The 71,527-nt window shown below is 44.3% G+C and overlaps 1 protein-coding gene across 2 annotated transcripts; it reads left to right on the top strand.

Moving 5' to 3' along the window:
* Positions 1-16,065: 16,065 nt before the first annotated feature.
* Golga5 (golgin A5) lies at positions 16,066-42,570 on the top strand. Of its 2 annotated transcripts, none has more exons than XM_055593029.1 (13): positions 16,066-16,260; positions 19,358-19,928; positions 22,032-22,256; positions 23,517-23,736; positions 24,149-24,272; positions 26,008-26,211; positions 28,960-29,130; positions 32,208-32,336; positions 34,772-34,870; positions 37,723-37,948; positions 39,893-39,998; positions 40,591-40,654; positions 42,111-42,570. In XM_055593029.1, the coding sequence occupies exons 2-13, from the start codon at positions 19,388-19,390 to the stop codon at positions 42,189-42,191; spliced, it is 2,190 nt and encodes a 729-aa protein (XP_055449004.1). In that variant the 5' UTR covers positions 16,066-16,260; positions 19,358-19,387; the 3' UTR covers positions 42,192-42,570. The 2 variants fall into 2 exon arrangements, with proteins under 2 accessions (XP_055449004.1, XP_055449005.1); XM_055593030.1 differs by lacking the exon at positions 16,066-16,260 and adding an exon at positions 16,327-16,645.
* The last annotated feature ends 28,957 nt before the right edge of the window (positions 42,571-71,527 follow it).

Genomic DNA, 71,527 nt, shown 5'->3' with positions numbered 1-71,527 from the left:
CACACTTCAGCTCTGGCAGGGGAGGGAGGGAGAGAGACTTTGGGTGTTTTCATAACCTACACACACACACACACACACACACAACTTCTGTGTTTTCAAAAGTCATATTGTCTCTAATTTGCAACACGGTTCAAAAATTAATCAAAGTTTAGAAGTTAAGTGTAAAAGTATAAGCTGGTTTCTCTTAACAGATAAGTGAGGTTTGTGAGATGGGGAGTCTAGGGAGGAGCTGAGGAGTGCTGACAGGATGAATTCTAAGGTCACACACATTCAGCTTACACTGGCCCCTGCAGAAACACAGCTTGACGTTTCAACCTTCTTCCCTGAGATGTCTGCAGGAAAATTAAATACGGCCCCTGTAGGCAATTTTATCAGTCCTGCTGAAGTTTCTCTCTGCAGATTCTTGAGTGAGGGGCATTTTTCCCTTCTCGTGTCTCCTTTATTTTTCCTTCCTCTCTTCACACCTCAAAAGGATTAAGATGCCATGAAGTGAAATCTTTGGGGAGGGCAAGGGCTGGAGAGATGGTCAGCAGTTAATATCCTGTACTGCTCTTTCAGAGGACCAGAGTTCAATCCCTTGGCTCATAACTGTCTGGAACTCTGGTTCCAAGGAGATCCGAGACTTAAAGGCCTCTGTTTATTTTTTTTTTTAATAATTTTTAAAAACAATTTTAAAACAATTTAAAAAAACTTTAAAAGTAAAATAAATCTTTGAATTTCCACAATTCCCTAGGCAAAAGAAAGAAAGAAAAGAAAAGGAAAAAAAAAAATCTAAGAAAACCTGTTCGTAAAGCCAGGCTCCTTTTGATAACTCAGAGGGTAGAAGAAGCCTCAGTCAGGACACTAACAATATGGGTCCTGCTGGACCTCGTGGTTTTGGAGCAAGGCTTCCCATGTTTCATCATCCCCTCACATTGGCCTCCCAGGTCCTGTGTTAGAACGGAAGATCTAGACCAAAGAGCAGATGCTTGCTCCACCACTGTGTGCAGGGGCAGGGAAGGTAACCCACCTTCTCTCCCATTTCTTGTGTACTTTGTGGGCATGCACAAAGGTGTTTATGCAAGTGTGTACACCTGTGTGGAGCCCAGAGGCAGACATTGTCTTCCTCAGTTAACCTCTGCACCTTGTTTCTTAGAGACAAGGTCTCTCCTTGAGCCTGGAATTTGCGGATTTGTCTATGCTGGCTGGCCACTGAGCTCTGAGGCTCCTCCTGTCTTTCTCCCCACTGAGTGTAGGAATGCGCCACCCATCACAGCCAGCTTTTTAGTGGGTTTGGAGGTATTTTTCCTATCAGAAGGACTGAATAGTTGGAGACTAGAAGGCAGCCTATGCTAGACAGCCTCCTGACCCAGGAAAATACGGAGGATGACAGGATTGACAGTTGTGGTAAGATGATTTTTTGTTTGTTTTGTTTTTGAGGCCGGGTTTCTCTCTGCAGCCCTGGCTGTCCTAGGACTTACTCTGTAGACCAGGCTGGCCTGAAACCACCAGCACCAAGTACAGGGATTAACAGCATGCTCTCTGGCTACCAAAATTCAAAATCTGATGGTTGGGAGAGGCAAGCAAAGTGACAGCTTTGGTCAAGTGGTAAGTATCATAAGAGGCTTGAGGAATGTGAATATGGAAATTTGGCACAAGTCTGAAAATTTGTGCAAGAGAAGAGAGCCAAAAATAATTTTCTGTGACGTTCTTTTATTATTATTTTATCCTGAGACAGGGTTTCTCTGTGTTGCCTTGGCTATCCTGGACTCACTTTGCAGATCAGGCTGGCCTTGAACTCACAGAGATCGGCCTGCCTCTGCCTCCCTCAGTGCTGGGATCACAGGCATGCGTCACCATGCCCTGCCCTAATGATTTCTTAAAGGTCCCACTCTCAACATTGTTGCACTGTGGATTAAATTTCCAACACATAAACTAGAGATGTAAACAAACAGTAGCAGGGCATGGCTAGGAGTTTTCCTCAGGGGCTCAGCGGTGGAGGCACTCTTCTCTCAGAGCAGTTTAGCCTCCAGGGAAACAGCAGACCTGTCACATCTGGAGGAACTTTCACACTGGCCAGGAAACATAAAATGTCATATGTGAACATACACTCTGTGCTCAGTGAACAACAGAATAAAGCAATGCTTACTTGGCAAGCCAGATAAAAGGCACAGATGTACTTTTAAGTACCAAGTGCCCTCTGCTGCTTGAAGGTAAAAGTGCACAAAGAGCATCAATGTAATATTTTTTAAAGATTTTTAAAAATTATTTTTATCTGTGTGTATGAGTGTGCGCGCATGTGTGTGTGCATGTGTGTGTGTGTGTGTGTGTGAGAGAGAGAGAGAGAGAGAGAGAGAGAGAGAGAGGGGATGCATGTGGTTTGGTTCTCTGGAATTACAGAGTGCTCTTAACTGCTGATCCACCTCCCCCAACTTTCTCAATTTCATTTCTCTGACGTCAGGTAGAACAAGGAAGCAGAATTACAGAACCAAACTAGAAGCACACAGGACGCTTATAGTGAGGGTGACAGAAAAGCCAGTGAGCCTCCAAGGGCTGAATTGATAAGGGTGGCAAAATGAGGGCTGTGGAGATCCAAAGAGGTGGGGCTGAGGGGACGTGGTGAAGGCCTTTGACCTTTGTGGAGTCACAGAGCCAGTCTGTTTAGCTTTAGCTGTCACAGTGAAATGTTTCCGTAGTAGCCTGTCACACTCCTATCAGGAATGTGCCACCTCCAGCCAGTTCCTCAGCAGGGCTTGAGACTCCTGCTTTTGTTGTTGTTACTTTAGTGACAACAACAACAACTGAATTGATTGAATGAACTAATGGCAAGTCGAAGTTACAGTATATAAAAGCATGTTTATTGGAAGTTGCCATGCAGAGAGAGGATGAGAGAGAGAGGCGGAGAAGCCCAAGCAAAGAGTGTTAGGAAACGTGCGAATGTGAGGGTTACACTCGGGTTCACAAATCACGCCACGAGATCGGTTCCACGTGGGAGGTTTATTAAGGGAAGGGGGGAGAGGGGGAGAGGGGTCGCAGAGAGACGAGGCAGAGAGAGAGGCAGAGGGGGGGGGGCTCCTGTTCTCTTTGTAGGGTGATTTAGAGCATGTGCAGGTAGTGCCAGGTGGTCAGCAGGTGGTCTGGGTGTCTTCACAAATGCCTGATAACCGGTCTGTCAGGTTTCTTGGAGCTGGCTGTAGAAGTGCCTGCTTACTGATCCCAACATTCCTCCCTTTTTGTTTTATTAAAAAGTGGGGAGCCAGGAAAGAGTGATGGTGGGGGAAGGGCATAGGGACGGCTTTTGCTCTTCAAGCTACTTCCTGCTGATTAGGGGCGTTGTCCATCTCAGGATACAGCTGGTCCACACCATCGGAGTCATAGTCATCTGGCTCTGTGGGCAGAGGTTGATAATCCTGTAAGAGTAACTGATTAATGGTTTGGTTAGAAATTTTTTGTATTTGTTGTTGGAAAAATGTAGAGAGGAAGTTAATTAAGCAAGGTGCAAAAAGCAAAAGCAGAAAAACTAGCAAGAGAGGTGAGATAAGGGGAAGAATCCATTTCCATATGGGATTTTGAAAGGCCCAAGAGCTAGACGCCACCAGCTCTTCCTCTCGTTTTTGTAAATCTGTCTCGAGTTGTTGGATTTTGTCCTTTATTATACCTGACTGATTGACATAAAAACAGCATTCCTCCTGGAGGAAAAGGCAGAGGCCACCTTCTTTAGCTGTGAGGAGATCCAATCCGCGTCGGTTTTGAAGTACTACTGCTGCCAGCGAGTCAATCTCTCCTTGGAGGGTTAGTATTGTCTGAGCCACCCTTTGAAGGTCCTGGATGAACTGGGAAGAAAGCTGATAATACAGAGTTAGTGAGGTAGCTAATCCTGCTGTTCCGGTCCCTAAAGCTGCCGGTCCCTAAAGCTGCAGCAGCCAGCAGGGGTAGGATTTGAATTGCCCTCTTTTCCTGCCGGGCAGATTTTGAGTCCACAATCGGGATTGGTAGGAGCTATCTGTCGCTTATTACCCCCAGCTCGGGGAAGAGGAGTACCAGAGCGCAAACTCCTGACCAACGAGCAGGCAGACGATGGTAGACCTGAGTGCCACAAAGAATCGAAATGTTATTCCCGGTAGGGCATTGGGGTTGAGATGAGGTCTCAAGGATTATAGTTTTATTACAGTCTAAAGAATTTAGCATTCCTACACAGTGTGTCCCAGATGCCTTGAAACAGCTTGCCACGCCAAAGAGGGTGATATGAGAAAGATAAGGGGTTGTGGCAACAGTAGAGTCAGGGCAGTTAGTAAATGGTGAGGTAAGGTTGTTTGACAGAGTTACCGCAGAGGCTGTCAGCGGTACCTCTGACTTGGTCCTCTGTGGTACTCACAGCCAGCAAGCTTCAAAATGGCCCAGTTGGGTCACATTAAGGAGCTTGTAGGCTGAGGTCAGAGTCTGGAGTAGGAGATTAAATGACAGGTTTGTGTTATTTATAAGAGGGGATGTTAGAGAGGTAATGATCTTAGAGGAGTGTTTATCTCTTCTACTTCTCCCATTCCCAAATCTTGGGTAATTGGGACATATTTTCTTTGGATATGGATAGTACTTATCGGTAGACCGGGTGTGTAGCGGTGGTAGAGTTTTCCGACGACGCCTCCTTCCCATCTGGCATCCCACGGGTCTTGGATGTATAGGTAGAGGGTTTTTTTATACAGGTGAAGAAATTTCTTTTGTGTTGGTAAGTGGATTTGGCAAGACCAGTATGGGCAGCCTCCATACGTGTCTGGCCATTTTTTGCAACGCAAACAAAAACTCTATCAAGTGAGGGGGGAGGGATAGAAGTGGGGGTGATGGCTATCTCAATCGGCTCCCGACAGCCTCCCGTAGAGCAGTTCGTTGACCCTATTTGGAGAGATTTTTTATTATTAATGATGGTTTCTTGAACCTCAAATCTCCATATGTAGGGATTACCTTTAACAGAAATAGGCAAGAGGGAGAGGAGGAAAGACACATATCCAATCCAGTGGAGTCGAACACCGCTCCTGTGGTGAGGCCTCATTCTTCTGGAACTGGAGACAGGGTGGTTGATCTCGGCGTCTTTTGGAGCTTGAGGGAGCAAGGCCCTGTTGGGGTTGATATGTAGGAAGGGGCATTATCTTGAGGAGAGGGGGTGAAAGGCTTAAGGTGGGATAGATGAATCCAGTGAGGGAAACCCTCAAGTTTAGCAGCTGTGGGAGTCACAAGAATTACCTTGAAAGGACCCTGCCATTTAGGAGAAAGGGTTGGGGAACTTTGGTTTGGAGGGGAAAGAAGGACCTGGTCCCCAATGTTAATAGGAGATGGACAGGGGTTAGTGTATGGCCGTGGTAAACAGTGGTCAGTAAAGATCCATAGAAGGGAACAGAGATGACAGAGTAAGGGAGTAAGCAGGTGGTCAGGGAGAGGAGAGGATTTAGCTGAAATGAAAGACCAGGAGTTAGGACCGGTCTCCCATACATGAGTTCGAAAGGTGAAATAGACAGGGGTTTTTTTCTTAGAAGATCAGAGATAATAGGCTTAAGTCCCCTAAGGCTCTTAAGAGGAAGAGGGTATTGAGCCTGAACAATATAATGGGTGGGGTCTCGTAGCCGAATGGTTACAGGGGTATGGTGACTAGCCACAGAGGGATTTTGTACATCCCAAACTTGTGGGTCCACCTGAGAGGCTGGCAAGGGAAGCGGCGTGTCAGAACTGGTGGGCAAGGTGGCTAGGAGGAGGAGAAGAGAGGACGCTGGCGAGCTTGGGGTCAGGCGGATGGGCAGAGTGAAAGAAATAGAGGCCCCTACTTTGACTAAAAAGTCCCTTCCCATTAGGGGAACCAGACAGGCTGGCATTACTAAAAAAGAATGAGACAAGGGGACTCCCCTGAAAATACAATTAAGTGGTGGAGTCCGGCAGGGCTGGCAAGGCTGTCCCCCTACCCCGACAATAGAGGAACTACAAGGAAAAGTGGGACCCCAGTACTCCATTAGGACTGAGTAAGTGGCTCCGGTGTCCATAAGGAAGGAGATGGCTCGCCCTGATACCATAATAATTACCCGAGGCTCCCTGTTTGTGATGATAGTGGTCGGGTCAAGGGAACCTGGGCACCTTCAGTCGTCCGTAGCCAGGCCTAGGATATCGGCCGGAGGGCTGTCTGGGGGTGATGCCCCCATATCATGGGAGAAACGGTGGCAGTCAACACTCCAATGTCCCTCTTGGTGGCATTTTGGACATGGCCCCGGTGGCTTTTGGGGGTTAGGGCAAGCCCTGGCCCAGTGACCTTTTTGACCACATTTGAAACAAGGACCCGGTGGTACTCGTCTCTTAGAGCGGAAGGGAGCCTGGGTAGTGCCCGAGACCGGTCGGATAGCCTGGGCCAACATTTGGTATTTTTGTCTGTGGGCTTTTTCATCTCTCCCATGGAATACCTTAAAGGCCAGCGCTAAGACTTCTGCCTGTGGAGTCAGAGGTCCCCTTTCCAAGGATTTAAGCTTAGCCCTGATGTCGGGGTAACTTTGGGAGAAAAAATAAGTCATTAGGAGTTGTCTGCCCTCTATACTTTTGGGGTCTAGATTGGTGTGTTGTAAGAGGGCCTGTGTAAGGCGTTCTAGGAACTGAGATGGATTTTCTTTCTTGTCCTGAATGACCTCCTGGAGCTTTTGATAATTAACTGGCTTAAGAGCAGCCTTGCGGAGAACAGCCAGCAGGCAGGTTGTAAACTGATCTCTAGCTAGAATGCCCTCTGGGGTATTATAATTCCAATTTGGGTCCTGGTCGGGTACCGCCCCAGCCCCCATGGGGTGTGAAGCATTTGTTTGGTGAACCTCATCTGCATAGTGTCTAGCCTGTTCCCAAACCTGCCTGCGCTCCTCAGGTAATAGGTTATTGGCAAGGATTATATAAATGTCATGGAAGGTGAGATTATAAGATTGAGTGAGATATTGAAATTCTTTAATGAAGGTAGAAGGATTAGAGGTATAGGATCCTAATCTCTTTTCTACTTGAGAAAGTTCAGTTAATGAGAAGGGAACATGCATCCTAATTAAGCCGTCTATACCTGCTACTTCTCTTAAGGGAAGGATAGAGGCTGGCTTAGGTTGAGCAGAGGTGTTAGAGTTTGTTGCAGAGCGGGAACGGGTTGTGGGTGGGGTGAAAGTGGGTGCCAGTGTGAGGCGAGTAGGATGGTCTGTTGATGGAGGAAGGGGCGGGGATTTTGGAGAAAGCGAAGGAGGGGGTGTAGGAAGGGAGGGGGAAGGGCCTGAAAGTTCTGAGGATTTTTGAGCAGCAGGAGGGGGAGAGGCTGGGACAGACTCCGGAGGTTGTGAAGATTTTGTAGAGGCCAGAGGTTGAGGGCGGGGTGGTGGAGCTTCATCTGCTGGGTCAAAAGTAGAGAGCTCCTCAGACTGAGGCTTTATTGTTAGGAGGAGTTGAGTAGGAGAACAGGAGGAACAGAGATAAGGTTTAGAACGAAGGAAAAGGAAAACCTCCTTCCATTTTACAGTTTGCTGACAGTGGTTAAGAAGGTCCCGTAAAATACCGGGATTTAACGTGCCATTAATCGGCCAATTTGGACCCTTACCTAACGAGTATGTAGGCCAAGTTTTATTACAGAGGCATATGAGCGTGGAAGTCTTTAGCTGGGGTTGTAGGCCCAAAGTCTTAAAGTTTTGTAGAAGACATCCCAGCAGAGAAGTTGGGGGGATAGACTGCGTCGTATGGGCATTTCCCATCGGGAGGCGAGAGAGAGACGTGGCCTTCTAATGGCGTCCCAGAAAAAGGCGGGTCTCTAGACGAATCGGTCCGGTCTGGTACAATATCTCGTCAGATATTGGCCAGCGACCGAGGCCCTGGTGCCCCGTGGCATGGCCGAAAGAATACGTTTTTTGTTTTGCCTAGCTAGGAACTTGTGCAAGAGCACGTAGAGAAAAAAACGTATGTAGAAGGCACCCAAGGGAAACTGAGGCCCTAGGTAGAGATGGGGTCTAACAATAGGGATATGTTGACCCAAGGGGAAACTTACCAATGTAATCGGTGTTGGATGAGTTTGTCGCAAACTGGAAGCAGGAAAGTGGAGATCTCGGGCGGATTTGGAAAGGAATAGGTCCCCAGAAGCCCCGGCGCGCTCGGGGAACTTGCTGGAGGTAACTTAATCCCGGCCAACGCACCAATGTTAGGAAACGTGCGAATGTGAGGGTTACACGCGGGTTCACAAATCACGCCACGAGATCGGTTCCACGTGGGAGGTTTATTAAGGAGAGGGGGGAGAAGGGGAGAGGGGTCGCAGAGAGACGAGGCAGAGAGAGAGAGAAAGAGAGAGGGGGGGGCTCCTGTTCTCTTTATAGGGTGATTTAGAGCATGTGCAGGTAGTTCCAGGTGGTCAGCAGGTGGTCTGGGTGTCTTCACAAATGCCTGATAACCGGCCTGTCAGGTTTCTTGGAGCTGGCTGTAGAAGTGCCTGCTTACTGATCCCAACAGAGAGAAAAAAGAGAAAGGGGAGAAGAGGTATAGAGAGCAAGAGCGGGGAGGGGAGAGAGGAGAGGGAGAGAGAAACTAAACTGTCTAGATTATATATGAAGGGTCTCTGGGAGAGGGGAAGTCCCTCCCCTGGGCTAGGGAATTCAGGGTTAGAGAGCAGGGTATGGCAGCCATGCCCTACAGCAGGTAGGGACCCAGGGATGCCAGAAACCAAATGGAGGGTGCTATGTTTGTTTCTCCTGGGATTTTTAATTTGCACATCTCTGATGACTAATAATTTCACACACCTTCACATGTGCTTTTGGCCAATTGGATATTTTCTCTTTTAAGTGCTTTTTAAAGACATTAATCAGCCAGGTGGTGGTGGCTCATGCCTTTAATCCCAGCACTCAGGGAGGCAGAGGCAGGCTTATCGCTGTGAGTTCAAAGCCAGCCTGGTCTACAAACCAAGTCCAGAACAGTCAAGGCTACATAGAGAAACCTTCTCTTGAAAAATAAAACAAACCATTAGTCAATTCCTTTGAAAGGACTTGATACAGTCTAGGGGGCTTGAAATGGTTCAGTCCAGGAGTCAGTTTCATTTTCCCTGCCGTTAAAGAATTAAAAGGCAGGAAAAAATCTGAAACACAACCTGTAGCAGCCAAGAAATCTCACACACCACAGACAAAATCTGTTAAGAAAAATGGGGGTGGTATGTGTGATGAGGAAACACACACAACAGGCACCCCGAGAAAAAGACCCTCTGCAAAGCAGAGCTCCAGAGCTGAAAAGTCCAGACTTGGCTCAAACGCTGGGGCTTTTAAAGCCTCTGTAGAATTCTCCTCCCCTAATCTGGGGTTGGTCAGTTTGAAGAAAGCTAGGCTGGTTGATTGGCCCAGAATTGCAGTGAGACACATCTTGATCCAGTCTTGAACTCAGAAGGGAGCCTACTAATGGGAGACAAAAGCTGCCAGGCTTTGTCTCAGGTCTCAAGGTTGAGGAAGAATCTGGTCATCTTGAAGATTTCTATCTTCACCAACTAGCCATGGCCCCTCTGCCCATTTGTCTGCCTACCAGGGAGTCTGTCTAACTCCTAGTCTCTCAGAATGTTCCTCTTTCCAATAACTGACTAGCACAAGCAGCATCTTGGATGCACATGCCATGAAAAGTTTCTCCTGGTGGTTGGCTTTTCTTTCATTCATTTTACTTTTGCCTTTAATATGAACACTCATTAGGAAGGTGATTCTTTGTGAATTCAAGGCCAACTTGGTCTGCAGAAAAAAATATATACAGTGAGACCATGTCCCAAAATTAGTTATTTAATTCTTAACATTTGTCTTGTTGTTTTGAGACAGGGTTTCTCTGTATAGCCTTGGCTGTCCAGGACTCGCTTTGTAGACCAGGCTGGCCTCACACTCACAGAGATCCACTTGTCTCTGCCTGCCTGAGTGTTTGGATCACAGGCTTGTACCACCATGTCTGGCTTAATTCTTAACTTTTAAAAGTTCAAATTTGGGGCAGGAGAGATGGTTCAGTGACTAAGAGTACTTGCTGTTCTTGCAGAGTGTGTGTGAGGGAGGGAGGAAACTGCTTACTTGACTGCTCCATTAGTAGGAGGGTTTTATTGTGAAAAAGAGAGAAAATGCCGGAGATACCTGAAAGAGTCTAGAGCAGAGAGAGAGAAAAGTAGATTGGACATGGCTGGAGCTAAGAAAGGGAGAGGACTGGAGATAATAGTGGGGATGGAGAGATAGCAATAGATAGAGAATAGAGCACAGTGTGAGAGAGCAAGAGGATAGTGAGGGTTGGGGTAAGAGAAAGAGAGTGAGTGGGGATAACAAGAGATTGGGAGAGAGTGAGAGGATAGATAGCAAGAGTGGGAATAGAAGTAGAGAAAGGTGAACGAATCATGTGGATTATAAAAAGAAGCTGGGTGGAGGGACGGACAGGATGTTCCCATAGACTTAATAGGAAGATGGGAGGGAACTGAGGGAGCCTGGAGGCCAGCATGGGCTTTGCTATGTTGCTAGGTGACACTGGTAACTAGAGGTAAGGGAAATTACTCCTTCTGACACATGGGAACAGGTTTCACCAGTTCTTGAGGGACACTGGCTTTGTCTAACAGTCAGGAATCCTTCTATGGTCCAGCTTGAGCTCACTTCTAGATACGGACTACCTAAGACCTAACACAGAGACCCTAACACTGGATTTGGTTTCCAGCATTCACATCAGATGGCTCACAGTTGTCTGCATCTCCAGTTCTAGGGGATCTGATACCCTTTTCTGGCCTCGGTGGGTACCTGCACACATGTGGTACACATACATGTAGTCTCACACACACACACATACACGTTAGAGAAATAAGTAAATAAATAAATTTATGCTTTTAACGTTTCAAGTTATAATTCCATTGGAGTTTGTTTTTTTAATTTTTTAAATTTTTTATTTACTTTTTGCCTTAACCTGGATAAAGGTGCTTTGTTAGCCTCAAGATAATAGATTTTTCCTTTGATTTTTTTTGTAGCAGCCTTATGATTTTACCATTCAAATTTTGACATTTTTGAAGTTATTTTAATGAGTTTTTCAAGTAAGAGTCAAAATTTGTTTCTCTCAAAAACCCATAATTAATTAATTAATTTATTGATTAAAAGATTAATTTTTCTCAGTGGGTATAAAATTCAACAAGGATTTGTGCTTTTTTGCCCCCACCCCCGAGACAGAGTTTCTCCATGTAGCCTTGGCTGTCCTGGATTGGCTTTGTAGACCAGACTGGCCTCAGACTCACAGCAATCTGCCTGCCTCTGCCTCCCAGAGTGCTGGGATTAAAGGCATGAACCACCATGTCTTGCTAAGAACTTCTGCATTTTAAATGTTGATGCACACTTCTCCATTGCTCTACGTAGGTATCTGTTTACTTTTCTTGTAATAGTGTGTGAAAATTTCCACTTCCCTACACTCTTATCAATGCCATCAGTTTTTTTAATTTACATATTTCTTTTGTTTGTGTGTGGGTGCATGAATGTGCTGTGGAGTGCATGTGTGGAGGTATAAAAAATAACTTTCAAAAGCTGGTTCTCTCTGTCTACTACAAAGGTCTTAGGCTTGCCAACAAGCATATTTATACACCAAGTCATGTGTGTGTTTGTGTATGTCTGTGTGTGATCACATATATGTTATTGCATCCAGGCAGAAGTCAGAGGACAACTTTTGGGAGTTGGTTCTCTCCTCCCAAAACCTAAGGCAGGCCTTCTGGATTAGTAACAAGTGCCTTTAACTGAACCATCTTGCTAGCCCTGGGCTGTGTTTTTGAAGACAGTTATTAATTAATTAATTAATTAACTTATTTATTTATTTTCCAAGACAGGGTATAGAGGAATTTTAATCCAGCAACATGGCTACTCTGGCAAGGGATCACATCCAAAGACCCAGCTCTGTGTGATCCGGGTGGAACGCAGACATACCCTTAGTACACACTGTTAATCCCTCTGGCTGGAATATGGATACAGCTTTAGTACACATCTTTAATTCCAAACAATGAAGACTAATTGAGGGGCAGACAGACAGGTTGATGAATCAGGGAAAGATTTGACAAGATGAGTCAACTCTCACAAGAACAGACAGGGTAAAGAGCAGTGCAAGGAGAGAGAATGGAGTTGAGTTTGGTGCCGTTCAGTTGAATGCAGTTGGGTTCAGTTGGGTTCAGTTGCGTTCCTGCAGTCAGTGCAGTTCAGTTTGTGGAGTTCAGAAGCAGTTTTTCCAAGCAGAGTAATTCAGTCAGAAGCTGAGAGAGCCCAGGTTGAATTAGTCAACTTGGAGAGGAGTCTGAGCAAGAATAGCTGAGTGAAATCAGCCAGCCAGAGTTCAGAAAGAGCTAGAAAGGATGAGCTTATTCAGCAGTAAGTCTCAAAGGTTGAAAACATTCTAGGCCTAGGTTAGCAGACAGATGCTAGAAGCTGATGTTTTGCAGAAGATTAGGTTGTATGGAGGCTAGAAGCTCCCAGGCCTAGGCCTAGGGATAGTTAGATAGAAATATTCTGGGTTCATATGGTAGTAAAGCTTGGGTATGGCTCTCATCTCATCCCTTAATCTGAGGAAATAAAAATTTACACATGGTTTCTCTGTGTAGCCTTAAATGTCCTAGAACTAGGTCTGTAGGCCAGGCTGCCCTCAGGCTCACAGAGATCAGCCTGCCTCTGTCTCCCACATGTGGAATTAATGGCAGGTGCCAGCGTCACCTTTAGAAATCAGATGGTTGGACCACGCCTTTCTGCCGGTCAGAGCTCTAAATACATCATCCCACTCCTGTCTTCCCTCATCTCTGATGTGAAGTCAGCATTTATCTTTGCTCTTCCGTAGGTGATGAGTCACTTTCCTCTTTCACCTTCTTTTTAAAAATTAATCAGTTTTATGTGTATGGGTATTTTGCCAGCATGTATGTCTGTACAACACATGTGTTCCTGGTGCCCTAGGATGCCAGAGGATGGTGTCAGATCCCCTGAGACTGGAGTTACAGTTATGAGCTGGCATATAGATGCTGAGAATTTAACCTGGGACCTTTGAAAGAGCAGCCAGTGCTCTTAGCCACACTAAACAATTTCTCCAGCCTCACCTTTAAGATTTTTTTTCTTCGGGGCTTGAGAGATAGCTCAGTGATTAAGAGCACTGTTTACTTTTCCAAAGGACCCAGGTTCAATTTCTAGCACCCACATGGCAGCTCACAACTGTCTGTAATGGCAATTCCAAGGGCTCTCACACCTTCACCCTAATGCACATAAAATGAAAATAAATTATAATAAAAAATTTATTTTTTCTCCATTTTTGATGTATACAGGTGGGATTCTGTGTTTATCTTCTTTGGAGGTAACTGAGTTCCTTGGATATATAGATTAATGTCTTCATCAAATTTGGGGAGTTTGGGGCTATTATTTTCTGCAAATATTTTCCTCTACACCACTCTCTCCTTCTAGAGTTTCCATTATATACGTTAGCATACATGAGGATATCTTTATTAATTAGGGGGAGAGTTTATTTCGACTCAGTGTTTCATGAACTGTATTCATTTTGGGGGTCTGTGTAAACACTATTGACTAAAGGCAACTTGGGGGGAAAGGGTTTGTTTCAGCTTACGGGCTACAGTCTTATGTATCCCAGGCTGGCCTTGAACTTACCATGTAGCTGAGCATGAATTCCTGATCCTCCTTTCTCCATCACCCAAGTGTTAGGCTTACTGCATGCATCATCAGGCCCAATTTATGCAGTGGCTGGTGATCAAACCCAGAGCTTCATACCGATATTCAAGCACATTATCCACTGAGTGATAGCCCCAATCTTTTATAGCAGCCTGTCTAGAGCCAATACTATTGATGAGGAAGGTTTGGTCTTATCTCTACTTTCATTTTCACCTCTCAGTAGTTAAAGACATTGTTTCTGGGGTCATACTAACTTAGGTTTACATTTCAGCTGTGACGCGGTGTGGTGGTCTGAATGAGAGTGGCCTCCAGAGGCTCATGTGTTTTTGAATGCTTGGTCCTCATCTGGTAGAACTGTTTGAAAAGGATTCTGAGGTGTGGCCTTGCTAGAGGATGTTTGTCACTTGGGGTGGGCTTTTAGGTTTCAAAAGCCCATTCTATTCCAAGTTAGTTCCCCTCCTAACCTCTCCCTCTTCCTCTCTCTCTCTCACACACACACCCTGCCTCCAACTTTCAAATCAAGATGTAAGCTCTTAGTGCTATGCCTGCCTGCCTGCTTGCCTCCATGCCCTCTGCCATGATGATTATAATTTCTAATCCTCTGGAACTGTGAGTCCCCAAATTACATGTTTTAATGTATGTGTGTCCCTGGTCATGGTGTCTGTTCCCAGCAATAGAAAGAAAACATGGCCAAGTAACTACAACTAACTGCGTTTTGTGCCTCCATCTGTAAAACAGGGTGATGTATTAGGTTTTACTAGGTACCAGTCTTAAGTCTCACTAGCTCATAACTGCAAAGGTCCATTTCTAATTGAGTGACGTGTTAGATGTGGACTATTCCGTGCTTCATTTTTCCATTCAGGACCCAGACTCACAAAACTGCCCCAGCTGCCACACGAACTCTCACATGAGGAAAAAGATCTGGAGGAGGTACATTCCTCAGTGACTCTGAAAGTTTAGGCTTTGGTTGGGCACAGACATGTCTGTACCAGCCAAAGGTGGGCCATGTGATCAGACTGACATCAGTGTTGCTGGGAAATAACCCTCAGCAGGAAGAGCAGCTTACTGGCTGAGAACTGCAATAGCACCTACCACACAATAAGGATAGTGCATTCCTTAAAGTGCAGTGAGAAGTAAATTGAAGCAGCTGGAGGCTACTGAAAACTCTTCTCCATTTAGTAAGGGCCCAAAAACCACAGCGGCATCAGTTACCTGCTTTGACAAAACCCAGCTTAATAGCAAGAAAATGGCTTGTAATTATTCCCAGTATTTAATGTGGAGACAATAAAACATTGAGTCTAGGGGCATAGACTTTGTAGTGAGATGGACCCCCTTTTTAGGGAGGACAATCTTGTACAGATTAAATAATTCTCAGTCTTAGTTTGCTCAACGCCCAAATACACACACCTGATGTTACTGAGGCTGCAGAGACACTTTTCATTAAGGCCACACTAGCCTGGTCCCGTTCACCCAGTAGATGTAGTGTTTAGTGAACTATTGAACACAGATTTTGTTTTGAACAGCCATTTCAGAAAGTCTGTGAACTGTATGCAGAACCTAACTGTAGTACTATCGAATGGAAAGCCATTTACTCTGTCCTTTAGGTCTCAGCTCAGGTTATCTCTTCTGCAAGGGACCCTGACAGTCTGATATATTTTCCTGCCTCTGGTCACTTCTCACTGTTCTTCTTGATTTACAACCTTGGTAATGCTCTGAAACTATTGTTCATTCACTGCTTTAGACAAAACCTATTTCTGTAACTTGAAAGCAAGCTCCATGAAATCAGGGGTCGTTTTATTTTTTAATTATATATATAAACGATATGTATAATATGTTATTATATATATGTTATATATATTGGTTTTTAGAGATAGGATTTCTCTATGTAGCCCTGGCTCTCCTGGACTCACTTTGTAGACCAGGCTGGCTTCGAATTCAGAGATCCAACTGCCTGTGCCTCCCGAGTGCTGGGGTTAAAGGCGTGTGCCACCTTGTCCGGCTTTATATTCTTAATTAGTTATTGTGTGCTTGTGTGTGCGTGCAAGTCTCTTTCCACTAGGTGAACGGAACTCAGGCCGTCAGTCTTGGCTATCTACTCTACCTACTCTTTTTACTGGACCATCCCACAGGCCCAAGGATCATTCTTTCTGTACTCCCAGCCTCTGCCCCAGAATTCTCATCCAGAGGGAGGAGGAGCTCAGAGGCCTGGGCGGACTTTCCAGGCGCTCACGCCCCGCCCAGTTTAGGTTCGACCGACTTCTGTGGCCCGCACAATCCGTCACGGGACCACGCCCCAGTGGGCGTGACCCGCAGTGTTGTGGCGGCCGCGTGCGGGCGGTGGTTGCGTCATACGCACGCTGGGGCGGTGCCTGGTTGGGCGGCCTACGGAGGCGGGGCGTGGCCAGGCTCTAGGGCCCCGCGGCCGCCGGCGCCGCCGCCTGAGTGGCCTGCTAGGCGGCCGGCGGCTCTCTGCTCCCCGCCGCTCAGGCAGCTGGGCGGCCACTCTGTTTTGAGGTCCTCGCCGCCCTTCCACGTCTCCCGGAAGAGCTAGCCGGCAGGTCCGGGAGCAGCCGGCTGCTGAGGCGGCCCGGGTGGGCGACGAGGCCGCGGCGTTGCCGCTCGGCGTCCTCAGGTGAGGCGCAGCCAGGCCGCGGGCGGGAGGCTTGGCCTGTGGGACCCGGTCTCTGCCTTTCCCGAGCGCCGTCTTGCTAATCTTCGCTCAGGGCCGAGGAAGGAGACGCCACAGTCCCGTAGGCTCCGGCCACCGAGGCTGACTGCCCCCCCCACCCCCCAGCCCCGACTCTTGACTTGCTCTGGGGACGCGGTTGGGTGTGTCCTCTACTAATGGGGACCATTGATTCGTCACACCGCCTGGCCTAGCTTCTGACCCATGACCCCGCCTCTGGGTGACACTGATCTGTCAGTTGGCTTTGCACCACCGAAGGCCTCTCCTGGAGTCCTGGAGTCACTGAGACAAGAGCCCAGGCCCAAGCTCAGTGTCTCGAACCCGTGTGAAGGTGCCCGGCAGGGTTTTACAGCCCCATTAACTTTCAGATGGAAGGCAACACATTAATAAGTGTCATTGGGCTTTTTTATTAGAGTAATTTTCTCTCACTCATCACCAATTTTACTTTACGTTTGTGTGGAGTTTTATAAGTCACAATGCATGTCATCTTTTTCATTTAATTTCTCATAAACTGAAGTACACACCTAATGGTTTTCTTAAAGAATGTGTTTAAACAGTGAACTCCCAGAGGAGGCTAAATACGGAGAGGAAGGGGTTAAAAGGTGGCTTTGGCACCTGGTTGACTTAGATGTCGGTGTCTGAGGTGCCATCCAATCTCTGGGATCTTTCTAAACCATATCCATGTTTGTTTCTAAAGGATGTTGCAATAGGCCACATAAGGTAGCTGCAAAAGTTGTCCGTGATAATGTCTGCACAACAGTTGGCATATAAAGATGAATTGCTTCAGAAGTGTTTCTAGGAGTTCCAGTGTGGGCTAGATTCTGGGAATTCATTAGTGAGCAAAACAGGCATTGTGTTTATCCCACCCACTCCCCTTTCCCAGCCAGGAGAGAAAGATGTTTTAAGAGCAGCAGTTATAACAGCCTGAAGCACTGTAAGGCAAAAAAGAAGGGCAGCATGCACACAGAATAAAATACCTAGCTTAGGTTGGAAGGAACGAACTCTGATACCATTTTAGTGAACAAAGCCCGAGGGTTAGCCACATAACACTTCCAGGCCGAAGGAATGCAGACCATACTCAACAACACTGTTGACTTTCTAGTGTGCTTTCTTTTCTTCTTCTTTTTTTTTTTTTTAAAGATTTATTTATTTATTATGTACACAGTGTTGTGTTTTCATGTACACCTGCACCCCAGAAGAGGGCACCAGATCTCATTATAGATGGTTGTCAGCCACCATGCGGTTGCTGGAGTTGAACCCAGGACCATTCTGAAAGAGCAGCGAGTGCTTGTACCTCTGAGACATCTCTCCAGCCCCTGTGCTTTCTTCTTCTATATCATGAAGGTTATTCATTGCTTTGACTTATGTGGCACCTATAGGTTCACATGTGTTGGATACAGTTAATTTTGAAGACATTTTGAACCAAGGTTAACTTGTACATTGTAGGTACTAAGTATTTAACTTTTTGAAAATTTACTTACTTACTTATATGTATACACGTTGAATACATAAATCACAGAAGTGCTTCACTTTTGTTTCTGTTGTTGAGACAGGGTTTCTCTGTGCAGCCCTGGCTGGCTTCTAACTCACAGAGATCCTTCTGCCTCTGCCTGCCTCCCCAGTGCTGGGGATTAAAGGCCTGTGAGCCCAGCAGAAGTCCTTCACTTTAACAGTAATAGCTTTTGTAATAATCAGGTGGTGTTTTGGGCTTTGTTTTTGTTTTTTTTTAAGTTCAGCCCTTTGAAACAAACTTCAGAGACTGCTTTTATTTGGTTGTGCTGGGATTTTGCCAAGCATGGTTTTTTGCTATTTGAACCTGTATAAGCTTGTTATGGCATCATAGGCTGAGTGGATTATAGTAAAAATTGATTTTTCTCACAGTTCTAAGTCCAAGATGAAGATGCTGGCAAGCTTGATCTGTTTATATTGTTATTATTTAACTTAGTGTGTGTATGCTGGCAAATGTGGGCATATGTGTGACCAGAGGACAGCTTCTCCCACCCCCCACCCCGAGACGGGGGTTTCTCTGTGTAGCCTTGGCTATCCTGGACTCACTTTGTAGACCAGGGTGGCCTCAAACTCACAGAGGTCCACCTGCCTCTGCCTTCCAGATTACAGGTGTGCTCCACCGTGCCTGGCTTGACAGCTTTCTTTTGGCTTCTGCCTCATTCCCTTATGGGTTCTGTGGATTGAATTCAAATTGTCAAGCTTCAGGGCAAGGATTTTTACCTGCTCAACTGTCTTGCCTGCCTTGCAGGACAATTTATTTGTTTGTTTGTTTCTGAGACGGGGTTTCTCTGTGTAGCCTTGGCTATTCTGGACTCACTTTGTAGACCAGACTGGCCTGGAACTCACACAAATCTACCTGCCTCTGCCTCTTCTAGTGCTGGGAGTACAGGATTCTTTTTGGCTTACAGATAGCTGTCTTCTCTCTTGTTTTTACGTGGTCTCTCTATGACTATTTATGTATACATTTCTTCTAATAAGTTTAATTAGAAGTTTAATTTAAATTACATCTTTAAAGATCTTATCTCTATAAAGTCACATTCTGAGGTACTTGGGTAAGGAGTTCAGTATATGAATTTTGGGTGAACATAACACAGTCTGTAACATGTCTTTGCTATGCTAAGATTTGCCCTTCATTGACATAATAAGGAAAATGGTAGTAGTTGTAATAATGATAGTGAAAACTAGAAGAGGGGGTTTCTGAATGCCAGGCATCTTAAAAAATATTTCCCCTGTTACTTGATTTTAAAACCATTCTGATTTACATGTGGTGATGGGTCCTTGTAGCCCCAACTACTTGGAAGGTTCAGATAGGAAGATGATTTGTTCACAGAGGCTTGGGCAGCAGAGCACAAACCCATCACAGAACATATTTATAAAAACATTCTGTTCTACATTTTCAAGATAAGGTGGCCTTATTAGTAATTATTAGTAATTCGTTCAAGGTTGCCTGGCTAGTAAGAGGCAGGTTAAGATTTTAACCCAGTACTCTTTCCAGAAGACACACTGGTCATATTTTGTCCTTTTGTTTTAACAGGTTCATTAGTAGGATTATTCTGCTACCATCATGTCTTGGTTTGCTGATCTTGCTGGAAGGGCCGAAGATCTTTTAAACCGAGTTGATCAAGGGGCTGCAACAGCTCTCAGAAAGGAGAATACCAGCAACATCTTTTATAGTAAAAATACTGACTATTCCGAACTCTACCAGCAAAACACAGATTCAGCTTATGAGACTGGACCTAAAGCTAACTATATATCCTTGGCTGCTGATAACGTCCGACATCAAAAAGCCACCATCATAGCTGGCACAGCAAATGTGAAAGCAGGATCCAGGACAGCCGGGGAGGCCTCTCATCCAACTGAACACGGGCCTGTCCCTAGGTCTTCATCCCAGTTTGTTCGGAGGAAAAAGTCAGAGCCTGATGATGAGTTGCTATTTGATTTTCTTAACAGTTCCCAAAAGGAGCCCACTGGGAGAGTGGAGACCAAGAAAGAGAAGAGCAAAGCACCTGTCTTTCCAGGTTCTCAGTCATCAAGTGTCAGTTCTCCGAATACCAGTGTAACCACCATCAAGGCCACACAAGAAAATCCTGGGAGCCAAAGCCCTGGTAGTAAATCAGTCCTGTTTCTTTCAGAATTAAGCAAGTGGATATGTCATCCATGTTAGTATGTTTGAATATAGTATTCTTTATTCACTGTTACAGGATCTGTCCCCAAAGGTATGAGAGAAGGATCTTTGTCATGTGTTGTGTAAACAAGGTGACAACATTGTCTACCACTAGTCAATACTGTCTTAGAGTAGTGTTTCAAAGTACTCATTCAGAGTAGAATGAGTTCCTAGATAGTCAGGGATACATAGACAAACCCTGTGTAGAAATGCAAAAAAAAAAAAAAAAAAATGAAAGAAAAAAATATTAGTCTCTTTGATACTGAAAAGAATTGAAATCGTAATATAATTTTAATCTATACAGTATCCCACAGCCTTTGCTTTACAGTTTATTTATTAAATAACGTAGATTTTTAAATTACGTATAAGTGATAAATACTAAATTCTAAATTAAAGTTTTTGTTTTTTTTTTTTTTTTACTTTTGAGTTACTTATATTTTTCCCTTAATTACAAATGAGAGATTTTTCTACTTTTGTGATTTTTTTTAACTTTATAACATTGAGATCAGGTAAAATAACCTGTGAGTTTCAATTAAGTCATATATATACATGTCATATGTATATATGTACACATATATCCTTGCATTAAATTTGTAAATTATACTTTTGAGATAGTTAAGTCATTTTTTACTTATTTGATCTAATAAAGAGCTGTTAATATTTTAAAATATGTTTATTTTCTGGAGGTGTGTGGGTATACATATGCCACAGAGATCAAAGGACAATTTGGTGGAGTTGGTTTTCTCCTTCTACCATGTAGGTCCTGGGAATTTTAATTCAGGTTGTTAGGCTTTGCAGTAACCTTGCTGACTGACTCTTTTGGGGAAAAAGGTCTGTCTTTATTTATTGGTATTTGGAGACAAGATCTAGAACTTGTAATTGTCCCATCTTATCTCCTAAGTGCTAGGATTATTAGCATGTGCTATCAGCCTGGATCTCATTGTGATATTAGTTTTGAGAAATATTCTAGTCTGGCCTGGCCTTGTACTCACAGATTTCTGCCTCAGCCTCCCAAGAGGCGAGATTACAGTGTGTGCCACTACACCTGCTCTTGTGCTGTTACTTTGCATTTACTCGATTACCAAAGGCATTGAGGATTTCACCATGTTATCACTTGCTTATCTAACCTGTGGAAAGTCCCCTTCTTCCCACAGAGTTTAAAAAATAAAGTTAAATGTGAGGCTGAAGAAATGGCTTAGTGGTTAAGAGCACTGGCTGCTCTTCCAGAGACCTGGGTTTAGTTCAGAGCACCCACATGGTAGCTCACAACTGTCTGCAACCGCAGTTTCAGGGAATCCCAACACTCTCTTCAGACCTCCATGGGCACAGGACATTTATGAAATGCACAGACATACATACAGCCTAGCTATTTATACACATTAAAAAATAAGCATAAAAGAAGTTAATGTGAATTTGTATCACAATTAAAAACAAGATGGATTTGAATTCATGTGGCATCCTTGGTAAGACAGTTTAGATTTCAGTTTGGTTATAGCACAGTAATTTCTTGCCTTGAGCCCCACAGCTGTTGCATTGTGCCTTTTTAGTGTTTTCAGTATTGACACTTCTACTATGCTTTTTTCAAAACCATTTCAGAAACAAGGAAACCCATCCTTTAAATTATCTGTGGTAGCTGGGTGTGGTGGCCTTTAATCCCAGCACTCAGGAGGCAGAGGCAAGTGGATCTCTGTGAGTTCAAGATTAGTCTGGTCTACAAATTGAGTTCCATCCAGGCAGCTAGGATTGTTACACAGAGAAACCCTGTCTTGGGGGGGTGGAGGGATCTCTGGCTTTCTTCTTCCTAGAACTGTTTCATATCCTGTCCTCTCTCTTCTTGTGTGTCCAGACTTTGAGGATCTTTGTGGGTCTTTTAGACTCCATTTGTGAGAATATATTTTCAATAGTGGCTATCTGTTGAGAATTAATGGGATTTTTCTGTGATTCAAACTATAGCAACCAACTCCCAAGAAGTGTCCCAAAAGCAAGTGACTGCTGCTTACCTAGTGACTCTGCTATTGTACCCAAGTGTGTTCTTGTTTTACAGAAGTGAATAGTTCTGATTCCGTGCCTGAAAGCCACAGTGAATCCTCGAAGGAAGGCACAGCATCAAATGCCACCAGCATGGAGCACAGCTCAGCACCTAGTGATGATAGCAGGTCACACGAGTTGTCTAATCTCCGACTGGAGAATCAGTTGCTCAGGAATGAAGTCCAGTCTTTAAATCAGGAAATGGCCTCATTGCTTCAGAGATCCAAAGAAACTCAAGAAGGTAGGTCCTTAATTACATGGGGTTTGTGAAATGTTATTTCCATGGAAATGTAGGGCCTAAATTTAGAAACAGAACCAGTTCTTCTATGAGTACAAAACAGAATCTTGGCTAGTTTAGATGCTTAAGAAATCAGTAAATTTAAAAAAAAAAAAAAAAAAAAAAAAAAAGGAGGCGGGAGTCTATAGCCCAGGCTTAAACTTGCAGTAGTGTTTCTATTTCAGCCTTACAAGTACTGGGCTTACATTTAGGGACCAATAGAAACAAGATATTAATAATATTCAATTATTTGATTTATTTATTCTGAACTTTAAGGAGAACTGTTTCAGGAACCAAAGTTAGAGTGTGTAAAGTGCTAGACACTACTAGGCATGGTCACAGTGTTGCCTCTCCAGGGACCGTTAAGGAACATGGATTTCAGTGTGAATAGTGCCCTGTGGAACCATGCAGTGATATGACTTGCAAGTAAAAATCCTCTAATTCTTCAGAAATTATTTTTTTAAAAAGTTGGGACTGGAGACATGGCTCAGTAATGAACAGCACTGGCTGCTCTTCCTCAGGAACCAGGTTTTATTTCAAACACCTCCATGGTGGGTCAAAACCATCTATAACTCTACTTGTAGGGTATCTGATGCCCGTTTCTGACCTCCAGGGGGACTAGGCATGCTTGTGGCAAATAAACATACATGCAGACAAATTCCCATACATATAACAAACAAATAAATAAATCTTTAAAAAAAATAGTCTAAGCTAGGCACAGTGTCACACGCCTATAATCCCAGCACTCAGGGAGGTATTAGCAGGCAGATCTCTGTGAGTTTGAGACCAGCCTGGTCTACAAAGCCAGTCCAGGACTACAGTCCAGTCCAAGGCTACATAGAGAAACCCTGTCTCAAAGAAACAGAAGTCTTGTGCCTAATGTGGTAGTGACAGAGGGGTATGATATGTGTGTGGCTGAGGAGAGAAGAAAAGGGATAGGAAATGTCTGGGGTCAGTGAGAACAGTGTGATGGAATGGTGGGAAGTTTTATTTACATGAAACAAGGCCAGTGGGGCAGAATAAGATTATTAAAAGACTGACTAGAAAAAGCTTTGATTTGGCCAGAACAATGTAGACATAAAACAGAGTGCTTTCTGAAACCCATGAAATTTGTTTCAAATCTTTAAAAATTGTTTTTTGTGGCAGACTATATATATATCACTGTGTATACCATGAAAAGATGTATTTTGTTTTGCTTAAATAAGGACATTTTATTTTTTATAGAATTAAATAAGGCAAGAGCTAGAGTTGAAAAATGGAATGTTGACCATTCAAAGAGTGATCGAATAACTAGGGAGCTAAGAGCCCAAGTCGATGACCTCACTGAAGCAGTGGCTGCAAAGGATTCTCAGCTGGCTGTCCTCAAAGTGAGACTGCAGGAGGCTGACCAGGTGCTGAGTTCCCGCACAGAAGCACTGGAAGCCTTACAGAATGAAAAGTCACGGTAGGTGGTTCTCTTCATGCAGAAGAGTCAAGTGGGAGTGTACAAGTATGATATATTATGTTTTCCAACTTACAAAGAATCAGCTTTTTAGAAATTTACCAGAGGGAAAATTTCTTGTAATGTTGGCAATGTGAGTGATTAAAATGGATTCATTTTATGACCCTTGAGATAACATGGTTAGCAAATTCTAAACTTAAGAGTATTTGGAAAACATAGTGCCATCCATTATTTACTATATGATGTGTTCTTATATTGAGCCTAAAAGTAGAAAAATAGTCTATTATTTTTCTGTTAAGAATGTCTTCAACCATCTTTTTTGTTTGAATAATTCAGAGATGCTCTAAGAATTATGGTACCTGATTGCTTGTTTCTTGTGGAAATGCATTCTTTCACATGATGTATTTTCTTTTAGAATAATGCAAGATCACAGTGAAGGTAGTAGCCTGCAGAATCAAGCTCTGCAAACTCTTCAAGAGAGGCTGCATGAAGCAGATGCCACTCTGAAGAGAGAGCAAGAGAGCTACAAACAAATGCAGGTTAGAAGGGAGATACTACGTTCTCTTGGTATTTGCGTAGAAAGGGATGTCACTGCAGTTCATAGCACCTCAATTTTTCAGCAGAACTTTACCATGCATTTTGTCAAACAGAAGCCTAGATATTTGAAAAAAATTATCTTAATCCTTTCTAAATTAATTTTATATATGAAAGAAAATTAAAATGGTTTATGCTTATCAGAGCCATGTATCTGTCAATCAATTTGTAAAAACCATTGCCATTATTTCAGTAAATGCTAGTTTAGGGTTAGTTTATTTTCATATAATCTTGTCTAGTTCAACTTGATCCTTGTTCCTTCCTTTCTTTTTTTTCTTTTCTTTTCTTTTTTTTTTTTTTTTTTTTGAGACAGGGTTTCTCTGTGTAGCCTTGGCTGGCCTGGAACTCCCTCTGTAGACCAGGCTGGCCTCAAACTCAGAGATTCCTCTGCCTCTGCCTCCCCTTTGCTGGGTGGGATTCAGGGCATGCCCAATTTACTGGTTTGTTTTTATAAGACTCAAGGGTATAAATCCAATGGACAGCCAAGGTGCAAACTCTTTTATTTTGTATCTGTAAACATTCTAAAATCTGAAGCAAAAAAATGAAATACTTCTGGTCCTGGGGAATTTTCGATAAGGGGCAAACAACCTCTGTTTCAACATGTAGTTCATATTTTAAAAAATATTAGTGAGCTAGTTTACATTCTCTTCTGTCTTCTGAGTGTTTAAAACATTGCATGCTTTACGCTTACAGCACATTGCAGTTCTGACACTCAGATATTGAAACTTTCTTCAGGGATATTTGGTCTGTATTTCGATTCCTTAAAATTTACAGATGAACAAGAGTCACGTACCTAAGTTCTAAAAATATTCAGAAGTTTTTCTAAGAACAGGCTGTTCCTCAAGAAGCTAAACATAGAGACATAGAATCCTCATATGATCTAGCAGTTCTACTTTAGGTATCTGCCTCAGAGATTAAAAATATGTGATCACATAAAAACTTGTTGAATGTGTGCAGAGCAGTACTGGTATTCTGGCAAAGCTAGAAGCACAAATGCCATTTGCTGATGGGATAAACAAATTGTGTCATGTCCATACAAGGGCATCCTATTAAGGCCATAAAAAATAATGCCATGGAGGCTGGGGAGATCCTTTAGTAAAGTGCGTGTTATGGCAGCATGAGGACCCGAGTTGGGACTCATGTAAAAAGGTGGACATGGTAGCACAAAGCTGTGACCTCAGCTTTTGGTGAGTGGGGGAGATAGGCAGATTCCTGGAGCTCTCTGGCGAGCCAGTCTTGCCATGGGGAGCACCAGGTTCATCAAGTTACTCCACCTCAAGATGAAATAAATAAAAAGTTGGTTCTCACTAACCTATTGAGGTTTGCTTAATATCTGTGGCAATCCTCCTGCCTCAGCTTCCCAAGTACTACAGTTAGATGTGAAACAACATACCTGGCTGGCCTGACATATTAGAAAACAGATTTTTAGAACCTAAATTGGAAATTGCAGTTCACTAAGTTTAGTAAAGACCTTGTAACAGAAGACCTTGAACAAATTCCTAGTTGATTTTAATGCATTACTATGCTTGGGAGCCACAACTTTATATTTTTCTATTCTTTTTTTCTTCTCATTTTTGGTCAGATCTAATATATCCCCTTAAGGTATCTGAATGCATGATTATAAATATATGTCAAGCTAAATGATAGAATATGTATAATATCATATAAAATTTACCACAGAGTGAGTTTGCTGCACGCCTTAATAAAATGGAAGTGGAACGTCAGAATTTGGCAGAAGCAGTTACTCTGGCAGAAAGAAAGTACTCTGAGGAGAAGAAGAAGGTTGATGAACTCCAGCAGCAAGTGAAGCTACACAGGTTGAGCTTGGAGTCCGCTAAACAGGAGTTAGTTGACTACAAGCAGAAAGCTACAAGGATACTCCAAGTAAGCATGAGTGCGTGCTCTGCACTCCCCGCTGGGAGACACCAGCTCTAAACACCGAGGGGATGTGCTGGCTGCATGGCCTGCCCTGCTGCCCTTAAGAATTCTCTTGCTCTTACCACTGCCTGGTTCACATCTTCAGCTTGCTGCCTTCATCTCGGATGATGCTGTTGTTAAGCAGCTGTGTTATGCTTCTGTAGTGAACTGCAATCACTAATGTCGCCTTCCATGTCTCATCAAAGAGAAAACATGTGCTTTCATTTTTATTTAGCATATCTGTCTGTCTGTGGATTGTCTGTCTTCCTGTTTCATTTGAGTTGCTTCTTTGTTTTTGTATGTGTATCCTAGCTTACAAAAACATGTGGTCACTTAGTGGAAATATGAGGACTAGATTTTGGGATTCCCCCTAAAGGAGAAAAATAAGTTGTTTTGCTTTGCTTTGCTTTTAGCTTTTCTTCTTTGAACTGTGCCCTGTTTTGTCTTAGTCTACCTCACATGTATAGAATGCTTAGGGCTGTGCTGTCTCTATTGGTTAAGAACTTGTTCCATCATATAATTTCCATCTATTACATTTCTGAAATTATCTTCCCAAAAAGGTCTAGAATGACCTGAATATGTATTTGCTGTCATAGTTTATTGTTAACATGCACTTTGATGACTTGGTTGGCTCTGTTAACCTCCCACCTTCTTGGAGATCAGAGATCTTGTCTTCTGTGACACACGCCACCTTGGCTCCTATTTTGTCCTCTCTTATCACTGTTTCCAGCTTCCTGGGGTTGTCTTCCCAGTCTTCAAGAGTAAACCTCCCTTTAGGTCCTGTCTTAAACCCTCTTTCCTACCTTTTATTGCTATATGCTCACTCTGCTTCTACCTGTCACCTCATGACACTTAAAACATGTCTCTGACCCTCACCTCCTGACCTCAGGTTCTTGCTGCTTACTAAACAGGTGTTGGGGGGGCCTCAACTCCTAAACCAGCCTCCCTCATTTTGTCCTGGCAAATATCATCTGGCATTAAAGCATGAACCCACACAGTCATTTATAAAAATTTAGTCTTTTTTTTTTTTTTTTTTTTGCCTTTAGTTTAAGGTCACATCCAGCTTATTATTAGCAGATTTCAAAAAATCATTGATGGAGTACAGTGGGACTTAGAAAAAAAAGACTTTCTGTACCCAGGGATGCCAGGGTTCACTGCACTGAGTGGACATTATAAAGAGAACCTTGAAGATGGGTAGAAAGGATCACATGAGGGTAGAGATTTCAGATAAAGAAGCTTTGCCAGAGGCAGGGGTCCTGAGAGAACATGGTATGCCTGGCGAGCTGGTGCCCATTGCTGGAGCATAACGTATTAGAAATTAGATGATAAAGATAAAATCTATGATGGGCTGGAATCAGACTGGAGGCCCCAGGTTTTATCCTGTAGGGAGAGAGGTGCTAAAGAAATTGAGTAGCATTATGAGACTAAGACATGGAACAGAGCAGTGAAGAACTTAAGTGAGAGTTGGACATTATTTTGTTCATCATTGCATCCCCAAACAATATCCAGTACTCACGAAATATAATGAAAGAATAAATGAGATGGTGAGATCAGAGGCAGGTAGATGTTAATGGGTGGTTAAAGGAAGCGTTAGGGGCCTGACCTAGGTTTGTAAAGTGAGGATGGCTAGTGGGATAGCTAATAGTTAGAAGATAGAGTATTTGAGAAATTTAAATTAGAAACTTAATCAGAGAAGGGAAAGAAGTCAAGTGGAATCTGGGATGATGCTGAGCTTCTTTTTGCATGTAAAGAGGTTGTTTCTTGCCCTCTGAAAGGGACAAATAGGAATGACAACATGTTAGGGTTGAAGGAGGTTATGACAAATTATGATGAGGTTGAAAAATTGATGTGACATTTTAGTGAAAATGCAGGAAGGTAATTAGAAATTCAAGCCTGAAGCTCAGCAGAGAGGTATTGGTGTTAGCCATGGGAGATGGAGTCAGAGTGTAGGTGAAATTAATCTAAGTAGTTTGCAGCCTGAGAGGAGAAGGTCTAGAGCTAATTACATGATTTTAAGCATCAACATTTACAGACTAGGCAAAAAAAAAAAAAAAAAAACAAAAAAAAAAACAAAACAAAACAAAACAAAAAAAACCTTCCAAGAAGAGAGTGGCCAGAGTTTGGAGAACCAGGAAGAAGCTGGGCCAGGGGAGAGAGTTAGGCAATGTCTGTGATGTGATGAGGAAAATCTTCTTACGAAACATTTGCAACTATAACATAATCATGGGGATTAAGATCCAGGTACAGCAAGGGTCTCTTGCCTTTTTATTCCTATGGCTCTAATCACCTATGGATTCCCTCTGTGGATAGATATCTGGTAGCTTTGTTTCTGTATGGTGAGATGACACTATATAAGCTCCCCGGGAATAATGCTCAGTGGAAAAGTGTGCATAGCCTGTATGTGGCCTTGGGTCCAGTCTCTTACACTACAAAAAATGATTAAGATAAAATAAAATGAAATAAAGTACAAGCAAGGGTCTGGATAGACGGCTCACTTAGAGAGGATTCAGTTCTCAGTGCCCACCTGGTGGCTTACAACAATCTATACTAGTTCCAGAGGCTCTCATGCCCTCTTTTGACTTCTGTGGTCACCAGAACGTCATACGGTACACAGACATATTTACAGGCAAAACACTTATATACATACAATAAATAGATCTTTAAAAAGTAAGATGATTTTGTCTTTGCTTAATTATATTCTCTGTTTCACAACAGTCTAAAGAAAAATTGATAAACAGCTTAAAGGAAGGCTCAAGTTTTGAAGGCCTGGATAGCAGTACTGCTAGCAGCATGGAGCTAGAAGAGCTTCGGCATGAGAAGGAAATGCAGAAGGAGGAGATCCAGAAACTGATGGGCCAGATACATCAGCTGAGATCTGAGCTACAGGTAACATTCATTGCTTAGCATCCCAGACAGCCTTTTACCCCAGCTACATCAGCTTGAGAGGTTATATACTTTAGTGGGAGATGGCATTATTGAAACAATGTATTTTATTTTGCTAGAATGTTAGTTACCATGTAAAAATGTATCCACAGCAGTAGGTTTCTTGTCTGTTGACTGACTGTAAGTCCAAGGTATAACACACATATGTGAAGTGTGTATGATATGCTGCTATGTACGTAAGCCTAAAGTTTCATCAGGAAACAGACTGGAATCTTTAAATGTATGGATCTTAAGTTGTGCTACTTAAAAGCAAATTAGTTTGTTTTTAAGGTTTAAGGTTTTCTATAAAACTGAAATATTTCCTGGTATTAGCATGGGCTCAGAAACTAATTATAGTTTTATGTATGCTTTTATAGTTGTAGTTCATTCATGCATAAGTGCTGTGTTTAATCTAAAATAACAATCTGGGGATAAACTCAGTAAAAGCATGCTTGCCTAGTATGTGGGAGACTTCAGTCCAATTCTCCTAGTACAAAACAGTAAATTGAGCCATTTGTTCTGCATATATATGGAATCTTTGACACAGATATCATAGGGGACGGTCTCTGGTGATAGGAGATTCAATACAAGATAATGAACCTTCTAGGCTTTTTCTTTTTTTCTAAGTAGAATCTTTTTTGTTAGTTTGGTTGGTGTTTTGAAGACAAGGTTTCTCTGTGTAGCCTTGGTTGTCCTGGACTCCCTTTATAGACCAGGCTGGCCTTGAATTCAAGAGATCAGCCTGCCTCTGTCTCTCCGAGTGCTGGGGTTAAAGGTGTGTGGGTGTGTGTCACCATGCCCATCTTTTTTTTTTTTTTAATTTATATATTTATTATGCATACAGTATTCTGTCTGCATGCCAGAAGAGGGCACCAGATCTCATGATAGATGGTTGTGAGCCACCATGTGGTTGCTGGGAATTGAACTCAGGGCCTCTGGAAGAGCAGCCAGTGCTCTTAACCTCTGAGCCATCCCTCCAGCCCACCATGCCCATTTTAAATAGAGTTAGTTGTAAATAAATATGAATTCCAGAGCCGGGCATGGTATCGAATGCCTTTGATTCCAGCATGCTGGGAGGCAGAGGCAGGCAGATCTCTGTGAGTTCCAGGCCAGCCTAGTCTACAAAGCCAGTCCAGGACAGTCAGGGGTATACAGAGAAACCCTGTCTTGAAAAACCAAACACAAACAAAAAATGAATTTCAAAGAATTCAGTCGCATCAAATTAAAAATTGTATAGATGGTAAATTTACTCATATCTATTTCATACTTTTTGAGTAAGAATATAAAAACAACTTATGTAATATTTTATCCCAGCATCATAAGTAACATTGACCCATTTTTCTTACCCCTGCTCAAGAAGTTTATACTCTATATTAGATCTATAAAAAGCATTACATTTAGTAAAATAAATAAGCTGTTGGTATTGCTGATGAGCTGGCTCAGCAGATAAAGGCACTTGCTGTGCAAGCTTGACAACCAGAGCTCAATCCCCAGAACCTATATAAAAATAGAAAGAAAGAGCTGACAGTGTTGTCTGTCCTCTTTCCTACAAATACACATGTTGGCAGGTCCCCCCCCGCCATCATTCACAAACATCATTATGATAATTTTTTAATTAAGAAAATAAGTATACAAATCAAATGTTAAAATAATTGCTAGTTATCATTATAGCAAATTTACTGGGTAATTTGTGTCACCACACACTAGTCACCTGTCCTAACACATATTCTTCATATTCTTCACTGTAACCCTGAGAGGGAGGTGTTACTCTTTTTTTTTTTTTTTTTTTTAAGACAGGGTCTCTCTGTGTAGCCTAGGCTGTCCTGGACTCACTTTGTAAACTAGGTTGGCCTCAAACTCCCAGAGATCTACCTGCCGTCCCTGAATGCTGGGATTCAAGGTATGCACCACTGCACCCAGCTATTTTATTCTCTTTTTACCTTTGAAGAAATTTAGACACAAAGAAGAAAAACACCTTGTCACTGGACTGGTAAAGTGCTAGAGCCAGGTCTAGAACTTGACTCTACAATGCATGCTTTTAACCCCTGTGGGTTCTGTCTGACACCAAAGAATTGGCCTAGGTAGCTGGAGTTAGTGGCAAAGATTAATATGCTACCCCATGTACTCCAAAGTTAAGAAAAATAATTGCTACTTTTTTCTTCTAAGTCCACAAAATTGTGTGAATTTGGAGGATTGTGTTGTGATCTAAGTTCAAAAGTTTGAAGAGATGTGGGTGAGTACCTACAGTGCTTCAAAGGATGAAATGCAGAAGATGCTGGCTCATCTCCTGTTGCCCTGCCATGTGGACTGGTGGTTAACCAGTGTGGGGAAATACAGGAACCTGGAGCTCTGTTCTTTGTACTTGGAAAATTGGCAGGAAATCCAGAAAATGCTTTTGAATTTTTGTTTGTTTGTTTCGGTTTTTTGAGACAGGGTTTTTCTTGTGTGTAATCCTGACTGCTCTGAAACTCTCTCTATAGACCAGGCTTGCCTTGAACTCACAGAGATCCACCTGCTTCTGCCTCTCCACATGCTGAGATTAAAGTCATTCACTACTACTCTCAGCTTGCTTTGGAGTTTGAAAAAGTGAGAATAAGAACTATGGGAAGATAGGAAATTGGGTAACAGCAGTAAAACCAGAAGCTTCTCATGTGCTAACCTCAGTGATGTCAGGATAGATACTCTCTGCGTACCTAGTTGATGGTGCACACACCTCTTACAGCACTGGAACTAATATAGTGAAGTCTCTTTTGGTATTGTACTTCAGCTCTTTAAAAGTGTTAGCTTTTCAATGGAGGCATGAATCATCTGGCAAACTACTCCTCACTCATGAAGCTCACTCATGTTTGTGGGCGAGGCAGCTGTGGCATCCTGGTCATTCACTCATTACTAGCCAAATTACAGTGCAGGTACCTGATTTGATTCCTATGATCCCTTATTCCTTTAGGAACTGCTGAGCCCATCTACAGCATGTGGTGGTTGCTCTGTATGTGTTGAACGGAACCCTTAGGTTTTGCTTTCACATGTATGGTTCTTCTTAGGATATGGAGGCTCAGCAAGTTAGTGAAGCAGAATCAGCAAGAGACCAGTTACAAGATCTGCAAGACCAGATAGCTAGGCAGAGGGCATCTAAGCAAGAGCTGGTGACAGAGCTGGACCGAATAAAACAGGTAAGGAAAGGACACCTCCCAAGAAACCTTATAATGTGGGTTCAGAGTGTTAGTGGTAGGTAGGAACTTGTAGGTGCTTTCCTCTTGTCTTTCTATCTCACCCTCTTTGTAGGATTGATTCTCTCATTCCATGTTTACATGGATTCTAGGGATTGAACTCAGATTGTCAGACTTAAGCTGCAATTGCCTTATTGACCCTTCTCTTTCACACACACTTTATTTTGGGGGGGGATTAAAGACATGAGCCCCTCTTATTTGTTGTTGCTTGTTTTTGTTTCTCAAGACAGGATTTCTCTGTGTAGCCTTGGCTGTCCTGGAGCTCACTGTGTAGACTAGGCTGGCCTCAAACTCACAGAGATCTGCCTGCCTTGCCTCCCTGAGTGCTGGGATTAAAGATGTGCACCACCACTACTGGACTCTATGTCACTTTGTACTTACTCCTTTGAGTCAGTGTCTTTTCCTGAATGTGGAGCTCTTGTCTCAGCTTAGCTAGAACTAGCAAGCCCTAGTGATCCTCCTGTCTCTGCTCTCATCCAGTCAGAATTGGGACTATAGGACACCTAGCGGTGGCAGCAGCTGCTGCTGCTGCTCCTCCTCCTCCTCCTCTTAAACATAGAGCTTCTTTTTCATTTATTTATTTATTTATTTGTTTGTTTTTATATATACATATATATTGTACATTGACTATGTAAGGGTGTCAGATACCCTGGAACAGGAGTTAATAGACAGCTGTGAGCTGCCGTGTGGATGCTGGAAATTGAACCTGAGTCCTCTGGAAGGACAGTCAGTGCTCTTAATCACCCTGACATCTGGCTTCTTAAGTGGATGCTGAGAGCTGAACTCTAGCCCTAATAATTTTGTATAAAGTGCTCTTAACTGCTGATCCATCCCTCTAGCTCATGGTTTTTTGGTTTGGTTTGTTGTTGATGTTGTTTTGTCTTAACAGATGGAAAATTGGGCACAGAATGGTGATATAACTGCCCAATACCATAAAATGAGCTAGAGAATAAAGCCCAGCGTCATCAGCTCAGAGCCCAGAATTCTTTCTGCTTCATGTGTCTATTTCCCATCCTTCTGTCAGAGTGTATGAAAAAACATAACACATAAACACATACTGTACTCATTGCATCTACTTTCCCTCCTAGAAGCACTATTGGTGCCATAAATAGCTGCTTTCTGTTTGAGAGTGAAAGTATATGTTCAGTTAGTTCCCCAAGACAGATTATTTTACATCAGTATATTGTAGTGTATGCAGGATTTTATACTGAGGCAGGTGATATTAAACATGCTAATTGCCACACATTCAGAGTAAGATTCTACATCTCATAGTAATGAAATACATAGTAATGTCTACTGACTGTAGTAAGTTATATGACATAGTAATTACTACTGCTGTTCTTAGCACTTGCTATCTTAGTCATACAGTAAAAAGTCACTACCATTCATTGTATAGAAAATTATTCTTGTGATTCTTAGTGTATCACTCACAAAATTTCTAATTTTTGTGTTTTAAATTCTCTTTATTTTTCATGTGTATTTAAATTCATTTTTCATTAGAATTTATTATAGAAATAATACTTAAAATTATTTTGTAAGTGTTAAGAGAAAAACCAAGCAGAGACCTGCAAGGCCTGTATGTTGTTGGGTGTTTTAGTTAATGTAATTATAAGATTAGCTGTCCTTTCAGAATTGCATTTTAGTTAATTCAAGGAGCTGCTGTGTATCAAAGGGTAGCAGTTTGATGTGATTGATAGAGGATAATGTTAATTTATTATGGCAGATGTTTTCCTGTACCCTCTCTCAAATGTCATTTTTAAAATTATGATGTAGAGGAACATGAGTTGACTGTAGCTGTAGGCTACTTGTCAAAGAGTCCAGATTTAGTATTAATTTTAGGATTAAATGTGTACCTTATTGAGTAATTTCAGCCTTGAATTTGTACAGACATAGAACATGGAAAAAAGATCTGTCAACTCTTCTGGTAAATCTTTACCAAACCATTAGTCTTGTACCCAGTGAGCCATCTCCAGCCCTTTCTTTATATTTAAAAAAATCAGTTATGAACATTATATTACTAACAGTATCAGTCTTTATCACAGAAAGCAAATATCTTCTTCAGTTTGTTGCCATGATCAATAATAATATTATTTTATAATAAATCTTACATTCATAAATGATGGCCCATTCTTCCTCATTACTGTGAAGTAACAATATTTTATACTTTGTGATGATTATCCTATTAGCATGTATTTCAAAGCCAGTAGTTACAGCATCTTGCTGAAGTGTTGACCTTTCTTTAAACTCATCCAAATTCATGTCTGGTCCATTTAGTGTAGTTGTGCCATGAACTGAGGTTGAGTGGAGTCAGTGTGGGTTTGGGGCTCTGGAGGTGACATGGCACTCACTCTGATTGATTTATTCATGCCTCACACTAGGAATTCCATTACATGGAAGAAGATCTGCATAGAACAAAGAACACACTGCAAAGCAGGATTAAAGATCGAGAGGAAGAAATCCAAAAACTGAGGAATCAGGTAGGAAATGGGGAAGGGATTGACCTGAGTTGCTTCAGTGAGCCCTTTGCTTTCCATATACTTCAGAATTTTGTTTAAGGTTTTGTGCTTCTGTAAATTTTTCTTCTTCACTACTTGAATCTTCATTTACATAAGCAATGGCTTCCTTTTGTAGAAGTCTTTTGTAGCCACTTCATTTGACATTAGATATATTTTCATGGCTTATGATCTCAGTGTGGTCAAGCTGATTATCACATTCATAATTGTGGGTTCTTTTATTTATTTCTTTGTTATGTATACAGTATTCTTCCTGCATGTACACCTGCAGACCAGAAGGGCACCAAATATCCTTCTAGATGGTTTGACCTACCATGTGGTCGCTGGGAATTGAACTTAGGACCTTTGAAAGACCAGCCAGTGCTCTTAACCTCTGAGCCATCTCTCCCTAATTTTGGTTTCTTTTTCCTAACAAAAATCTACTGACCGATCTTTGTACTGTCAATTAGTAGGACATTTATAAAGTCACTGCATTTTTTTCTGTTTCTTAATATGTAAAATAAAATGCCACCTACATACGCTTTTTATTCTTTCAAAACTATTGTAAGAGAACAGAAAATAAGATTTTTAAAAATCGTTGTCCCTCTTGTAAAGTTTACTTTTTTCTTTTTCCTTTTTTTTGAGACAGTGTCTCACTCACTCTGTACCTTGTATGGACCTCACTGTGTAGACCAGGATGGCCTCAATCTCTGTCTGCCTCTGCCTCTGCCTCTTGAGTACTGGGATTACAGGCATTATACCATCATGACCAGCCTCAAAAAATGTTTATTTTGATGAGGCGAGGCTGAATCTGGAAGGCCTAGAAAGAAAGTATCAGATCCTTTTTATACAATTTAGAAAAAGAAAGGCTTCTTAGAATAGACACAAAAAGCACTAGTCATAGAAAAACCTGATAAATTGAATTCATCAAGATTTAAATTTCTGCTGACCAAAAGGCAGTACAGAAATGAAAGAAGGGCAGCCACACACTGGAAGAGGAGGCTCCTAGCACTTCCTCTGCCTTCCTAGTGCTGCCTCAGACATGTCACACATAACTCAGCTCTGGGAAGCAAACAACCAGTGTTAGAATTGCTGTTGACAGTAGGAAGCTGTTATACCATTTTTGTTTTTAGTGGACAAAAGGCTTGAAGAGACCTTCCCCAAAGGGTCAGATGAGCTTGTGAGTAGACGCTTGGGGTCACAGGGTCATCAGAATAAGTCTCATTCCATTCCCAAGACAATGGCTCAACCTTTTTTTTTTTTTAATATTTTATTTATTTATTATATATACAATGTTCTGTCTGCATGTATACCTTCATGTCAGAAGACACCAGATCTTATCGTAGATGGTTGTGAGCCACCATATGGTTGCTGGGAATTGAACTCAGGACCTCTGGAAGAACAGCCAGTGTTCTTAACCTCTGAGCCATCTCTCCAGCCCCATGGCTCAACTTTTGGGTTAGAACAAAAAGACTGTGCTACTGGCTGTTGCTCAGAACTGGAGAAACTGTCTCCTCCTTTAGTATTTTATTTTCTGTATCTATTTATCTTTCTCTTGGACAAGGTCTTGCTGATTTGTTTGTTAGACTTCGGGCCTATAGTCATGCACCACCACTTCCAGCAGGCTGCTGGCTGTTTCTAGTGAGGTCAGCATGCATCGTCCTACGACTCTAGGTGTTTGCTAGAAATGAAGGCATATCCCACAAAAACACTTGAGTTTTGTATTTAGTTATAAACAGTACAAATTGAAATAAACCAGGTGTCCCTGCAGGTGAGTGAATAAACAAGTTGTGAGCTGGTACATACTGGGGCTGGAGAAATGGCTCAGCAAGTAAGAACATTGGCCACTCATCCAGAAGACCGAGGCTTGATTCCTAGCACTTACATGGTGGCTCACAATCATCTGTGACTCCAGTTCCTGGGAATCCAATACCCTCTTCTGGCCTCCACTAGGCATGTGTATGGTATATGGACATACATGCAGAACACCCATATACATGAAATTAATAATGAAAACAAAAAGATAGGCCAGGCGATGGTGACACACACCTTTAATCCCAGCACTGGGGAGGCAGAGGCAAGTGGATCTCTGTAAGTTTAAGGACAGCCTGGTCTACAAAGTTAGTCCAGGTCAGTCAGTAGTACACAGAGAAACCCTGTCTTGAAAAACAAAACAAAAAGCCCAAAAAGATAAACACCTGTAGAATGATGTGTTATTCCCTAGGAAAGTCCACTCACAGGAAACCCAGGAACAGACAGAAGCAAACTCTGGTGCTAGAATTAAAAGTGGATTGTGTGTGAAGAGGAATGTTCCCTTCTGTCTGAAGTCACGTGGCTGGGGGATCACCATTTTTCACGGTGCTATACTTTTACATCACCACACTGTTAAACTGTGGATTTGGAATCCCACTTAAAAAGTTTGAACTGTGGCCTGTAAAATTGACCATGTCACTGCATTAAGAAATGCAGATTACAGTGTCTTTAGAGTCACATGCATTCATGATACAAAAGGAGAACAGAAGCCCAGCTTGATGGGTGCTTGCCTGTAACCCCTGCACTTAAGCTTATGAGTTTCAGGTCAGTCTGAGCTATGTAGTGACAGTATAAAAGGAGACTGTCTCATAACAACACACTGTAACAGTAATACTCATATACTGTGTATTATATGGGTTTCGGGAAATATCTTTCTATTACACGTCTAACTGCTGATGTGCTTTAAAAATCACTTCTAGCCAGTGGAAAAAATCATTATAGAGATTTGAGGACCCAATTCATGTCCTCTTGATACCATGAAGCTTTGAGTCTCCATACTGATTTAATGAACACTTACCCTTCAGCTTACCAACAAAACTTTAAGCAACAGCAGCCAGTCAGAGCTAGAAAGCCGACTCCATCAGCTGACAGAGACACTCATCCAGAAGCAGACCATGCTGGAGAGCCTCAGCACAGAGAAGAACTCCCTGGTCTTCCAGCTGGAGCGCCTAGAGCAGCAGGTGCACTCCGCCTCCACAGGGCCCAGCGGCGGATCCTCCATTAACATGCCTGGACTCGACAGTGGTGAAGGTAACCCTAGAAAGGACATGGCGACAAAAAGATGATTTTGAAAAATTACAGAAAGACCATTTTTTTAAAGATTTATTTACTTATTTTATGTCTATAAATGCTCTGTCTGCATGTACACCTGCATGCCAGAAGAGGGCATCAGATCTCTGTATAGATGGTCGTGAGCTACCATGTGGTTGTTGGGAATTAAACTCAGGACCTCTGGAAGAGCAGCCAGTACTCTTAACTGCTGAACCACCCCTCCAGCCCTACAGAAAGACCATTTTTACTGAAAAGAATCTTTCTTCAGTGATTCTTCCCCTGATGTGAGACCTGGGCCTTGTGCTATTAGTAAATTTGTTAAAAAATGTGTGTTGGGCTAATACCTTACAGGGTTAGACTTGGAGAAACAGGGCCTGGGATTGGGAAGTGCGTTAGAATAGTAAGATACTCGACAAGACAGAAGGTCAGTAGCACAGAATTTCAGGACACAGGCAGGTGTGGCGGCACATGCCTGTAATCCCAGCACTTGGGAGGCAGAGACATGTAGATCTCTGTGAGTTCAAGGCCAGCCTGGTCTACAAAGTGAGTCCAGGATAGCCAAGGCCACACAGAGAAACCCTGTCTCAAAAAAACCAAAAAGAAAAAAATATATATATATATCTGAGGGCACTTACAGGAAATGTATTTTCATGATTCCTTACACTGCTAGTATTGAAGTGTATATTAATTTGCATGTTTGTCCATGTGCTTTAATTACAATAACATAGTCTGTAGGCTTTTTAAATACATATTCAAAACAAGTGTTAGCACCAGTATCAGTAGATCAGAGTTTTAACCTTAGAACCTCATAAAGCAGTCATGGAGCAAATCTCTCAGTTCCTTGATTTTAATACTACTTAAAATTGAAAAATTTAAAGAGAATGCCAGTTATAAGGAGGGATCAGTTGTAAATTAAGTAGGGTTGCCAACAGAAAGTCCGCTTGAAAGTTCCAAAGGGTATGATAAGAAAGAGAACTGTGAGGAGACCTGGAGGAAAGTAGCTGGAAGAGCAGGTGAAAGGCCTTGAGGGAGGTGTGTCCCTGATGATTCAGGAAGGAGTGAGGCTGAGAGTAGGGCAAGGAAAAGTCAGAGAGCTTGGAGGAGGCTGCATAGACCTGCATAAGGACTTTAAATAAAATAAAGTAGGGGTCTGACTTACACCATATTGTGATGTCTCAGTGACTCAGACTTGCTCTGGTGATATGGTTCAGTGGTGCGGCATTTGCTGACTTGTAAGAGACCTGGGTTTTTCCTTCAGCACCCCTCCCCCAAATTAAAAATCTCAGAGGGATAAAAGTAGAGGCCAGGTTGTGTAAGGGATAGTAGCTTTGATCAGAGTGGGTTTGGTTGGGGATAGAAAGATGTGAGAATTTAATTGAACAGTGAGGTGGCAGAATTTACTGACAGATTAGATATAAAGCTTGAAAGAAAAGAGTGAAAGATTTGGCCTGAGTGGATGGTAGAGTGGAGTTGTTAAATACCGAGAGGGAGTTTTCCAGAGACAGAAAGAGACTAGAATCGTAGTTCTAGGCACATGAGATTGATGTCCTTGTCTGTCCAGAAGAAAGGAAAAAGCAAGTCAGATGGTTGGGTGTGGGTGGAGCTGGATATACCCATCTAGGAGCCAGCTAGCATTCTCAGCAGTGCAGAAGCCATTGTTCTCTCTCGGAGCCAAGGCCCAGGAATGTTGATTCTTGCCAGCACCAGATAGTGTAAACTTTCTATTGTCTACTAAATTTTTTGGACATTGAAGCATTTTCTGTAGTTGATATGTGTTATGATTTCTTCTACTCTGGGGGGTAGTGCTTACAAAGTTGGCCTTGAGATATTCTTCTTCATATGATATGATACATTTTCAACTCTAGTTTTCTTAGAAAGTCAATTTTAGTGTCACTACATTTATCTTTTCTCTTATTTAAATAGGTGCACGTCTGCGAAATGTTCCTGTTCTTTTTAATGACACAGAAACTAATCTGGCAGGAATGTATGGAAAGGTTCGAAAAGCTGCTAGCTCCATTGACCAATTTAGGTAAGCAGTGCCACTCAGGATGAGTGATGGCCCTCAGCTATGTTTATAATGTCTTCCAGTTGGTGCAGTCACCCTGAGCCCAGTGGGCAGAGCTAATATTTAAAGTGGCAGTTCCCTTATTCCTTTGTGATGGTCCCAGGCTAGGAAGTTGCCTTAGGCAGTCTGCCAGTGCCTAGTCAGTGTTGAAAGTTACTAATCCGGGCTGTCCTCTCTTCAGCAAGCTACCAAGAAGCTGTCATTACTTAACATGAAGTAGGTAAACCCAGCTCTCGCTCGCTCTCTCTGTTTTCTGTTTTCAAGAGTTTTTCTATGTAGCCTGGCCATTCTGGAACTCACTGTAGTCCAGGCTGGCCTCGAACTCAGAGATCCACTGATCCACCTTCCTCTGCTTCCCAAGTGCTAGGATTAAAGGCATTTGCCACCACTGCCGGGCTTATCAGTCTTTTTAACCCTGTCTAATAACCAAAACTCAATCAAAAAACCCTGTCTCAAAAAACCAAAAAAAGAAAAAAAAAGAAAGAAAAAAATATTGGATATTAACTCAGTAAGATTTGGTTTGAATATGATTCCTTTTCTCTTACTGTTTGTACAGTATTCGCCTGGGAATTTTTCTCCGAAGATACCCCATAGCACGAGTGTTTGTAATTATCTATATGGTAAGTAGATGTATTTGAAAAAGTAATGCTACACTTGGTTTCTGTCTGTTGTTTTAGCTGCTAACTTATTCATATTTTACTAGTCAACTTTGAAAGAGAATAGAGTTTTTTGTTGTTTTTTTTTTTTTTTTTCAAAATAGAGTTTTTCTGTGTAGCCTTGGCTGTCTTGGACTCTGTTGACCAGGCTGGCCTCGAACTCACAATGATCTGCCTGCTTCTGCCTCCCTGAGTGCTGGGATTAAAGGTGTGTACCACCATGCCCAGCAGAACACTTTTTTTTTTAATCATTAACCTTTTCATACATTACAAGTTAGCCATTTGTTATGTTGAGAACATAAATTTTTCAGCGGTTTTTCCTAAAAATAAAATTAATTGTAATGTAGTTTAACAGTCTGCCTCCCCCCCCAAAAAAAAAAAAAAAAAGAGAGAGTTTCACTGTGTAGCCTTGGCTGCCCTGGAACTTGCTCTGTAGACCAGGCTGGCCTCGAACTCACAAGAGATCTGCTTTCCTCTCCCTCCTGAGTACTGGGATTAAAGGTGTGTGCCACCACTGCCTGGCTTAACAGTCTTTTTAAGCCTGTCTAATAACAGAAGTGCAGTAGAGAACAGCTGATTTAATTTTTATCTTAATGCTGTAAAGTTCCTTGATTATCTTCATGTATTTTATTTTTCTAGAAGGATCTCAAGGCCAATTCATTTTCTTCTGGGTGTTTAGTTACGCAGAATCAGTTACGATAGATTTTGGTGCTAGTTTGTGTGTACTCTGCCTCAAAGCCTACTCACTCTGTTGAATCAGGATGTCTTTAAGAGGTTAGGCTGAGTTGAGATTCTTTTTTTTTTTTGAAATAGAAACCTACTTTTAAAGGAAATTTCTTGTGATCCACTAGAGGGAAGAGTTATTCCTCTAAATAAAAAGATTTAAGAGAAGAAGATGGGTGGGTAAGAAGGAGAAAAGGCAGGACATCAGAAAGGATTCAGAGTGCGTCCCGTAAGGGCCGACTGATGGGACTTGGTGCCACTCAGACTGCCCCAAGGGAGCCAGAAGTTTGTCACTAGTTCAGCCTCTGCCCCGGACAGTGCTGCTTCTGTCGAGTGTACTTTCCCATCTCTGTACTAACACAGCTGCCACACTGTCCCCACAAAGGCTTACCAGCCATGTCTGTCTGTCTAGCAGTGCTGCCCAGGACGCCTCTGCAGGTGCATTTGAGTCATGAGCATGTGGTGTTTCGGCTCTCCTCTCAGCTGGGAGATCTGTAGTGTGCAGCTCTGTTCCTGAGCTCATTGGCTTGTTTTGTCATTGGGTCATTGGTTTCATTATTCCAGGAGACATGTTCCAAGCCCCTGCTGTGTTTCAGACCCTGTCCCAGAGGGGTACAAAGGCAAGGCATGGTCCCTGTCCTCCCTGCACAGTCCTCAGACAAAGGCTGACACCCGAATGGTTTCTTTCTCCCTGTAGGCTCTGCTTCACCTCTGGGTCATGATTGTCTTGCTGACTTACTCACCAGAAATGCACCATGACCAACCATACGCCAAGTAAACCGAACTGCTGGTTCCCATGAGTGCCTGCCGTTGTCCAGAGCGGGGTCTGCAGAAAGAGTAATTGCCCAGGGCTGCTTGGAACAGTGCATAAGATGTTTCCACTACAAAAGCTTTTAATCTTTTAAGTTATTTCTCTGCTGTCTGACACTCCCCGATTTCCATAGGAGTCTCTAAATGCAGACAGTAATTTGACAGATTCAGCTCTGCTTTTTCTGAGTTCAGTTGCCCTAGGTATGTATAGAGAAAGAGAAAGAGATTTGGAGGTTGTTCACCTCTGTACAGACCTTTCTATATTTTAGGTGACACTGATTATGGGTTATAATCAGGGAAACTAATTGTATTTAGGGATAAAAATAAAAAAAATTCTTTTTTAATAACTTAGTGTGCTTTATATTTTCATGTATTTAACTGCAAATATTTATTTTTTACATGTTGGTATAACTCTTTAAAAACAAATAAAATTCACTGTGCATTTTTCTTTTTTTCTTTTTATTTTTTGGGTTTCTCTGTGTAGCCTTGACTGTCCTGGAATTTGCTTTGTAGACCAGGCAGAATAAGCTGGCCTCCAACTCACAGAGATCCGCCTGCCTCTGCCTCCCAAGCGCTGGGATCAAAGGCAAGGGCCACCACACCCAGGTTGCTTTTTTTTTTTTTTTTAATGATTTTCATCACCCCCTTAAAGAAGACTTTTCCAGTGGTTGTCAGTGAGTGGGACTGGACGCCACAGTGCGGCCACTAGGTGGCTGAAGTAGTTACCCCTCCGCCCTCCTCTATGGCCCTGTGTTGTCTTATTTTTCCCCAGTGTGTATCTCTGGGTTAGTTCGTGGGCTCTGTACCCCTGCTGGTAGCATGTGGGAGATGTCTGTTTACCAAACTATAGCTGGGATACTTCAGTTAACATTTGAAAGGGGATGTTTTCTGTATGACCAGAATGATCTTTGAATTGTCTTTCCTCTTCCTGTTCATGTCTAGATCTGCATGTCTAGGACCAGCCGGATCCTGGTGGTCTCTTCGTCTGTAGTTAATACATGCGGCTGTTGCACACAGTGGGAGCAGTCCTCCTTGGGGGCCTGTCTTTTTGTGGTCACTTGATGCCAATTTGGCAGCACCATTACCATGACTTGAACACAGGCCATAGAAAGCCCTCAGAACCTTGCGCGTGGAACGTGTGTTTCCTGTTTTTTTATAATCAAATGTTAAGCATATTTAGGCTTTTGTTTTCAGTGTGTCAGAATGAAAAGGGCAGGATGTTTCATAACATATAAATGGGGGCTTGCCATAGAGCCCAGCACTGAATCTAGGAGATTGATAGCAGGATCTTTACTTGGGGATGAGCCATGACAGTCTGAGCTATGTCGTTAGGTCTATCTCAGACAAGCAAGAGGAGAGTTCAGTCTTGTTAATGGATTTTAAGATTTTTTTTTCTCCTAATTTGGAAACGTTTCTGGAAAATGATTAAAACCAGGTTTCACCCTTAAAATGGAAAACAGCACATGATCATGCTGTGTGTTGCCAGACTTCCCGTCTTTGTATAATCCCGGCTTGTGTTGGGACATCTGTAAGCCTTTTGTCCAGTCTGCACATTTCTTGGCTTTGGCAATGTTTGACTAAGTGTTTCCGGTTCTGAACTCACTTGTCTTTAATTGAGTTTCAGATTCATTACTTTTGACCACTCACAAACTGGGCAAGGTAATATGAAACCGCATTAGTGGGTTTTCAGGAATGCCTAGCTAGTGTCTCTCTGGGTCCAGCTTATGTAGTCAAAGGGATTTCAGACATGCAGTGTTCTTGGACTGCCTTGTATTCATAGGTGTCAGCTGAAAAACAAAAACTCCCTTTCTCAGTATTGTCCTTTATTTAAAAAAACAAACAAACAAAAAACCCATCATTTTTACTGCTACAGAGCAAAACTTTCCATGGAAGGTTTGTTTGTTTTTGTTTTTGTTTTGTTTTGTTTTTTCTTTTTACTATGATCTCAGGGTTTGAGAAATGGCTCAGCAGATAAGAGCACTGGGCTCTTCCAGAGGACCTGTTCAGTTCCCAGCATCCACATGATGGCTCATAACTCAAGTTCCAGGGAATCTGACACCCTTACACAGATACATGCAGGCAAAACATCAGTTCACATAAAATAAAAATAAATAAATTTAAAATATATGATCCCTCTGTTGAGTAGTTGGGGAGTAGAAGGTGAAGTGCCCCGAATCCATCCAGATACCCAGCTTATCTATGGGGTAGGGCACACTCCTCAGACCTCACCAAGCTCCAGCTCCCAGTTGCCAGGGGCCACCTGAGTGCTGGAAGTGGCAGAGTAGGCCTCGGTGTGGTACAAGAAGGAAAGATCTGGTGAAGTCTACGACTCAAGGACCAATGGCCAAAGACACTTGGGACTGTGATTTGGCCTTAAGAAACTGACAGAGAAAGAAATGGACCTTTCCCCTCTTCAGCCTCTTATAATTAAGGGAGAGAACTCTTTGAGAAGAAAGAGGCAAACTGCCAAGTGGCTAAAGTCTACTGGAACAGCAGAGCTTAATAGCAGAACACTCAAAAACCAGCTAGGTCTGGCATACACAACCACTACTGCCCCTTGCTTCGAGTCTCATTTAGCCTTGCCCCACCCTATATTTGACCCATGACACATCTAGAGAACCTGTGCAAAGAAAAGGGGAATAAACCCTACTTGAGGAAAATTCCTATCCCTGCTTCCCAGAAGTTCTTCATGTTAAGTTTTATATAAGGACTCCTCCTTAGAGCCTCTGTTTGAACTCTTGGGCTCCAGCTGGTGGTGCTGTTTTAGGAGGTGAGAAACCCTTAGAGGTGAGACCTACCTGGCAGATGATGGCCACTAGAGGCAGGCTTTGGTCCCACAGTCTAGCCCCACTTCTAGCAGTTTTCCCTGTCCACTAAGATAAGACCAGATGGCTCACAGCTGCATGACCCCTACCAGGCATCCTATCTCTAATGGATGGTACCCTTTCAAATCACAAGTCAGAATAAACTTTCCAGTTATTTATTTAGGTTTTCTATCACAGCACTGAGAAGAGGAACTGCATTTCAACTCAGGGTTAATCCTTCCATTAAAATGTAACATTCAAGCAGCCATCGAAGATGCCATCAACCTACCCCACCCCTTAGGTGTGGTGCCACTGCACCCTCCCTGTTTCTACCTTCCCCCTTTTCTGCTGCACTTAAAATGTGTATTTAAACTTAATAAGCCCAACTTCAAAAAAAGAGGACTGGAAGATGAGGATGACTCCTGGCTCTTCTGCCCACATTCACACCACACCAATATGTCTTTTTAGTCCTGAATATTTGGGCTCAGTGGTTCTGCTTGCCATATACCTCAGAGTAAGCATGATTTTTCAAAGAATACTTTGGAAAAGAATGGTGGCCTTATTTGCAAGCTATGTTGAGGAGGGAAAAGTATGTGATGAGATTTTATTTTTCAATGTTTACATTCTTTGAGAACATATAATAACACGGAAGGAATATATAATATGCATAATATATATAATATACATAATATAATATAGAAGGAAGAGCTTATTTGGGAATTTGGTTCCAAAGAGTCAGATGCCTAGATGTCCATAAATACGGTGAAGGCATGGCACCAGGACCAGGAATCTGAGAGTACATCTCAGCTGCACACAAGAAGGAGAAGAGAACAGGAAGTGGGGGAAGGTTGTGAACCCTCAGAGCTCATCCACAGTGTTGTACTTCCTCCGGGATCCATAACCTCCCTAACAGCAGCCAAAGACCATGTGTTCAAATACATGAGTCTGTGGGGGACATTTCTCATCCAAGCCACACAAAGCTGGGTGCCACCACCTACTGCCATTTGTGTGTATTTTTAAGAGAGAGAAAGACCTGGAATAACTTTCTTTTAGATGGTAGTAAGACTATAATTTGAATTGTGAGTGTACGGTGTCCCAGCCACCTCTCAGATGCAGAATGAGAACAGCCGTCATTTGGTGTGAGGTCACTGACCAGAAGTGAAATGGGCCATGGGTCTGAAGTGGGGCAGCAGGGAGGTGGCATTTGGGGGTAGCGGGGAAAGAAGGGTCAGTGACTGTGAAACACCTGGCTGGGTGCACACAGTATGCTTAGAACCGCAAGGTGTGGGCCGACGAGAACTGGAGCGGCAAGCGCGCAGAGCCATCCCCAAGGGACGGTCAGCCAGTGGACGGACTTAGCTCTCCAAACCTCTCTGTGTCTGCACAGTAACTCCCTTTCCTCTACGTCAATACCACCTTTAAACAGAGACCCTCTAATACCCTGTGTTTGCCCCCATGAGTGTTTTGAGTGTGGCAGTTGGTCTTGCTGAGATGAAGACAGCTACACCGTCAATCGCTGCGTTCGTGTGTTAACCAGGAAGACCAAAAGCACCAAACTTTTCACTGGGGTGATGGAACAGCTGTGTAAGGATTTTGAGAAGGGTCAGTCCATGGTGGGGAAGGGCAGCACAGGGGAACAGGAAGCCAAGGGAAGTACAGTGGACAGGGCAGCGTGGCCTCCAAGAACACCCCCTTCTATCTTCCTCTAACTAGGCCCCACCTCTGTTTTGCAGCTTATGAATCCATCGAGGGATCAATCCACTTATTAGGTCAAGGCCCTTAGGACCCAATCACTTCCCCAAATCCTAGCAGCTTGCAACCAAGCCCCTGCTTATGTGACCCTGTGGGGGGAAATTTGCATTCAGATAACTGGAAATCAAGAAAACCAAACAATCCCTCCAAACTTCATGATCTCCACATTCAAGGCTAACCCCCTCATCTTTGTTCAAGTTGAAGACAAACAAAAGAACAAAATCCAAGAGCAGAACATTCTGCATCTCTCTCTCGCTAACGTTAGTGTGAGCCACTTTCGGGCATCTGTTCAAGCCTTCAGAATTTGCCTGGGCTCTCCCATGAAAGCTATAGTTAGCCTCAGTGGTGTCACAGAACACTGCCTGGCATATAAATCATGCTTCTCTATCCTCCCCTCATGTTCATACAGCGTCTCTGGGTTCTAAAGCCACAGCAAAACAGAGAGAAAAAAAAAAAAAAGATAAGTGACCAGTAGAGGGCGTTTAGACTGGACAGGTTGACGATGTTCCCAAGAGGGAAGGCTTTAAGGATTTAAGGCATCCAGGCAGGGGCTGCGGAGCTGGCTCAACAACTAAAAGCGAGCACTGCTCTTGAGGAGGACAGGAGTTCAATTCTCAGACCCGTGGTAGGTGGGCCACAAGCCCAAGTAACTTCAGTCCCAGCAGATCCAATGTCCTCACCTCATTCACCCAGACAGACACATGTTAATAATAATGCTCCAAAGCAGTGGGCTCTGCCCTCTTTTCCTATTCACCTCCCAAAGACCTGTGCCTCCAAACACCCTTACGATGGGCATCGGGTTTCAACAGGAGTTTTGCAGGGTGCTCAAATACTACGCACTTCACTTACAAGACTCCCCAAAGACAGGCCAGGACATGGCATGGTGGAGAAGTCTTCCAAAAACAACAGTGTTTTGATGGGGGGATTTGCAAATGTTCTGTAAAGAGGCACCAAGGTACGGGAGGTTCCGTCCTCTGCCCCACCCTGCCTCTCCTTGTCAGGCAGGGCCTTTTATTTTATTTTTTTGTCTTTGGTGCTTGCGTGATGTTTACATAGGTGGCTGGCTTGCTGCTTGTAAATCTATCAACTAGTAGCAGCCTGCTTTGATTCATGAATGTGCTTTGGGTTATTTGAATCCCTGAATTAATTAAATAAATCTCAATATAATGAGGAATAGGGCGCACATTCTCAATGGCATGAAAACCTGTTCTTAGGAGGCAAAAAAAAAAAAAAAAAAAAAAAAAAATCTTACTGCTTCTACGTTTGAAGCCTGGACATGTCTGCAGTATATAAAAGCACTGCGACATTAAAATTCCATGGGGTTGGGAGGGTGAAAATGTCAGTGGGCTCCCCTGACCCAGCTCCCTCCTCACCAGCCGACTGAAGAAAGAACTGGCCTTTCAAGTCGGATGTGGTCTCTTCTCAACACCTTCAGCCACTGCTCATCTTATTCCCCCACTGTACCAGTCTATTGCCGTCCCAGCTGTGAGACCTGACTTGCTTTCATGTTGAAATATCGGTGAAGACACATGTGCCGCTCCTCCTGGGGGGAAGGTGACTGGGTGGGGGTGGGTGGGAGGGCTGTGAGGCCTGAATGAAGGCCCAGAGATTTTTTTTTTCCTTTTCATAGACTTTTACTGAGACATACTTACTGATCACTAACAAACCCCCAATGTCCTCTACTCGCTCTTAACACAGGTATCCCCTCTGCCAGGATATTTTTCTCCATGGCCTGGTAATTTAGCTACTACTTTCTCTGTGAAATCAAAACTAAGACTCCTTCCACCCAAAAAAAAAAAAGAAAAAAAAAAGAAAAAGCAAGAAAACAAAAGCCCAGGTTACAGGACAACAGTACACAGAATAATGTTCCCTTGCCCTCCCCAGGACATCCACCTGTTTTAATTCCGGTAACCAGTGTTACAATGTTTTTGGTGTGGCAGAGGACCATAAAATAGGATTAACGTGAACTAGCAAACTTGCCCTTGAGTCTCAGGATCCTAGAGGCAGAAGAGGGAAGCTGAAGAGTTGGGACGTATGTGATGATGGATGCACAGGACAGAGCAATGGGGGCTGGCTTTGGATGTGGCAGGCGAGGAACATGGGCATTCCCGGTAGCTGAGAGATCCATGGGACGGACTCACCCCTGGAATATCCCAAGGAGACAGTCCTGCCCAGACCTTTAGCCCAGTGAAACCTGATTTAGAGCCCTGAACCCCAGAACTATAAAGTAAATTTGCCATAAAAGGGGGCTTTGGAAGTGGCGAACCCTACTTAAATGTCAGTTTTGTTAGTTGGTTTGTTCTCAGCTGGGAGGAGACAAAGCACAAAATGGCCTCCGTGACCACCATTTATCACTATCTTGTGGACAAACACAGACCTTGGAAGCAACAAGGCTACCCTCAGGAACACAGAAATCTGAACCTCCCACTGAGCACTGCTCCTGGATGAGAGACCACTGTCCCTCCAACGATAACAGCGCAGCCCCTCCCTGCCCCAGATGAGAGCTTTTCAGCCTGTGAATAGGGGTCCAAAGTCAGATATCCCGCATACCAGATATTTACACTACAATTCTTAACAGTAGCAAAATTACAGCTATAAAGTAGCAATGAAATCGTTTTAATGGTTGGGGCCTCCTCAATGTGAGGAACTGTATTAAAGGGTTGCAACGTTAGGAAGGCGGAGAACCACTGCTCCGGATGATAATGATGGCTCTCCAGAGAGCCCTTGACTCTGGTTGCAGCCTAGAGCTGGCCCTCAATCCACTAGCTTTCCCCCTGCCCAGTCAACATGGACCTCATCCTGCCAGAAGGCCTGTCCTCCCTCAGGTGATGTTACCCACGCCTGACTTCAGGAGTCAGTGCTCAGTTTACTGGAACCACAGGTGGCCTGGACAGAGGCTCTCCCAGTTTAATTCCATAAATGTACAGACACACAGACAGGTACGGACAGCCACCAAGGTCCTCTGATTCCGAACTGTCAGGGTCACACGTATCTGGTTTTCTCATGGCTGTGGTTTTGGAGTACTTCATTACAAACAAGCAGTCCCTCAGATCTGTCTGGCACGTGGCCTTCTACTGCACATCTTTGGCTAGAACCTTCCAGTAGCTTTTAGTCCCTGCTGGCAATCTGCCATGTTCTTTTTTTTTTCAAATGACACACAGTCCTGGGACAGAGCCAGGTGCACTCTGCTGAGGGGTAATGGCTCTCCATCAGGGTGAGAGGAAGCAGCTGTGTGTTCTACTTAAGTCTGATCGATATCTCTGGGCTCTAGGGACAGACACTTCACCAAGCACCCAGGCAGGAAATTGCCTTCCCAAGGTAGGGAAGCAAAAGCACTTGCTGTATTTTTAGCCATAAAACTGGACCTGAAAGCACCGTAAAGCATTTGAAGTGGGTTTTCTCCCTGATTATTAAAGCAGCGTTTCTTAATTGTGAAAGACACAAGTTTACGGAGGAAAACGTCACTCACTCACAGACCCGCAGCTGAGCGGGTTAGTCAGCCAGCCAGTTAGTTTTGGGCTGTTCCCCTCCAGACGTTTGGCTTTGGCTGTGCATGTATGTGTGCAGAACCGCCTAGAGACAGGAAGAAGAGCTGTAGGCCAGCGGTTCCCCAACTTTCCTAATGCTGCGACCCTTTGCTGCAGTTCCTCATGTTGTGGTGACCCCCAACCAGAAAATCATTTTCATTGCTACTTTATGACTGTAATTCTGCTGCTGTTATGAGCTGCAATGTTTTCTGATGGGTCTTAGGTGACCCCTGTGAAAGGGTCGTTTGACCTTCCACGGGGTCAAGGGTTAAGAACCACTGCTGTAGAGACAGTTCTCTCTGTCTCTGTGTGTGTCTGCTAAGTTCTATCACAAAGCTCTCTTCCAAGCCCACAATCTCCGTTTTAATTGTACTTTTTAATCACACACTACACTAACACATGCTCATTGTAAAATTCCGAACAGCCGATGTCCCTCAACACTGTCCCTCCCGCCATTCCCTAGGGACAACTCTGACTTAGGAAGAAGTGGGCTAGCTACACAGAGTTCAGCAACTATGTGTTGGGGGCAGGGAAGGTAGCTATGGTGGTTCTGAGTGGATTTTTTCTGCTCCTCTTGTCTCTGTGCCTCTTAAACTGATAACGCCACCCCGGAATCTCCTATGGCATATTCGCCCCAAAATTCTGATTCTGAATAATGGGTCTCCAGAGCTTGTTGGCCAGTCACCATAGCCGGGACAGTGAGCTCTGGGTTAAGTGAAGAGACCGTGCCTCAAAAAAAGAGAGTGGGGAGAGGAGGAAGACGGGTGAGAGGGACCCTGATGTCTGAAGGTGTAGTTCTCCTGGGCCGGATAGCCATTCTGACATTAAGGCGCAGGACTCCCTCTTTCCTCTCCATCTCTGCCTGACTTCATCTGGAGAGTGGCTTTAGACAAAGAAGCCCCTAGCCACTTTTGACAGATGGCCTCTGACACAACTTCCCGTTGGCTCTGCCTTTCCTGCGCTCAGGCTGCTTTCTCATGCAAGCCACAGGTGACACTGCCCCTAATCAGCTGGACCCTCCCACATCAAGCACTGATCAAGAAAACGCCCCACAGGCATAACCATGAGCCAATCCTACGGAGGCATTTTCTCAAATGAGGTTCTTCCTTCTGAAATGACCCTAGCTCGTGTCAATAAGGAACTAGCACACTACACAAGTCTTAAAACTGTTAATCACCACCCAAGATATTGTCTTTTTATATTCTCAGTCACTGCTAAGTTTCCCCATTGCACTAATCCTGGGTGTTTAGGAGAGAGAAATCTTCCATTCACAGTAAAGCTGTCATGAAAAATTGGATGCTCCAATCTTTCCATGGCTTTAAAGTAAGAGTGAGGGGCAGGACACATCAAGGCCCACTGGGTTGCAAGTCACGTGATTACTCTTCAGACGATTGCATGAATTCTCCCAGCCACGAGCAGTGAGGCACACTCAGTGCAGCACGTGTCAGGAAGGCAGGCCTGTCTACACACAGCACGCTGTCTCACAGGTCTCCCTGGATAGGAAGGTAGAATCTCTTGTGTCTACCATTTGAATAAACTTTACAAATAATCTGGTCATTTTAACTATAAATCTGGAGGAATGAAGTGACTCTTCCAGAAGCTCTGGTAATGTTTGATCCCAGAGCAGGAGGACTAAGTTAGGGGAGAGAGGGCTCTCCTCTCCTAGAAAGCAGGTCCTCCTAGAGGTATTACTAGAATACAGGGGCTTTACCTGAGTAGGGGTCTCGGAAGTCTCTGCAGGCTGTCACACTGGTAGAATCCAGCACTTTTAGGATGCTGAGGCTGGTGAGCCCATGCTGCTGGGCTCCAGTTGAATGTTCCACAGAAGTCAGACTCGGCCATTTTGTAAGACTCCCCACTTCCAGGATCGTATGTCGGCTCGCTGGCATGCCCACAAGGACACTCTCCAAAGTGAGCCTCCACTCAGAAGCCAATAGGGTGGTGTATCTGCACTCGTGGCTACTTTATTGGATTCTTTTTCCTACCTCCCTATACCATACCTATCCCTTCTTGCTGGTTAGGGGCAGCGAGTTCCTTGGGGCAAATTTGATCTTCATGGTCAGAAGATCTCCAGCCAGCAGTTAGCAACCTAGCAAACAGCAAGTAGCTACAGCAGCAGAAGTAAACAACAACCAGCAACCAGCAACCAGCAACAGCAGCAGCAGAAAGAATAACAGCTGCCCCAACCCCTCCTGGGGCTCCCATACACTTGAAGAAACTATCTGCAGCTGACAAAATCACGCCTCTGCTAGAGCATGGGCAAATCATAGTCAGCTGCTGTGGATAGCCTGAAGCAAGCCCATATCTCCCACCTGGAATTAAAACAAAAACATATGCCCATAATATTTCTGTGTTCTTAAAGAAACCAAAAATTCTCACTACAGTGTGAACCTCAAGGACATGAAGGGTGGCAAGTGACCATCTGACCCAAATGCCTTATTTTAACAGGCCTGGAAATAGGGTTTCAACTCAGTTTCCTGCAGCTTGCTGGATATCTGTGAGCCCATAGCACAGGACTGGGACCCTAGCCAAAGGCCCTCATTTTAGTCATCTTTCCATGCTGTGATACCACAAAACGCATGGCTGGGAAAAACCACACTTATCAGCTGGGCATGGTAGCATATGCCTTTACTCCCAGCACTCAAGGGAGGCAGAGGCAGAAGGATATATATGAGTTCGAGGACAGCCTGGTCTACAAGGCTGAGTTCCAGGACAGCCAAGGCTGCACAGAAAAAAACTTTGTCTCAACTCCCCCACTTCCCCAAATCATGCTTATGTATTAGTGCGGGCACACGTGATGTATGCCATAGCACACGTGTGGAAGTCAGAAAGATAACCGCTGAGAACTGAATCTTCCCTTTCACCATATGGGTCTCAAGGCCTGAACTCAGCTCATCAGGGCTTGGCAGGCAACAAACGCCCCATTGAACAATTTGTCCAACCCAGGCAGTGTACTTTCTAGATGAAACAAATAGAAAGCCTGAGTCTCTCCAGCTCAACCTCACTGTGACATGCCACCGCACATATGGGAAGCTTTTGAGTTTGGGAAAGCGTAGGAGGCCTCTCAAAGCCTCATGGGTAACAGCTGTCTAAAACAAAGCATCTCCCAGGGTCCTGCTCCTTGCACTTGGCTCCAAGCCTGAGTGAGATCTTGTTCCCACCCAAATGGAACATGTGGGAAGCATTTGAGAGTCACAATCAGCTAGAGCCTTACAGACCCCAAGGGGACAGGAGCAGTGGCTCGGCTTCTAAGGAGCCAAGCTCTGCAGCCACTGCAAGGTGTCTGTCCCTCCCCCATCAGGTCCCTCCCAGAATGCTCAGGGTCACCTAGTTTTGCCCGGTCCTCAGCAGCAGAAAATGGGAACATGCTGTTCCCAACACCGCTGTCACCAGAGAATAAATTACACAAATGACCCCATCGGTTAACTACTGCTTTCTAACAAAAACCACTCCTCAGACTCAGTGACCTAAAACTTATTATTGTTCACAGGTTAGTCAAAAGCTCTGTCCATCTGGCCCAAACCAGCTGATCTTGGCTGAGCCTGCAGATGGGCGACAGTTTGCTGGCTGGTCAGCTGGGTAAGGGCTGGTTTAAGTGGCCTTGTCCTCTGTGTAGGTGAGTGACTGAGCTGAATGTCAGTTACCATCTCCCCAACAGGATAGCTTGAGCAGGGGCACAAGGCTGCGGCCAGCGTGCAGAAAATCAGCCCCGACACAGGCATGCATCTTTCCCATCACAGTACGCTTGTGTGAAGTCAGCCCAGTCCTAAGAGCTAGAGACTCCTCTTCTTCTTCCTCCTCTTTTTCTTCTTTCTAGTTGTTTCACCGTGTGTATGTATGTGTGTGTTTGCCCACCTGGTATATATGCCTATGCCATAATTCCTGTGTGGAGGTCAGAGGACAACCTGGGTTCTTTCCTTCCATCCTGTAGGCTCCAGGGATAGAACTCGGGTTGTCAGGGTTGGTGGCAAGTGTCTTACCCTTCTAGCCACCCCTAGACTCCCTTGTTACTGTTGGTGAGAGCACAAACAAGCTGAGCCACGTGATAAAGTCTGGTGGAGGAAGAGGCAGGAAATGAACCAGGAAGAGTGGCACCAGGCCCAGCTTCTCTCATTCCATCTCCACTGCTCCTGTGCCCACGAGGCTGGGGTCGGGACACCCGTGTGTGTGGCTGTGCACACAATCCCTCTAGGCTTCGGGTACTTCGGCTCTTAATCAACAGATGTGATGCTAAGCTGAAATAATGCCTGGTGATGTCTTGGAGACGCAAGCTATCATTGGCACTGCCCCTGTAGCCACAGGCAGTGGGCGTGAGAGCCTGCAGCTCACACTGTTCACTGCTTGCCGAGTTGAGTGGTCTCCCATTCGTTTTCCAGTCTGCAAAACAGGAGCCATCTTCTGCAGTGATTGACCGGATTAGGGGAGATCAGGGATTGAGAATGCCTGAGTCTGCCTGGCACATAGCAGGGGCTGGCTGAATGAGCACGGGATCCCTTATTTGCGGTTCCTTGTTCACTGGGGAAATCCTAGGTGCGAGGAAGGGGACATCTTCTCCGGGCTCTGTGATAATAGAGGGTTTTTTCAGACTCCTTGTCCTCAGTCTTCTCAAGCGGTTTGTTCTTCCCTGCCAGAGTGTAATTAAATCCAGGAGCAGTGAGCACAGATAATGAATGGTGGAGCTCGTTAGGCGTGTCTTCCGTTAATGTTTGTGACTGGGGAAGAGCCCGCCACAGGCAATTAGTGATTCTCATGTAATTGGGATGCTCAGTTGGCAGGATGCAGAGAGCAGCTTGCTTGTTGAGGTGGCAGATGGAGGGTGGGCCTAGCCTGGGCCTAGTGGGCCAGACAGGGGCAAGAGTCCCCAGAGGAGGTTGTGGCCCAAGCTGACCCCTGTAAATGGAGGCCACAGGGAAGGCTCAACCCTGAGTAGTTCTGCCCACAACTGGTAACTTTTTAGTTCAGGGAGTTAACACAGAAGACTGGCTGGGGCTTGTTTTAGTTACAGTACAGTGGAAAAGTGAGTTCAACTTGTACATTGTGTTTATTTATTTACTAGCAGGTTTTCTTCGCCAATGAAATAAGCTGATTCAAGCTGAATTAAAAGTTAAAAAGGCAGGTTTATTTGAGAATGGCTTCCTGGAAAGTTCATAGGGAAATCACCATGTAGATAGGGAGACAGGGGTGGTAGTGAGGGGGGTGTCTGCACATGCAGGGAGAGAGAGAGAGAGAGAGAGAGAGAGAGAGAGAGAGAGAGAGGAGAGGGAGAGAGGACTGAGGAGAGACAAGGGGGAAGGAGAGGAGGGAGAGGAGGAGGGGCAGGGAAAAGAGAAAGGGGAGGGGAAGGAGAGGGAAAAAGGAAGGGAAGGGAAGAAAGAGGGGAAAGGGAAAGGGGAAGGGGAGAGAAGGGCAGGGGAGGGAAAGAGGAGGGAAGGGAAAGGGAAGGGGAAGGGGAGGGGAGAGGAGAGAAAGAGGGAAAAGGGAAGAGGAAGGAGAGGGGAGAAAGACAAAGATAGAGAAGGGAGGAGAAGGGAGAGAGAGAAAGAGAGAGACTGTGTGTGTGAGCTCACAAACTATCTGAGCTGGGAAGTTCAGGGTAGAGGGCAGGGTACAACAGCCTTACCCTAAAACAGATAGGGACTGAGGGATGCAGGGAAACCTAAAGGTCTGGTCTGCTTTGATGTGTTAAATTCGAACCTGGCTACCTATCCCAGGTCTGAAACCCAATACTTACATTCTGAATAGGCAATGAATTTGCATGATTCTAACATCAAGTACATAAAAAGAGTAGATGGTGACATGGCTCAGTCAAGCAAGCCTGAGGACCTGAGTTCAATCTCTGGAACCCACATAAAAAAGATGTGAAGTACATCTGTCATTCCAGCGCCCCTACAGTGAGATGGGAAACCCCATGTGCCAGCTACCCTGGAGTACTGAGCGTGGCAGAAACATCAACACACCCCACCTCAATAAAGGAAGAGCAGGCACGAGCATGTGCTGTCTGCCCTCCACATGTGCACACTCACGTTCATACACATGCTTCATACACACACTAATAACAAATTAATATAATTTGAAAAATACATGAAAAGGAGCACAAAGTGATAAGACACACACAGCCTGCAGTCCTGGCCCACAGGAGGCTGAGACAGGGGGATTGCAGGTTTGAGGCCAGTGTGAACTACATAGCAAGATCTTATCTGAAATAGTGAGAGACCAAAGAATTAAAAATCAGTGGCTATTATTTTAAAGTTTAAGGCACGAGCCTGAACTGAGGCTAGTCAAGTGGAGCCACCTTTGGGGAAGAGCTAGCCTTAATGCCCTGAGGGGAAGAACTAGCCTTACTGCATTCTTTCCTGCCCACTAGAGATACTGTTGTTAGGAAACTGGCCCATCCCCTTAGGAAGGGAAGCCAGGCCATTAATGGTTTGGGGGCCTTTGTATAGCCAATCAATTTAAAATGCAACATCCCCTTTTGTGTTTCGACCAATAGATGATTGCCAGGCAGGAATCCCCCTGCTTTGTGAGCACTGGGAGGGACCAGACTCTTTAAATCACCCAACTAATCTGAGCACAAGGCTCTTGGCTCTCACCACTTCGGCAGTGAGGGTGTGTGAGCCCAAGCTGTAGCTTGTAATAAAAAGATCCTCATGTGTTTTGCAATGAACTCGACTCCTGGTGGTGGTCTTTTGGGGTCTGGTGAATCAGGCACAACAATAGAACAATAAGTAAGTATGATAAGAAAAACTGAAAACCTCCATTTCACTCATTCAAATACACGTCCTCTCTCCTACTTAAAACAAAACAACAAAAATGCAACCAGGCAGCAGTGGTGTGTTGCGTTCGTTTTTTAAACTCTATTTTATTTGCGGTATTTGAGTCTCTACTTCCCTTCCACCAACCCTTTAACCCTAGGTAATAAAGAGAAGGTTAGTGGGGGGAGGAGGCACAGACCCCTTTGCTTCTCCCAGCTGTTTAGGGTCAATGGGTTCTTTTGGGGCTCTACCAATCTCCATCAACAGCAAATGCAGCAAGCAGTCTCCTCCAAGCTGCTGCTTCCTTGAAACGTTTCTCTCTGTCTTTCCCCTCCAAGCCACCACACCCTCTGTCTTTGGTCTCCCCAAACTGCCACACCTTCCATCTCTGGTCTCTTGTATTTATGTCTCTCAGAGTCCTAGACCACATCCCTCTCTGTGCAGCTGGCAAAGACCATGCCCTGCAGGAGGCAATTATCTGCTGTGGACAAACTAAAGCCCAACCTAGGATCCCACTGGTGTAAACGGTGCATCCTGGGGTTATCTGTCAATCATAACCAGTGAACTTCTCTAGTGATAGAGGCTGAGAGGGAGGAAGGCTGCCTGTGCCTGTGTGGGAGCAGAGAGCATATGCTGTACCATTGTACATCAATCGTAACCAGGGCAGCTCTCTGAGTGATGATAATGATGAGGAAGACTGACTGCTGAGTCGAGGGTGTAGATTAGAAGTCTCTGCACATTCCTTTGAATTTTATTGAAACCTAAGTCAGTAAGGTGTCCTTGTGTTGTAACACCTGTACAGAATTTCATAGACAGCTAACCATGTTTTAAACTGTAGCCAGGTGTCAGCCAATGGACTGTATTAGTCGGGGTTCTCTGGAGGGAAGAACCAACAGGGTGAATGAATGAATATTTTAAAAGAATGTAAAGATTCAGCTTACGTTAAAATAGTAACATGTTATCTCACACTTGACGGGCTGAGAACCCTGGAGTTGCCTAGTGCTTGAAGCTAGTCTGCAGTCCCAAATCTGGAAGGTTCCTGGAGAGCGGCTGGTCCTTTGCCAGCATTGGAAGGCTAGAAATTCTGGTTCTGATATCAGTGAAGGAATTGTCTAGCAGGCCATTTTGATCTGGGCTATTACCAGATAGCAATGTCCACATTTTGGAGTAGAGCTCCCCACATCAAACAAGGCAATCAGGGCAATTCTCTGGGCGAGACTTCCCACTGAGGCAATTCTAATTTGTAGCAAGTTAATACCAAAACCAGCCAGCACGTGGCTACTGAGGCTGTATCCCCCAATGATTCACACAAAAGGGACAGTAAGGAGCCCAGGTCCTTTTGCCAGGTACGTTGGACCTTCAGCTTTGGATGCATCAAGGACCAGGACAGTGAGAAACAGAAAAGACTGATTCACAACCCAGCCAGCCTAAGCCAGATGGGTCCAGCTTAAACAAGACCAGCAAAAGCAACTCTTTAAGCAGAAGACGCAAGAGCTGCAGTGCAAAAAGCTCTGTCGCCATTTTGTTGGCAGCGTGGTGGCATGGCCACAGCTAGCTGCTGGGAGAAACATGCCTGTAAGTAAAGGGAGGAGAAAACTGGCCTCGCTAGCCCTTAGCCATAAGGAAGATCCCTGGGACTGACCATGCTAGGCAACAAGAAATGAATTTCTGACAGGAACTCAATGGCAGGCTCTTTGACACCCCCCCCCCCAGGGGAGGAGCAGTCCTGCTAGGCCTCAGAGGAGGACTTTGCAGCCAGCCCTGAAGATACCTGATAAAACATGGTCAGATGAAAGGGGAGGAGGTCCTCCCCAATCCATGGACTTGGAAAGGGGCAGGGAGGAGATGAGAGAGGGAGGGTGGGATTGGGAGGGAATAAGGGAGCGGGATACAGCTGGGATACAGAGTTAATAAAATGTAACTAATAATAATAAACAATAAAAAAATAAACAACAAAAAAATTGTTTGTAGTTAACATAGCAAGTGTACAGGTTAGTGAGCTGACCGTGCTATGTCCACACAAGTGTCCCCTGTGCACTGATGGTGCCCATCCACTCAGCGGCCCTTCCTCAGCTGCCCTTTAACCCTTTCTCATCCTTGTCCTTTCTGAGTCCTGGTAAGCCTTTTTCTGCTTTTAGGGTGTTTTGTTTGCTTGTTTTAAAGTTGTTTTTGTTGTTGTTGTTATACACACACACACACACACACGTTTCTCTCTGTCTTTGTCTGTGTGTGTGTGTCTGAGAAGCATGGGGTGCAGAGGTGCACACCTATAATCCCAGCACTCAAGGAGGCAGAGGCAGGCGGATCTCTGTGAGTTCGAGGCCAGCCTGGTCTACAAAAAGAGTCTAGGACAGCCAAGGCTACACAGAGAAACCCTGTCTCAAAAAACAACAACAACAAAAAGCATGTGTATGTGATTTTGTGTGCATGTAGATTTGTATACAGATCCCCAAAGCTGGAGTCTCAAGGCGTTGTTTAACGTAATTCTCTCCAGGCTCTTCAGTTTCCTGCAAATGACAGTGTTTCTTCTTTCTGTGTGGCCGACCGATAGCCCGTGCTACAGACATGTCACATTTTCTTTATTCATCTGTTGAGGGGTACTGAGGCTGAAACTCCTTTCTGAACAATACTTTCATTAACATCAGCTGGTAGATGTCTCTCGTTTATGGAAGAAGCTGTTTGAAGTATGGTCTCGAATGAAAGGCATCAAGGGTGGAAGGTTAGTTAGTTTCTTATGGTTTTAAATACATATATATATATATTAATATATATTAATATACAACATATATAATATATATTGATATATATATGTTATATATTAACATATATATGTTGGTGAGATTAATGTTGGGGTGTGATTAATGTGTCAACATTTCATCAGTTTTCTATTCCCTGTTCAGAAACACTTGTTTAAGGTTTTGTTTTTTTTTTAAATCGACACAAAATATTTACATAAAGTATTTTATTTTGTTTTAAAACTTGGCCTTGACAACTTCAAAAAGAACCAAATAGTTTTAAATAACTTTAAAATGAAGAATAGAGGCCAATGATCTCCTCCCAAGGTTGAAGAATTCTATAGAAATTTTATGAAGAATAAAATAATCTAAGAAGCAATCTGAAGTTACATTAGGAATCTTAAAGTACTTCAGCGAGTGGCCCCAAACTGTAAGGTACTTCTGGAAATGGAGGAAATCGAAGTGAAAGCAATCCCAGAGTGTAGAAATAAGTCTGTAAATCACAGACTGTAGGTGATGATCATGAAACCCTGCTGTCTCATCAGCTGTCACAGGTGCACAACACGACACACGATGTTCACAGGGAACCCAGGAAGGGAAGGGCATGGTCTGGAGGCCTGTGTCATGGTAATCGATCTTAATTTCCTTTGTCTTGTCCATCTGTATGGCCTGTTCTTTCTGCTCCATTTTTGTAAATCTAAAATCATTCTTCAAAATAAGGCCTGCTCTTCTTCTTCTTCCTCTTCTTCCTCCTCCTCCTCCTCCTCCTCCTCCTCCTCCTCCTCCTCCTCCTCCTCCTCTTCTTCTTCTTCTTCTTCTTTCTTCTTCTTCTTTTTTTCTCTCCCAACTCCTCAACTTGCTTTTGGTTAAAAGCAGAGGCTGGGTCATGTCAACAGCTGTCTTGGGCTGAGCGAGCTGAAGGCTTTTTCTACTGGGCTCTTATTCTGGGAGAGAAGGTCACCTGGACTCATCTTTGGTATGGGGAGGCTGCAGGTCTTACCAGACCTTGAAAGCAGCTGTTGATCATCCTGGCAGGGGCCGCAGCTCCACAGGCTGCTCCCAGGACAACAGACGTCACTGGCCTTGCCTCCCTCAGCCATCTGTTCCCAGATGGTTGGAACCCAGCAGTGCAGAGTTAGGCAGGCATGGGAGTACAGAACCAACAAAACCTTCCATAACCCCACAGCTCCACTGGCTCCAGATGCCAATGACTTGTCTGCCAAGGGGTGGCAGTGATCTTCAATTCTTCCTCAGCCCTGCCATGCCTTCCCAGGCCCATGGCAAGCTGGAAAGGAGGCTCACAAGACTAGGCTCTGTCAAGAATGCCACCTGCATTCAGAGTAGCTAGCAGAGTCCAAAAAGGAGTCTAATGCTGTCATAGCCTCCCACCCTGGCCCATATAGCTAGGCACGGACAAGCATCTGAACCCTGTCCAGAGAGGTCTTGTCCCTAAAGACACAGAGCCTGAGATTTTCCTCCTGCTTTTACTTATCATTTTAAATAATTCACAATTTTTGAAAGTAATTGCATATTTGGGATTTTTAAGAATAATATTTTAAAGCCGGGCAACGGTGGCCACACCTTTAATCCCAGCGCTTGAGAGGCAGAGGCAGGTGGAACTCTGTGAGTTCGAGGCCAGCCTGGTCTGCAGAGCAAGTTTCAGGACAGCTAGGGCTACACAGAGAAACCCTGTCTCAAAAAACCAAAACCAAACTAAACCAACAACAAGAGAACAAAGTGGGTCATTTCTGAGGAATGACACCAGAGGTTGACCTCTGGCCTACACATGTACGGACACACCTGCGCCCATAGCATATGCACATATCCAAACAATTCCTGACCTCCTGGCCACTCCCCCCCCCCCCAACAACCTTATAATACTCAGAGCTGACAAGGTACAGAGGGATGAAAACTCTTCTCCTAAAAACAGGAAAGGAAGCTAGCCTAAGTGTTTTAGAAGAGACTTGGGCAATGGATAGCAAAAAGTTTCACCTACCAAGGTGACTTCTAGGGTCTTAGTTTGAGGATGTGGGCAGATGTGGGCTGTCCTTACAGTGGAGTGCCGCTCAGCCTTACTAAGGAAGGGGGATTCTGATACATGCTGCAGCGTGGAGGGAGTCCGAGGGTGTCACGCTAAGTGCAGAAAGCCAGCCACAAGAGACAGGTGCTGTCTGGTTCCACATATATCAGTGACTAGAACATCAATGACTACCGATAGAAAGCAGGAGGTTGGTTTCCGGAGTCTGGGGGGAAAGGAGGAAAAGGGACCTAGGGTTCTAAAACACATGACACCTCAGCTGTGTAGACACCTCAACTATGTAATTTCCAAGAGTCCTGGGGCAGGTGGGAGCGAGAGTCACACAGCAGTGTGAACACACCAGCGTCTCTGAGTCATACACGGAGGAAAAATGGCTACAATGTTAAGTTTTGTGTTGTTTGTGTTTTGATAACAACAACAATGAAAAAGATGGAAATAAGGAAGTAAGCGTGAACAGGTACAAAGATCCAGCTGGCAGGACTGTGGCTGAAGCACTCGATGTTCCACAATAGATTAAAGCTTAAACAAGTGATGGCCCGTTCGCAGAGCTGGGCACCAGGTAATCTTGGAGATGGTGCTTTGAAACAGCATTTAACCCCATGGAAAGTGTTCATCATGCTGCTATGTGGAAAATTTGTTCCCAAGACATTGTGCTAGTGCCAGTCAGAGCCAAGTTCTGCGTGTGTTTGTTCGTGCATTCGTGTGTGCATCTGTTCGAGCTCCCTGAGGTCCGGGCTCACTGACCAGTGTTTTCCTGGTGCAGGGGCAGTGCTGACACTACCGAATAATAATGAGGGTTTGTTCAATGAATGGAGGAAGAACTCAGAAAGAAAGGACCGGCAGGCTTACTGAAAAACCTCCAGCTGCATTTCTTTGTGGTGTTACGGCAGTTGATCTTAACTTCCTTCTTCTTGTCCCTGTGTATGAGCTAAGCGTTCTGCACAGAACACTAATTGGTTTTTGTAATAAAGTATGTAAAACAATCCAAAGCAATTGTACATTACTATTAAAACCACAAATGCATCAAAATACTCTGTATGAAATTATCAAAGAATCAATAAAATATCATTTATTTATTTAGTTATTTAGTTAGTTTTTGAGTCAGGATTTCTTTGTGTAGCCTTGAACTCAAAGATTTGCCTGCCTCTGCTTCCTGAGTGCTTGGATTAAAGGTGTGAGTCACTACTGCTGGGCCCCACTTTGTTTTTTGAATCAGGGTCTCTCAATGGGACCTGGGACTTGCTGATTCAGCTAGCCTGGTGTCTAACAATCCTTGGGGATCCTCCTGTCTCTACCTTTATAGCTCTGGGGTTATAGGTGAATCTGCAACACTGGGTTTTTACAGAGGTGCTGAGGATTGAACTCAGGTCTTTATGCTTGTACAAGAAACACACACACGTACACACATATATAATTTTGTGTGTTTAAGTGCTGGCATGTATGTCTGTGCACCACATACATGCCTGGTGTCTGTAGAGGCCAGAAGAAGATATTGGATACTCTGGAACTGAAACTGCAAATAGCTGTGAGCCACCATGAGGGTGCTGGGAACTGAACTTTGGTGTTCTGCAAGAGAAGCAAATGCTCTTTTTTTTTAATTTATTAAATTTATTCATTTATTTGAAGCGAATGCTCGTAACCACTGATCCATCTCTCCAGTCCTGAGCAAGCACTTTATTGAGAGAGCCATCTCCCAGATCAATTATAAGATCTTTAAAATAAAAACTATTTATCTGGGCAGTAGTGGCGCATGCCTTTTATCCTAGTACTTGGGAGGCAAAGGCAGGCAGAGCTCTGTGAGTTCAATGACAGCCTGGTATACAAAGCGAATTCCAGGACAGCATGGCTACACAGAGAAACCCCATCTGGGAAAAAAACAAAACCAAAACAAAACAAAAAACAAACAAAAAGAAACTATTTTTAAAATAAAAATGTTAAATTTCATATAATTCGAAGTATAATTTAAAATTTACAGAAATAAATTATATACATAAATTTCTCTTTTGAGACAGGCTTTCACTATATAGCCTTGCCTGGCCTGAAAACTCACTCTGTAGACCAGGCTGGCCTCAAACTCACAGAGATCCACCTGCCTCTGCCACCTGAGTGCTGGGATTACATGTGTGTGCCACCATGCCTGGCATCACAGATAAAATTTGAGGTTTGCAAAACATTCACAAGAGCGCTCTCCTGTCTGAACCCAGGTAAATTGTAGCCATCACAGCCTGTAAGCCACTGCGATTTCAAAGTGCATTTTTTTAATGACCTCTTACATAACGGCCATACAATTACAAAAACAATTGGAAATTTAGCCTTGATCATAAGCTGCAACCCAGATTCAGAATTCACCAAGGATTCTGATGCTGTCCTTTGTTTTACCCTCATCTAGGGTCCAACTGTAGGACTGCGTTTAGTTGGTGTGTCCCTTGGGCCATTATCAATTTTTAATGCACCTTCCAACATGAAAGGCCCGATGGTATCACGGTTTCACTTCTGACAAAGTTGAATATTTCTGCTAGAGTAAAGCCCTACCCTCTCTCATTTGTCCTTACCACTGTACTGCAGGCTGAGCCCAAGCCTAGTCCTCCCTTTTTCACTCTGCCCATTGTGGTATCCCTTTGCATAGGGCCCGCTGGTCTCCTTGCTCCTTCTCCATCCTGTCTTTCCCCCGGAGCTTTTGTACCCAGACTTGATATAAACAGCCCTCAAATCCTGAAGAGGGGATGAGCGCTGCCCTGGCCCTGCTCCCTTAGATCAGCCTCTTGCCAGAGTTTTAAAATATCACAGCTGTCTGCTGCAAGCCATGACACCCCTGCTGTCTTTCTCCGGGGAGCGCAGACTGGTGGTTCCTGTTTGGGTTCAATATTTCCTGCAGGATCTGATGCTCGCTGGCCAGGCCTGGTTCTGTTTCCAAGAGGCCACCTGCTGAGTATCAGAGGTGGTCAGCAGCCCTGAGGGCGCTATCCATCAGTGTCTGTGGCAGCCAGTCCTGTGTCCCATCCAGGGAGAGGACTGGGACAGCTCCCATGTGCTTGCAGAGGGACAGGCTGTGGTCTCAAGCCCCAAACAGCTCAGCATGCATGCTAGCCTGCACAGTCCCTTTCGCAGGGTTGTGGGTAGCTTCTCTTTCGAGATAGAAAATGCTGAATCGATTCACTCAGGCTCAAGGCCACTGGCAGGTTAAAGCTCCACCAGGGACACCAGGACACGCCGTCACTGAACCATTGCTACTTCGTAGGCAGATTTTATTGAATTAGCTATCACTCTTTCCAGTGGTCATAAAAAGGGAGCGATAAGAAAAATTAGATTCCCCCTTTAGCTTGGCTCTTTCGTATCACATTTCCCCCATGTCCTAATTGTTCCTGTTGAGATAAATGTTAAATAAACAGCGGCTGAAGAAACTGGTCAGAGCCCAGTGGTTAAGAGCACTGGCTGCTTTTCCAGAGGACTGGGGCTCAGTTCCCAGCATCTGTACGGCAGCTCACAAACAGTTCCAGACTAAATGACGCCCTCTTCTGACCTCTGTGGGCACTGCATGCACATGGTTCACAGATGTCCATGCAGACAAAACACCCATATGCGCAAAATAAGTAAATACATTATTTTTTATTTTTCATATTAATTATAGTTTTTTCACTTTGTATCCCAGCTGTAGCCCCTTCCTCCTCCCCTTAATTTTTACCATTATGAAATATAGTTAAATACATAAAGTTAGTGGAAATAGGCTTAAAGAATCCCCACATACTTATCACCAGTTCTGGTCTCATCCACACCTCCAATCCTGCCCACTTCCCAAGTTATTATGGGATACATCTTATGTATCATATGCTATACACTGTAGCTCATATCTACAGAAGGTGCTTTGTTTTTACTATCATCACAGTATCACAGTTCTCCTGAAGGTAGCAAAGGTTTCTTTCTTTCTTTCCTTTTCTTTCTTTGTATTTTTTAGATATTAATCCTCTATCAGATATATACCTAGCAAAGATTTCCCCCCTCATTCTGATAGAATTTTCTTTTTCTTTTAACTTTATGTGCATTGCTGTTTTGTCTGCACGTATGTCTGTGTGAGGGTGTCAGATTCCCTGGAACTGGAGTTATAGACAACTGTGAGCTGTCATGTGGTTGTTAGGAATTGAATTCAGGTCCTTTGGAAGAGCAGCCAGTGCTCTTAACCACTGAGCCATCTCTCTAGGCCTCTCTCACAAAGGTTTCTTAAGAACATGGAAATTCAAGCTGGGGATAGTGGCACACACCTGTGATCCCAGCAATTGGGGAGGCAGAGGCAGACAGATCTCTGTGAGTCTGAGGCCAGCCTAGTCTACAAAGTGAGTTCCAGGACAGCCAAGGCTACACAGAGAAACCCTGTCTCAAAAAAAAAAAAGAAAAGAAAAGAAAAGAAAAAAGAAAGAAAGAAAAGAAAAAGAGGCACCAGACATACATGCAAACAAAACACTCACACATCAAACTAATTTATATATACATATACACATACATATACATATACATATACATATATATTATATACACACACACACACATTTAATATTAACCATCAAGCAGGCTTGGAAAAGAACTAGAAGTGACTGGAGAGCAAGGACAATAGAGATGGGTGCCAACAGACCCAGCTCTGTTACTGGCCCGTGGGATGAGTAGATTCGTGTAAGTTGCTTTGGTAAAGGGGGAATTGCGGGTGACAGACTGGAAGTCTCAGCGCTCCTCCATGAAGCTGATTTGCTGACATGAGTCAGCTCTAGGGCTCCAGCGGAGGAGCCCTGGGGTGGGGGCGGGGGGTAGATGCACTCAGCCCAACCATTAAAGTCCGCCGGCTTTCCTGGTACGAGGAAGCATCAGCTCTCTGCATGGCCTCAGTCAGACCTGGAATGGGCACTGGCAAGCTCGTCTGATTTACAGACTTAAGAAATCTAGATCCACATGGCTTCTGGTCACATTTACTGAACTTCTGTCCCTAGGTCCTCCAATGAATGGTGGCTCTGTCTTCAGGAAGAGACACCCAGGCAGACTGCCCAGCACATACCACAGGACCTAACACCCACCCCACGTATTTCCTTTCCTTTCCCCATACCTCCATTCCTCTTCTTTCTTCCTCTCCCCATCCCCTTCCAGTTTGGGGGTTTGTTTTCCCTTTTAGTAATCAGTTCTGTCATTTCTTCGGTGCACTAGGGGGAGCTACTATGTAACAAAACCCGCATGGACTTGGCCTTGGTCTGCAAGGGCGGCCCTCTGGTCTGGACCTGGGGATGGCATTAAGCAGGGCCTATCTCTACCCATTGACCTTATTATTCACAAGACACTGAGGAGGGGCTCAGGAGACCCAGGTTCAAACCTGCTTCTGCCATCCTAGCCTGGAAGACCTCCTCTCCCGCCAGGCTGGGCTAAGAGGTTTGTTTGGCTTGAGGCAGCCCTTCATGCTGGTGTTTGTAGCTCTAAATCCTGACACTCACCCATCTACTGTGTGACCATGGACGGGTTGCCAAACGTCTCTGAGCCTCCTTCAGGAGGGCACAAAGTTCCTACATTGCTCTTGGCACAGGGCCTGGGGAAGGCAAGCACTTGATAGAGTCAACAGTATTGCTGTCTATGAGATAAGCTGGCTCTAAGTCCAGGGCCTGGGAAATGCTTGTATGCTTACGTGTACAGCCTGTGAGGCACTCAGAGCTTAATAACGGCCTTCTGTGTGGGGGGACATTATAGTTTCCTAAATAACGTACCTTCCCTTCCTCCCTCCCTCCCTTCCTCCCTCCCTCCCTCCCTCCTTCCTGGTGACACAGACCTTGCTGGTCCCTGTAAGGTAGCTTGAATACTCTGTTCATCATGTAACCATGGCAACCTCTTAGGGTATCTGGGCTGGTCCACACTAGGCCCCTCAACAATGGAGAGAAAAAAAAAAAAAAAAGTAGTAAACTGGTGTGGCCCAACCACAGAGGTCTAAGAGGGACAATGTGTTCCTGGCAGGCTTGTGGGTCCTGGCAATGGGGGTGTCTGTGAGTCTGTGAGTGGAGGGGCACTGAACAGCCACAGGTCTGTGAACAGGCCAAAGCCTGTCCCTGACTTTCAGGTAAACTGAAAGGAGCCAGCTAAGGCCTGTGTCTCACCCGGGGTCAGATAAAATAGGTTCTAGATGTTTCTGCTAAAGTGGAAAAGGAACTAGGTCTCTGTCACAACTGGGACCATAGCCCTCCATCATCCCCCACAGACCCCCAAATACTGCGGAGGTGGAAGCTCTGGTCTCTTCCTTCTGGAGTCTTCTCTTGAGCTCTAAACAGCTTGTCAGCTGGACCCAGGGTCCCCCAAAGCTGCTGGCATTTCTGTGACTGGGCCTGGGAGCTGCCACCCTGCATGACTGGATGGTGCAGGAAAGCAGGGTGCTGGTCTCCAGACGGGAAAGTGAGTTTGGTATCAGACAATGTCGAAGACAGGAATGTGTCAGAGATGGAGCTGACAGAGAAAAGCTTCAAGGACCTTGGGGAACAGAACAGAAAGAAGCTGGAGAGAAAGAAGCTGAGAAATGTCTGGTATAGAAAAAAAAAAAAAAAAAGAAAGAAACAAAGACCCTTAAGCAAGAGAGACACAAATAATCCCACATTGGACACTCTGTCGAGGAACTTGCCCTGCCGGAAGCAGGAGGGATCTTCAAAGCTCAGACAGAAAAGACAACTTATATACAAAGGAAAGCAGATTCTCGGCACAGCAATACAAACTGGAACAGCATTTTATAATCTCATAAATATAATCTTCCATGGTAGTTTGAGGTTCTGGAGAAAACTGTCCAGTCTCGGCAGGTGCAATGTCTCAAAAACAAGGTGTAGGAATAAAGACTGAAAGAGCTAACCCATGTTGGATCGAGGCTGAAGAATGACCCACGTGGAGGTACAGGCCAGGAGGGAAGCTGACTGCTTTTCGTTTAATTTTGTCTTGTTGAGACAGGGTGTCATGTAGCCAAGGCTGGCCCCAGGAGAATCATAGGGCAGGGGATAAAATAGAATGTGCTGGAAGTTGGAAGAATGAAGTCACGAGCTGAGGATTCTGAGAGTTCCAGAAGCTGGGAAGTGCAGGGCGATGAGTCCTCACCAAGAGCTTCCAGAAAGAACTTAGCTGTTGGGTTAGCTCAAGGAGACCCATTTTGAACTCTGACTTCCAGATCTGCAAGGTGATAAAGTTGTATTGATTTAAATGAGCAAATCTATAGCACTTAGTTACAGCGGCTAACAGGAAACTGATACAGTCCTAAGGATGGACCATGTGGTCAGTAGAAAACACAGAGAAAGCCTGAAACAGAACAGAACAAAACAAAATAAAACAGGTTTCTCTGTGTAGCCCTAGCTATCTTGGAACCTGCTCTATAGACAAGGCTGTCCTGGAACTCACAGAGATCCCCCTGCTTTTGCCTCCTAAGTGCTGGGATTAAAGGTGAGCGCCACCACCGCCTGGCAGGAAAGCTTACCTTTCCTAGAACCAATGAGCTGCCCTGGTTTTTATACTTTTGAGACTCCTTTACCTATTTTTTAAAAAGTCCTTTCTTTTAGTGTAACCCATCATTACTGGAGTAGTTGCTAGTTCGCAAGCTTAACACCTCATCAAATGTTAGAGAGCATTTTAACCTGGATTTGAGGAGAACCACTGCTGCTCACCATGAAAAGCAGCAGAAGAAACATAAAACCCAAGACGCGTACTCTTCACTGTGTTAAACAAATTTCTTACATTTCTAATTGTTAGGACTGTTAAGGACAGATTTTCCAGAGTGAAAGTATTTCTTGAGAGGTAGAGGGCTGGAGGTCAGTTCCTAACACTTGTGTCAGGCGCTCACAAATGCCTGTGACTTCAGCTCACCAGGGAGTCTGACAGCCTCTTTTGGGTTCTGTGGGCACCCACGCGCGCATGCAAACACACACACACACACACACACACACACACACACACACACACACACACATCATCATCATCATCATCATCATCAGCAGCAGCAGCAGCAGCAGCAGCAGCAGTAGCTTTTTTCAGAAAGAAGACAGTGAGTTAACATAAAAAAAAAAAATCTGCCTTCTGGTCTCTTCTCTAGCAAGCGGATTATACAAGGGGAGGGGACCTAAAGGCCAGCCATCATTCTAGAGCTCAGACCTTTGTCTCAGCTCAGGTGAGACTTGTGATGTGTGTGCCTCTCTCTAATCTCTCTTGTGCTCTTCCTGTGGTCTGTGGCCCTCTGGAATCCAGAGTCTAGTTGGTGTTTGCTGGTGTCAACCTTGTGTTCCTCCAGGGGCCTCAGTGCTGGGAGGGGTTAGCTCGGAACAAACAAACCACCAACAGCGTTTGCGTGCTACACTATTAGCAACATGCATGCACAGATTCTTTTTTTTTTTTTTTTTTTTTTTTTTTTACAACATACAGTGCAATTGTGTCTTTAGGATGCAGAACAGGAGGCTTTAGGAGGCTACCCCTATCAATACAGTCTGAGCGAAGGGATACATTGGAGCTGGGGAAGAGTGGGAGAAAACAGAGTTAAGGCCGAGGGACTCTCATGTGCAAAGGACCTGTGGTTAGGAAGGGGCCTGTTAACACCGAGGCAAGAAAGTGTGTTTTGCATGGCAAATGGTGGGTGGGCAATCATGTGGAAGGGAGGCGACCAAGAGTGAAGGGTGGAGGGTCCTACACAGTGTCGTGGAAGGACCCTGAGCAAGAGGGAGGCAGACACAGTAGCACCAATGGCTGTGCTCCATGCTCTGAACCTGGGAGCTGAAGGACAGACAGCCCTGGTGCCTCTCTGATCATTTTACACTCCTCCCCAGGCGTCTCTGGGAAGAACTTCCAAGCAGCAGCGGCAGGTGATAGGACCTATTGGAGGTTTTCAGCAAGTGGGGAGATCTGGCAAGATCAGCTCTGTAACACAGCAGAAAAGCAGAGAACATCAAGATTGGGGACAGACAGGGCATGGGGGCCAGGGGTACGGTATCCATTCTGGCATGAAGTTATGTGGGCCAGAACTCGGTGGCCTGAATCGTGGCTGTAAGAGGAGATGGCTTGGAAAGATTTGGGGGCAGTGGAAAAACCAGGCCCCCCAAGGACAGATTGCAGATGACAAGAGTGATGAGTGGAGATAAACGGATATGAGCATGAAGACTCAGAAAGAAGGTTCCCGCATGGGCACTCCTGCAAGCAAGGTCACCTTTCCGAGGGGTATCTCGGCCAGGCTGAGATGACGGGATACCAGTATCTTCTTTTCAGGAAACTGGGAACCCACCAACTCCATCATGCTCCTTCTCTCAGCCCTTCCTGGCAAGAGGCCTGAGCTGCGATTTCCATCATCCTGTAAATCCTCATTATGAGGAGCGGCTTTGGGGATGGGTGGGTGAGTGGAGAGGCCCCCCTTACCAGAAAGCAGCTTTCCAGGTAAGCAGGGACCCAGGGCCAGCCAGAGTCCTAGACATCAAGAGGTTCTGAGCTGCTGCAAGGCCGGGTTAGATTGCCACTTACCGAATTGCTCTCCATTGCCTCGGTCGGATGCTGTTGGCAGGGAGATGAGAGGGATAATGACAGAAGTTCAGCTGGCTGTGTGGCTAATGAATTAGCCGCTCCATCTCTGATGCACCCTGCTGCCAGCTGGTACCGAGACCACTTGCCTGGCCTCTCTCCTGACTGCTTGTTCCAAGCTCAGAAAGCACTGGCACCATGGAAATCCTAACA

Source organism: Psammomys obesus, unplaced genomic scaffold (genome assembly GCF_907164565.1).
Source record: "Psammomys obesus unplaced genomic scaffold, mPsaObe1.curated_primary_1811, whole genome shotgun sequence".
Classification (NCBI taxonomy): Eukaryota; Metazoa; Chordata; class Mammalia; order Rodentia; family Muridae; genus Psammomys; species Psammomys obesus.
Note: the sequence above shows the minus strand (reverse complement) of the source record. Positions and strands in the feature narration are given on the sequence as shown.

Bases quoted from the DNA above. Each gene is read 5' to 3' on its own strand.
- Golga5 (XM_055593029.1), top strand. From the start codon at position 19,388: ATGTCTTGGTTTGCTGATCTTGCTGGAAGGGCCGAAGATCTTTTAAAC. The intron at 23,737-24,148 runs GTAGGTGGTTCT...ATTTTCTTTTAG, and splicing joins TTACAGAATGAAAAGTCACG to AATAATGCAAGATCACAGTG. The intron at 29,131-32,207 runs GTAACATTCATT...GGTTCTTCTTAG, and splicing joins AGCTGAGATCTGAGCTACAG to GATATGGAGGCTCAGCAAGT.